This window comes from Mercenaria mercenaria, chromosome 10 (assembly GCF_021730395.1).
Source record: "Mercenaria mercenaria strain notata chromosome 10, MADL_Memer_1, whole genome shotgun sequence".
In the NCBI taxonomy this organism is placed as follows: domain Eukaryota; kingdom Metazoa; phylum Mollusca; class Bivalvia; order Venerida; family Veneridae; genus Mercenaria; species Mercenaria mercenaria.
The window spans coordinates 71,151,749-71,222,209 of record NC_069370.1 but is presented as its reverse complement, the minus strand read 5'-3'; the positions used below and the strand labels follow the sequence as shown (position 1 = coordinate 71,222,209).

At 33.4% G+C, this 70,461-nt stretch overlaps 2 protein-coding genes, 1 long non-coding RNA gene and 4 other non-coding genes across 7 annotated transcripts; 3 read left to right on the top strand and 4 right to left on the bottom strand.

The window, feature by feature from the left end:
- Positions 1 to 11,470: 11,470 nt before the first annotated feature.
- Positions 11,471 to 16,085, bottom strand: LOC123526803 (uncharacterized). The gene is made up of 5 exons (XM_045306051.2): positions 15,326 to 16,085; positions 13,828 to 14,082; positions 13,276 to 13,526; positions 12,592 to 12,748; positions 11,471 to 11,783 (listed from the first exon to the last, which is right to left on the bottom strand). Exons 1-5 carry the CDS (start codon positions 15,957 to 15,959, stop codon positions 11,695 to 11,697), a joined length of 1,386 nt encoding a protein of 461 aa, XP_045161986.2. The 5' UTR covers positions 15,960 to 16,085; the 3' UTR covers positions 11,471 to 11,694.
- A 36-nt stretch (positions 16,086 to 16,121) lies between these two features.
- On the top strand, positions 16,122 to 18,961 carry LOC123527348 (uncharacterized). Its single transcript, XM_053553318.1, has 3 exons — positions 16,122 to 16,325; positions 16,705 to 16,964; positions 17,603 to 18,961. The coding sequence occupies exons 1-3, from the start codon at positions 16,122 to 16,124 to the stop codon at positions 17,622 to 17,624; spliced, it is 486 nt and encodes a 161-aa protein (XP_053409293.1). The 3' UTR covers positions 17,625 to 18,961.
- A 2,327-nt stretch (positions 18,962 to 21,288) lies between these two features.
- On the top strand, positions 21,289 to 21,361 carry Trnar-ucu (transfer RNA arginine (anticodon UCU)). The gene has a single exon. It is a non-coding gene; the product is annotated as a tRNA-Arg (tRNA).
- Positions 21,362 to 34,501: 13,140 nt separating this feature from the next.
- Trnar-ucu (transfer RNA arginine (anticodon UCU)) lies at positions 34,502 to 34,574 on the top strand. Its single transcript has one exon. It is a non-coding gene; the product is annotated as a tRNA-Arg (tRNA).
- Positions 34,575 to 53,462: 18,888 nt separating this feature from the next.
- Positions 53,463 to 53,535, bottom strand: Trnar-ucu (transfer RNA arginine (anticodon UCU)). The gene has a single exon. It is a non-coding gene; the product is annotated as a tRNA-Arg (tRNA).
- Positions 53,536 to 57,789: 4,254 nt separating this feature from the next.
- On the bottom strand, positions 57,790 to 57,862 carry Trnar-ucu (transfer RNA arginine (anticodon UCU)). Its single transcript has one exon. It is a non-coding gene; the product is annotated as a tRNA-Arg (tRNA).
- A 6,384-nt stretch (positions 57,863 to 64,246) lies between these two features.
- LOC128559979 (uncharacterized) lies at positions 64,247 to 69,530 on the bottom strand. Its single transcript, XR_008372849.1, has 3 exons — positions 69,391 to 69,530; positions 65,357 to 65,398; positions 64,247 to 64,456 (listed from the first exon to the last, which is right to left on the bottom strand). It is a non-coding gene; the product is annotated as an uncharacterized LOC128559979 (long non-coding RNA).
- Between the last annotated feature and the right edge of the window lie 931 nt (positions 69,531 to 70,461).

Below are 70,461 nucleotides of genomic sequence, written 5' to 3'. Positions count from 1 at the left end.
ACTGTGTATTGTTTACATTATCCCAGAGTTTTATAGAATGAATCTTACAAAATGTACATTATCATTTCCATTTCAAAGTACAAAACAGTAATTTCTTTATCCCTGAAGATACGTGATGTTTTACATGATATTTATAGCGTTTACTCTGTTGTAATTCATGTAATAAGCTCTAAACGTAATGCACGGGCCCACTATAGTGCAACACGTGGGCAATAATTTTTGTTATGCTTCCCAGTGGTAAATGTATATATATTATATTCTTCCACTGGAGCATTGTTTAGTTGATATTCATGAATTATCTCTAAAACAGGTATCTTTAAAATTTGCATAGACTTACTCTCAATATCTTGCAGAAACCCCCGGTCCTATAATAAATACTACATTGTGATTTTTTTTCGTTGCAGATTCAACTTGTGTATGTGTGTTTATGTCTGGCTCGACGAACGAATTTAAGGCCATTGTATGTCATTTTGTTGAATACCACCCAGATTACGAGAATATTACAGTACGCTAACGACCAAAACCGCAAAAAAGTAAATAACAAGATAGCACCAAACATATGCAGAGAAAAAAAAGCAGAGAAAATACTGTTGATTCAGAAAATATTAAATACATGTTTCAAAAAAGAACCCGCTTACAAAAGGATCCAATCTGCAATAGAAAGAAACCTTTAATTGGCTAAATGGTGAGGAGCCTGTTCACTGACGGCAGTGGAAATGTATGCTACCTACCACGCCATCTAGCTTAACATTTTCACAATGCTACCATACAAAAATATAATCTAGAGACACATACAGGCGGTGTCATGGAACTTTCAATGTTTCACAGAGTGCAATTCCCTGGACACACAAGGTTTTCCCGGGGAGTATTTTTTATACAATCTATGAAAGAATGTGACAAAATAGCTGGATGAATAATAGCCTTTAATCAGTTTGTTTGCCAAGAAACGTTTTATTTAACTGATTTTATAGTTTCCTATATTTCTTGACGTCGCAAAAAAAGTTTTCATCGACAGCTTTTGGGTTTAAAATGAGGTATAGTAAAGATTGCAAGTTGTTTTGAAGAGCAGGCTTATAACTCTTCCAATGATTTTTTCAATTATACAAATGCTTGCTAACAGAGACCGTATTTCTGACGCTAAATTAAGAGGAAAGAGAAAAGCAAGACGACGAAACTTATTGACATTAAATAAGTAGCTAGTTTTCGCATAAATGTGATGAGTGTACATTACTTTCCACATAAGACTGGGCATTGATACTGAAATAGGTTTTGTTTTTGACAGATTTAGTTTTACCAAACATTATTTGACAAACAATATTGTAAAAAGCCATGTTTTACTTGAAAAGAACAAATAGCCATGCACATTGAAATATTTATTAAACAGACTTGAAACCTAAACCAAAGATCATAAACATTTTACATTCAACAGTTTGAATGCATGAAAAAAATCGGAATGATCTTCAAGTCAGTTCCCGGTCGTTTGTTATAGTTCGAAGTTGACCTTGACAGAAAATATACTATTTTGTTTAACAGGGAAGTTGATCACATAACAGTGATAACGAACTGTTTGCATAGAAATGACATATATCTTGCAAATGAAGTGTGCAAAATATATTTCAAGAATAACACATGTCACTGTTTCCTCCTACTTTTAAAACAAATTGCTCAGTGCATATGACACCCATTTTGTTTCGTATGAAGCAAGTGGTGAGCTAATTACCATTCAGAACAATGCATTTAAAGCAATAAAATATTTTTACAGACTTTATTGACTATATTATTTTAAGAAAATTTCAAGTGAAACTAGTTCGAAGGTTATACGTCAAATGAGTCTAAGATTATTGAGGAGAAACCACTTTAAAAGTTCAGAGCACCTACGACCTTGATCTTTGAACTATTGACACCATGATCGATAAAGGTCTTCTACTGACCAAGGTTTATGTCTCTTTGTAGTATGAAGGAAAAAGGATAACATATTTTCATGTTTGCTCTTCTTATAATGGGAGACCTTTTCCACACTTATAGTCATCATATCCTGTGTTACATTATTATAAAACTTTACGGCTGAACTTGTGGCTGGGCCTTTTATCGGCAATGGCTAGTCTTTAGACAGTTTCATGCTGCTGTAATTGTAAGTTGTAATATCTGTGTTCAAACTGGTGCTTGTTATTTATGCAGTGAAACCTAATGTCATCTGCAAACAGAAAAAGACAATCCATCATTTGGGCCATTGGAATTACATGCCTTTTCTATCTAATGACCATAAATGCTGAAGATATGCTCGTTTTTCAATATCAATACTCAGTACAATAAACTGCAATACACAGTACAAATATAACTTTGAAAACTCAATACACAGTACACCATCGACGCTCATTTATCACCGATTTTTCCGTGATTTGAACATTTACAAAGCTGCAATTTTGCACATTTTTTCCATGTATGTAACTAAATAAATTGTACGATTCATATTTTTCCCACAATGCAAAAAGGTTATGGTGACAAATGTGTTTACGGCATGCATTTATCAAATGATAAACTTGTCATTTTATCATAAATTTTAGCATTTCTTCTTAAGATTGGCTCATTTTACGCTTGTGAGAGCATATACACAGTATCTAGTTATGAAAAGTAATGCTCTTTTCTTCCGTAGTAGTATAATATAATAGTAAATCGGGGTTTTACTTACCTTGATGACGAAAACTAATCATGTTTTCGGAAAATACCTTATCACTTACTGGCAATATCCGGTGTACGCATCCTCACCGTGATATAGCACATCTATAAATTCAATAACCATAACTTAGTTTGTCGAACATATAGTATCGGTAACAGACCTACTTAAATCCTGGGTTCACAGCCCTTTGTAACTAGCATAGAAATACCTGTCTCTATCTGTATCTTCTGTACCTGCAGTTAATCGTTGAATTGGTGTTAAAATATTTAGGACCAACTATCAGCTTCTTTTGCGTCAGTTTATTTCGATGTGCATGCATGCATATCATTTGGGGTAATTATTTGCCAAAAAAGAACTTTGATACAGTTTTCAGTTTCAGTTTCAGTTTTTTATTAAGCAAATCGGCAAGTTATTTGCCTTTGGCCATTAACATAAACAATCCAAATATGGCAAAGACATAGCATAATACAAGAAAAAATTGCAACAGATACATACTGGTAGATAGCAACTTGATCAGCTTAATTTAAAAAAGATATTTTCTTAATTAAGAAGCAATTAACCCGGCAAGGGTTTCCTTTCGCAGCTTGAAAGCTTCGTTTATACATTTCGCTACATTTAATATGGTTTTCTTGTTTCTAGATGACATAAAAGAAATAAACATATGAGTATTCGGCCATGTAGTATTTCTTAAATATTTGAGTCTTTCTGACAAGTATAATGGACAGCACAAAAGAAAATGGTATTCGGATTCATTCATATTACATGAACAAACTTTACAAATACGTGCCTCTCTTATAGTTACAGAAAATCTACCAAATTCTATTTCTAAATCATGTGAGCTCTGTCTAAAACATGTTAGTTGTTTTCTTAATGCATTATTTGTTACTATATCCAGATAATTTTCAAAACAAAAGTTCGATTTAAATTTTCTAAAATATTCTAGCTTAGGCATGGTCTGGATAGTAGCAAGCCAGTTTTGGATATATTGGTCCCTCAAGCGTTGTTTAATGACAGGAAAATAGTTAACATCTACGTTAAAATCTGTCCATACGTAACTTAATCCAAGTCTCTCCAACAGTTGTTTCACTCTCATTGGCCAGCAATTGTTATCATTATTATTACATTGTTCGATAAAGGAACATGAATACCTAAATAGCAAAACTGGTCTAAAATATCTAGTTTTTCTCCATTAATGTACCATTCAAAATCATGAGTATGTTTCCTTTTCTCAAAAATACAAATTTTAGTCTTTTTAACATTGACCTTTAGGCCTCATTTTATCGAGTACATATATATATATATATATATATATATATATATATATATATATATATATATATATATATATATATATATATATATATATAAAATCAAGTTGTGCTTGTAAGCTTTCAAACAGCAACAAATACATAGAAAGCTGATCTAGATCCGACTCGCATAGATTGTTAAAGTCAATACTCTCATTTATGTCATTCACAAATAGGATAAAGAGCAAATGGGAGAGTGGTTCCCTTTGTTTTAAACCGAATGTGACGTCAAAAAAATCTGACATATTCATATCTGTAGATAACTTAACACATGGTTTTACATTTGCATAAATAGACTTAAGCATATTAATCATTTTACAGCTGATGCCTATTTTTTAACAATTTGGACCACAATGTTTAATTCACGTTTAACAGTGTCGAAGGCTTTCTCGTAATCAATAAAGGCACAATACAGTTTGGACTTATTTTAAAGTATTTTTTGAATAATAGAATGTAGCAAAAATATAAGTGTTATTCCGCGATAATTAGAAGGATTTTCAAAATTCCCCTTCTTGTGTATTGGAACAAATACTCCTTTACACCATGATTCGGGATAAATACCTGTATCAAATATTTTATTAAAAACAATAACAAGATATGGTGAGATAAACTGATTTGTGTCTATGAAAAAATCAGCCATATTATTACAAAAATCACTACTCTTGTATCTTTTGAGGGAACATATTGTTTTGGAGATTTCTTCAACTGTAAACGAGCAGTCTAACTCATCAATAACTATTGGTCCATGGCGAAAGGTGTCATCATCAATTGTGAACTCACTTTCGGAAGAATTTGAAATGTTTTGAAAACGCTCGGCGAAATGATGTAAACTTACATTAGGCGTACCAAAGTGGCCATTATTCTTGAACTTATTAATATATTTCCAGAATTTTTTAGGGTTCATTTTACTCAAAGAAGTTAGCTTTGACTTTTCTTTGAAATTGAATTTGCGTCTCGCTCTTCTCTTAACAGAAGCATAAATATTTCTACTGGTCAAATTTTTTTCTCGACTTTCATCCGTAGGGCAAGAATGGAAGATTCGCTTATCTTTATAAAATGCTGATTTGGCACTTTTGCACTGATCATCAAACCAAAGAGACTTTTTTACTTTGGGTCTTCTGGGGCCTCGTTTTAAAGATTTACCATTTACTTTAAAGGAGATATCATATACAGTCTTTGAAAAAGAGTTTACATACGTATCTATATCAATAATATTGTTTTCCAACTCTTGAGGTAAACTGTCAAAAACCTGTCTGTTTTCATATAGAATATTGTCAAGGTAATCCTGGTTAATACAATCCCAGTGTTCCTGTAAAATCATGCTGGGTTGTTGCTCCATTTGGTATTGTAATTAAATGTAATTAATTATAATTGCAAAGCAATTGTAAATTGATAAATTACATCAACAAAGTTAACGGAATTGTAATTTGATTAAAAAAAAATTGTGCAATTGTTAATAAATTACTTACATTTAAAAGCGATTGACCACAGGGTCTAGTTAAAGTAGTTATATATATTGGCTAGTTTTAGTATGCACTTTATTTAGAGTAAATCTTGAACCGGAGAGGCTCTCGTCCGTATACTGCACTATCCTCCAAGTAAAAGTATTAACAGTCTTCTAGAGGAGTCGCCGATATATGTTCCGATGATGGCAAATATAAATACACTTACAAAACAACTTTCTTTGAATCTCCGCTATGTAGTCATTTCTGCTCATTTGAATGATTATTTTTGTCACCATAACGGATATTTCTAAATGCGGATTGTTCACGCAAAGACTGGAACTTCATATTATCTATTTCAAAATGTTATTGTTTTTTCGTAAAAACCGTAAAATTCTTTATATAATTTGGTGCCTGTTGGTAGAATGTCAAAGAAATTTGAAATTAAGTCAAACATTTTAGTCCTTAAGATAATGCATTTTGAATTGAGTTTAGTGCATTAGAACTACAACCACCAAAAGATCGAGCATTTGATTAAAATGTTATTGAATTTTGTACTTGACTAGCCTAACTAATTCAAAACATTATATTTGATATGTGACTTTGTATATCCAGGTATTTCGATAAATCTTCTTAAGTTAACACCGCTCGATATAGACTATTTTCTATCAGATAAGAGTATTTTACCTTTCTTGACTTTGTTATCATTTTAAAAGTTTGTTTTAAAGGTCAATGGCACTGATATCAGAGGTGTGAGATTAAAAAAGAATAAGATTCTTTGTCTAAAGTATATTTAATCTTTCTTTCAATTCACTTGAATTTGAATGGTGTTTTGACATAATGTGATAGTAAACAAAGCAACAGAAAACTAATGCTCAAGATATATGTTTTTTCTGATAGTAATCAACAGCATTTACATATAGTGCATTACACAACTAAGATAGACGCGCGTTGCCACTGTGGTTAAATGTATTGATACTAACAAGTAATATTAGTCCCCGTAGCGCAGTGGATACAAACAAATAAAAACACTTTTACTCATACATCTTGTGACGGCTCTTGCATCGAACCAAAATTGCACTTTTCACATTGTTGAATTTTAGCACTATTTCAGTTTATTGTCCAATGTTGTGTCTTCTCTTTACTTTAAATAAACCAAAACTAAACACAAACTATATTTCGCCCACTGGATACGGGACCATTTATTCCAATACAATATGAATGCCAAACTGTATGCTGTATATAATCAATAAATATTAGAGAAATGTATACATTTTATAATGTACGTCGTTTCTTTCTAAAAACATAAATTTAAAGAACCATTAAAGAATGTATGTTTGATTTCATATATTTTAGATGAGATACAATATATGACAAATAAGTAGTTATTGTATAGTTCTGTTACTGATCTATTTATACTTACATATAATTTCATTCTTAAATCCCCAGAATCTGATGCCTTTCGAACAATATTTCCCTGAAAAGTCGTATCGGAATTTTCCACATCGTTGGAAAACCTGACGTCAAGGAAACAACAGAGATGAAAATTGTAAAACATTGTGTCCAAGAAGCAATTCGGTGAATTTTTCTATGACTTTATACAATAAAATCATGATTATTGCTTTAATTATGAAACCAATGTTCTTTATCTAAACGTAAAAATGTTCAATTCCTTAAAAAGAATATTTCCTTCATACTTAGAAATTTGAAATTATTTCTGCACTAAATACACATGTGACATATAAATTCAACACATATAAGCATGCTTAATTTTTTGTTTTAATGAAACCAATGTACTTTGTGTAAGAGCAAATATATTCAATTCTTTATAGCAGAAGGCTCTCTTTTTATGTTAAGAAGTTTGAAAATTCTGTTGTTCTAAATAAAGTGTATTTTGTAAGTGTAATGATCTTGGCGACTTTTAGTTATTTATAAAGAGGAAGATACCGAAGACACTCCAAGTTCCAAAGTCTCTATGGTTCTTTAGCGTGCAAGGTTTAAAGCATCAACATACGGGTCTCATATCTCTATATTCGTAATTTAAGACTGATGGATGGGAATTTGAGAATATGACCCCTGGTTTCGAAGTCTGGGTACTGAGTCCATTCTTAATCTAAATAAAGGGCACTCTAGAACTTACTAATATGTACAACTCATTCTCTTTGGACAATTATCCATAATTATTTTACCTAAACCAGTCAGTTACTTTAAAATATAATTAGTTATTTTGCAATTACATAATGAAATATTCAATTATATTACAATCACATCAATTTTGTAGATGAGATTAATAACATTCAATTACAAAACCAAATGAAGCTGCAAACAAGCATGATTTTTACAATTCAATTCAATAGTTTATATACGTCTCATCATATGTATGTCGCAATAAAACATAATAAAATTTTATTAAACTACATATGCCACTCTTAACAGAATTACAAGAGACCGGTAAGCATAGCTTACTTTAATTAATATCATTAAGATGTTATTTATATTGTTGAGTTGTTATTTATATTGTACAGGTCATTTTATTTCTAAAACATTTTATAAAAAAAAAATTAGAAAAAAATAAAAAAAAAGATTTTGTGAACCGATCAACTGAAAAAGGTATTTATAAACTGAAATACATGAACACTGTATCAAAGTTCTTTATTGACAGGTTATTACACAGCTGACATGCATGCACATGATAATAAACAAACAAACCGACTTCAATTAATTTTTTTCTAAATTGCATTATTACACAAAGAAATATAAGTGTCTTAAAATGTGTCGCCTGTGACAGAATATCTCTCGACCCTTTATATTTTGAAATAAACTGGCGCAAAAGAAGCAGAAAGTCGACCCTTATTATTTTGCCACCAATTCAACGACTAACTGCAGGTACAAAAGATGAAGGCAGAGTCAAGCATTTCTATACTAGTTTACAAAGGGCTGTGAAACTTCAATAGGTCTGATAAGTGATCCTCAGTTCCCTGTGACAAACATGATTAATGAATATCTGTTTCATTTATAATACCTGCATACTGGATAAATGTCAATTTTTATTGTATAAAAGGTAAAAAGCTGAATGTATCTACAGAGAAGATGGGACGCAGTGGTCCAGTGGTAACACTGTCTGACTACAAAACCAGGAGTCTTGAAATTGAGTCCCCACTCCTCCAACTAAAAATTACTAACACTGGAATAAGAGTCCCATATATGGGTGCTATACACCTTGCACGTTAAAGAATCAGGAAAACTGAAATAATAGCGTCTTTTGTATCTTGCACTATCCTCCCACTAACATTACTAACAGTCTTCTGGAGTAGTCGCCAATATGGGTTACTGGTTGAGACCATAAATAAGCTTACAAACAAACAATATCTGCAGATAACCTTTCCAGTTTCTTTGGTGGTGGTGTATTCATATGATCAAAGTTCTGTTACATGATTAAAATTTACTTAATGACAATTAATTTACTGTTATACAGTTAATTTCATACGACATACATTATTGAAAAATAAATTGAACCAAATATAAAAAAGAAACGTTTGACCCCAGTTCATGCACAAAATCCGTTTCGAGTCTTAGTTTTCAGTGCCCTTAATATTTTACCTAACGATACCAAAAAATACGATTCTTAAGAAATACAATCACACTTTGAAATAGTGAGCATAAAGCTCAACGACCTTAAATAGAAAAAGATCCAGAGTTTAGATACGAAAATATTTCAGTTTCAATTCACAAGTTTGTCTGTTTCATACGTAGAATTAAACGTTGAAATAATTGTTAATATTGTTAGTTTTCTATATTGCATTACTCCATTATCATTTAAGGTTACATTATCTTAATTTTTCAATTCCTTCTTTCAAAAACATTATATATTTTGCATTTAATTAAATACTGAAAAAAGTATTTTCGGTACTTTAGAGCAATTCAATGGTATAAAACCACATTTATCCTGTTATGTATTTTAACCAAACGTGAATAATATATTGAGATGCTATATGACATAAAAAGATGAAACACAGCAACCTCTAAAATTCTTACATGAGAATTGCTGTAAAAATTAACGCATATGTAGACATTTTCTCATTGAATAAGTTCTTGAACGTAAACCATTGAAATGCACAATGAACGTGGACTAGATTTCTTCCCAGTAAAATCAGTATTAAACAATGTAACTGCCACATCATTACAATATTCAATCGACAACTTGGGGTAATCTCCATGTGAAACTGAGTTGCCACTTTCTATTTGGTGTAAACAATCTTTGAAGCACAAAATATTGAGATAGAAAGTTAAAAATAAGAAATAGGTCACTGTAAAATGCTTTTCTAAATCCTACAAATTTTCAAAATTATTCTCTTATATTTTATGAAATGTTTATTAGTTTTCCTTAAGACAATTGCTATTCATGTGATCGCAAAGATCGACACTGTTACCTCATGTCGTATTGATCAGGTACATATCAGGTATACATAATGAAGCAGTCAGTTAACAGTGCAAGGATGGTAACAAATGAGAAAAGATAAATTTCTTTACTTTTCATATTTTAGAATTTTAGGTATTTTTCAAAACTAGGTCAAATAGGATATAGTCGTCAGAGTAATGCATACATTTGCATCACTAAAGTGGGTGTTTCTGTTCGCTTATGAACTGAAGAAGTATCTTAATTTTACCGTTTTGTCTTTGAGTTACGGTTTATTGAAAGGGTTTGGTCTAGTTAGACCTTGGGTAATTAAAAACGTAATTGTAATTAATTGAATTTAATTACATTTCCTGCCTGATTAATTGAATATAAAATGTAAATGGGAGGGTTTTATTTTTCAATTACATTTGATTGTAATTTGATTAATTATAATGGAATGTAGGGATGAAACTGACAGTTACATTTCAATTGCTTCTAATTACATAGCACATCTATAAATTCAATAACCATAACTTAGATTGTCGAACATATAGTATCGGTAACAGACCTACTTGAATTCTCGGTTCACAGCCCTTTGTAACTGGCACAGATAATACCTGTCTCTATCTGTATCTTCTGTACCTGCAGTTAATCGTTGAATTGGTGTTAAAATATTTAGGGCCAACTATCAGCTTCTTTTGCGTCAGTTTATTTCGAAATATAAAGGACCGAGTGGTATTCTCTCACATGCACACATTTTAAGACATTTATGTTTCTTTGTAAATATCTTTATAAAGATCATAGGTCTGCTCATCACAACATCCGCTTTATAAATCATTATAATGCGATTTATGAATAACTAAAATTAAGTCGATTTGTTTATTATCATGTGCATGCATGCATATCATTTGGGGGTAATTATTTGCCAAAAAAGAATTTTGATACAGTGTTCTTGTAAAATCATGTTGGGTTGTTGCTCCATTTGCTATTGTAATTGAATGTAATTAATTATATTTGGAATGCAATTGTAAATTGATAAATTACATTAACAAAGTTAACGGAATTGTAATTTAATTTAAAAAAACCTTTGTGCAATTGTTGATTAATTACTTACATTTTAAAGCGATTGACCACAGGGTGTAGTTAAAGTATTTATAGATATTGGTCGTAGAGAATATGTTATAGATATTGGCTAGTTTTAGTGTGCACTTTATTTAGATTAAACCTTGAACCGGAGAGGTCCTCGTCTGTATACTGCACTATCCTCCAAGTAAAATTATGGATCAAGTATAGTATAAGCAAAAAATAATTCTGGTGTAATAAATGAGTAATTTGGTTACTGAATTGTGTTATGAGGCTATATACTTCAGAATACAAATAAATCTTATAGCCCTTATTCCTAATAATTATTGTTTCAATTAAAAAAGTAATTCGGGAGTAATTAATAAAATCTAAAGATATTAATCTGTGAATATAATGGCGTTCAAAGGTCGACAGGTTGACAGGTTGACAGGTCGACAGGTTGACAGGTCGACAGGTTGACAGGTTTAAAAGTCGGTAGGTTGACAGGTTGACAGTTCGACAGGATGACAGGTTTAAAAGTCGGCAGGTTGACAGGTCGACAGGTTGACAGGTTGACAGGTCGACAGACAAAAAAAAAAAACATTAATCTATAAATAAACATTTTGATACTTTTATTTTTTAATATCTACAATTAAATTTCCATCATTGCTGATTGCGGGTGATAGATCCTACATATTTGTATTAATTCAGCGTTCATCCTGCTCATGTCTTTGACCAGTGCGCTGTACCCTTCTACATCTAGTCCCGCAATCTTCAGATATGACATGTGCGGTCCAATTTCAGAGTCTATCAGGCAACCAGGCAGCTTGAAAACAACACACTACACCTGACTTTTTTCAAGACACCAAATCCTGTCCTCTGCAGTTCTTCCAGTTCAACTGAAAACAAACCAGAACTTATTAGCGTTTGTCAATAGTTGTTAGGCCCGCGTGCAATGGCGAGCTCTTTAAATTTTATTGTATGTGTGCAGGGTAACTAGAATCTCCTCTTTATATATGCTTGCTCATTTATCTTTACACGTAAAATAATAAAAGTCATAATTGTTTAAAAATTAATACAATCAACGTGTACACTTAACGTACTACCATTGCTTTGTTCTTTAATTTTTTATCTCTTTTCCTTCCTGTAATACAGTTTTATCTTTAAATTATATTACCTCCCTTTAATTTTTGATGCTATTTCTATAGTTGGCTATATACCACTTTTGCCATAAAGAACAAGTGGGTAATTTGAGTAACTCTTTCTTTTCAGAGTACCCACAATTGATTTTTAAGCTATGATTACCTTTTAAGTAATCATCTTGATATTATTTCTTAACTTATATATCGCGCATAAATATGTTTCAACAACAGTTTTTTAACTCCCCTTTTTAAATGGTAAAAACATCTGTTTCTGCCAAGTTTTGTGTGCATGTACACGGTATTCTTGAACTTTGCCGTAACGTCTGTTTACGACGTTTCCCGTAATTTTTGTTATGACGTGACGTCATTGTATTACTTCAGAATGTAAACTGCCTGAAGATATGTGTACAAATGAAATCGCTTGCAGTGAAGAATTAAAATAATTGAAAAAAAAACCCAACAGAAGTCTACTGCTGTTAATTCCTTGCAAATTGAACTTTTATATATATATATAAGTATATTTACTTACAGTTCTGATATTTAAGTCATTACTCTATACAATTACCTTTAACACTATCAGATAGAGCCCCCTTCATTTGACGCTGTAATGCACGGGTGCTTACTGCAGGTCCTCTGCTCTTGCATACAGCATTAACAACTCTCTCCCTAAATGTCATTGTTGACTTGATATGTACTTTCTTGCCATTTTCTTGTGATACGGCCTGTTTATTAATAAATAATAACATAAAACAATTATCATTTACCTATATCAATCAATCTAATATGACTACCAATGTTTTAATCTTGACCACGAAATTATGTTGATAACACATGCACGTGATATTTAGCGCCATATGTACATCTAGAAATACGTTTTTCAATTTTGATAAAATGTTTTTCCTCATAGCATTTTTAAAACGAGATGTTAAATTTAACAACTTTCTGCATTAATTTACATATATATTACCATTCCTAATCCAGTGTTGCATATACAAACGAGCTTGACGACCTAAAATGGTGCCAGGCATGTGCTAAGAACCAATTCTGTCGTATTTGATATAATTTTTACAATACGATGCATTCACATTTAAATTGCACCAAAGACACCCATAATACTAACTCTCTCAACTATTATCTAAAAAATATATACAGTATTAAGTGATTTACCATATAATTCAATGTAATTACCTATCTGTTTACATTCATGATGTCATTTCTTTCACTTGAAATAATAAAATATGAAACATACCTGCAGAAACAATGCCTTGTGTTGTACGATACTATTATACAGCGTCTTCGCTTGCAGTAATCGCTTCCGAGGTATCACATGCTGGATTTCCATTACTTCACCACCAAGAACAGGATTGATATATTGATGCAGAATGTGAAGTAACGCTGATAAACGTAATATATGTAGGGTGTCTTTACTTGTCACTATACCCTGGCAATCCATACCCTCATTTTCCGGACTGCATGTAATTAAGCTGTTCTCCTTCTCTTCTACATTAAAAATAAATTTCAAAAGTTACAGATCCATAATCATCCTTATATCCTTAAAAAACAAAATTAATTTGTATATATTAAATTAATATGATCATCATTTTGAAATATCCAATGATTTTGTAAATGCGAATATCACCTTATTCGTCCACGCATATAATTTTAATAAAAAATTAAAAAGTAAACTAAGTTTCATTGTCATAAACAGCATAGACTTAGCAACACTGATTTACACGTGATACTTGCTAATAAAAAGGCAATCTATAACCGCTAAAAAATAGCATGTATCAACAAATATTACCTTCGTCCGAATTGTATTTGTCTCGGACGTAATCAGCATATGCGTCCACCATTTCCTCGTAACTGTCTTGCGCCTTTTCAGATAGGGTGTACCGTATACCGGCTGTGTGTGCAACATATATATTCTCCATAACTTGTACAAAGTCCATCATCTTGGACTCTTTCAGCACAACATAATTCTCTCTAACTATCTGACACTTATGAAACACTGGCTTTGCAGATATCAAAAGAAACCTGTCCATCAGTCCATCATTCCCTATAAGAATAATATGTAAATTGACATTCATGTAGATATATCGCATATATGACGCATGATTTAATAAGAATTAAGGCGATGCTTCTACCGGAAATCTATCCGATTTGTCTAATGACAACGCTTGATCATCTTATGTAGTAGGGGGCCTACAGCTCAATTATGGTATGAGTATTACTTTCAGGGTAACATTTTGATGTTATTGTAGGTAACAATCTGCGCAAAACGTCTAATATACTAACTTCTTTACAACATTCCTACAGCTAAGTTATTGTAATTTTAAAGTGTATTTTTCTGTTATTTTCCTAATTTTATAATTATATCATTAATTCAAATAAAAATTAGAATATATATGCTATTATTCCCAAAAATTTTATACTTTTCCGCAGTTTTATTACCTCCCTTTCTTCTATTTACTTTCTTTTTGTCTTGTTTCTGATTACAAGCCCGATTTTTTAAAAAGATCATGACACACAGCAAACACAACACCCAAACAAATACAAATATAAAATAAACTGCGTTTTCACGGGTTCTAACCTATTCAGGTACATTTTAACATCACTAGTTTCGGTTCCAGTATCGGTCATAAATGAACAATGCAGAAATCAAGAGTAATAAATACAACTATATTAAGTAAATTTGAAGCTTAAACGGCCGAATTTTTTTTAAATTCGACAATATCAGGTTGATTGGGAGCTGTGAGGGGAGGTGGTGGCGGGTTGAAGAGGATAAAGGATAAAATCTATAAAAAATCAGGCATTGAATATGCTTACTTTATTGACTCGTCAGCAAAAAGGAATTTACATTGTAATTCTATAACTTCTGTACTTGACATTCGTTAATTTGTTGACTTTCACTAGTCCTCCCAGCTTGTTTAAAAAATTAATCTTACAGTATGGTTGTGCGCGAAATTATTCATTATCGCTAGTAAACACATGCGCTTCACATATTAAATCTCGATTCTTTTTCATTTACCCTACTAAAAAGCAAAATAACAAAAAAATAAGATCAAATGGACCTTTATATTACTAAATACACAATAAATTTCAACTCTCTCGTTTCGATTAATTCATGAAACTATTCATATATGTGAATATGGTAGATCTTATGACAGAAAAAAATAACACTGTCAATTATATCCATTTAATCAACTGCTAATACGATAAATCCTTTAAGAATAAAAAAATCAATAAGCATAAGTTATCACCATTCTAAGTAAAGGTGAAAAGTTTTGAAAATCATTTACCTTTCAGATTTACAAGCTCTTTCAACAGCGGCTCAGGTTGTATGAAAACACATGCTGACATAGAAGTTCTATCGAACCCTCTAACACCGTTCGCAAGTACATTGGCGTCTCCTCTACCACCCCAAAGTTTGCACAAAAGTGCCTTTTCAGATTCTCCTTTACTCTGTTTCATAGTTATGGAAGACATAAATCTGTGACCCTCGTCACCAGTTATAATGCCATATCCCTTATTATCTGTCTGGTGCTTCTGGATGCCAGCAGAAGTATAATTTTCAAGTTGTATATGAAGCATATGTCTTCTATACATATGATCGATAACCGGCTGAACCACTCTACTGTAAGTATTCGACTTGCCACCTCCTGGATCGCAAACAGCAATGAGGTATTCGTTTAATGCATTGGAAAACTCCCCGCCTCTGGTAGAAACATCAGACTTCGGTCCACATAAAGTTGCTGTCAGCGATAAAATACTAGGCAAAACAAGAAACTTGGAACAATTTGTCGCTTTCTCGAACAAAGTCAGCCATTCATAGAAATCATCATCAATAACTGAATGCATCGGTATTTTGATGTTAAATGCTTTCTTGTACAAATTTAAGACATCGTTTTCGTCATAGGACATTTGCGTAGCCATTCTTGTTTTTCACGAAATCGGATATGACGTTAATGTAACGGATATCGTAACGTCTAAATTGGCGCACTACGCCAAAACACATACCGTTAGTACGTCATCAGGCCAAAATACAATTCTGCTTATTCAAAATGGCTTCGCAAAATATTGCTGCCCCAAAGTTATATGATTTTTTATTCAATTTTAAGTGACCACGAACGGCTTCTTCAATACCTACGAGATCTAAAAATAATAGATGGTATCAGAAACTGTCAACAATGCTCCAAAACGATGAAATTATCGAAGAATCATGCAAAAGTGGATAAACAGGAATGGCGATGTGACTACTGCCTACGTGTAGAGTCGATCAGAATAAATTCAATTTTTGAGGTAAATTTAATTCTGACATACAATTAAACTATCTATGAAATATAATTATGTATCTTAATAGTCAAATTTATCATGCCGCAACTTGCAAAAACTATTTTATTGGCGTAACACATTTTCTTACTTTAAATTCACGAATACCGGGATTATTATTCAAGTATGATCGTATATTTTTACCATGTAATATTTGGAAAAAACATATTCATCTCAAAATAAAGTTTACTGTTTCAACTGTTGATATTAAAGACATTGTTAAACTACTATCATTATAGTGACCGCTAAAGTGCAAGTGCTCCAATACATGTACTTAAACCCTGTAAATATTGTGTAATTTTTAAAAATATCGACTTATAGATTTCTGATAAATAAACTTTAATTACAGAAGTCAAAATTGTCCTTAAGAATGCAGATGGAGATTCTATACTTCTTTGCCACGGACATTCAAGTATTCGAAGTGGAGAAATTCACGGATATAAGTCACGTTACTGTCATTGAATGGTACAAAAAACTTAGACAACTTTGTAAACTATTCCTAGAAAAAGATCCAATTTCACTAGGAAATGCAGAGGGCAGCGTAGTGGAGATAGACGAGAGTCTCTTTGGGAAAAAAAAAGGAAATATAATAAAGGGACCGGCAAACAGGTAAAAATATAATAATGTACACTGAGATATTAATAACGTATCCATTTCAATTAAAATATTATTACAATTTAATTTTTAAACATATCCCAAAACACATTATTGAAATAATTTACATAAATTTAAACAGTTACAGTAATGCATGTTCAATTAAATGAATTTCTTACATAATATACTAGCCCCATATAGAGTAAATGCAACCATTGTGTACACCAAATAAGCAATCACATCTAATTTGATATATCAGATGTTCAGCAAAAAGTATGCATCCTGGTCAGATTTCACAGATGTGCAGATATGAGTCCGACCTGATAGCTTTTGTAACAAGTCAGGTTTTCGCATGACATGGCTCATTTTCAATTTTGTTCATTTAATTTATTACTTTTTACCTAACAATAACTGATAAAATTTATGTTTTAAAGTCATTCAAAATTACTGCATACTAGATGTTTGCGAATTTTTAAGACTTTCACATTTTATACTTTTGAATGCTGATTTGTTATATTTCGTTTGTTTATTTTTTTTAAACATTATACAGAAAACCGTGAAAAATAAAATAAAAACGTGATGTTTCTTTAAGTGTACACGCACAAATCATATACACAATTCGAAAGTTCAAAATTATATTTATTTAAATTCAGGACACATGGGTTTTCGGTATGAAGGAGAAAGGGACACGAAAAGTACTCTTCCAAATAGTGGAAAAAAGAAATAAAGAAACATTGATACCAATCGTTAAAACTTCGGTTACGGAAGGATGTACAATTTACTCGGACTGTTGGAAAGCGTATTACTCACTGGAAAAGGAAGGATATAACCATACAACCGTCAATCACAGTAAACAGTTCAAATCGGAAGACGGAACATGCACTAATGGAATAGAAGGTGTATGGGGTCTAGTTAAACTCAAAATCAAATCAATGAAAGGAATCCTACACGATAAAATTGACTCCATACTGCAAGAATTTTCGTACCGCCACAGGTACGGCATGCCTAATGGAGATATTTACCATATCCTTATGAATGATATCTCAAAACTCAATTACGAACAATTATAAATACAAATAAAATTCAGAACATGACAACACTATCAGTCATATTTTCATCCTGTCGGCCTGTTGGGGATCATCTGGCTCATCTTGTCAAAGTGTAAACCTGTCAACCTGTCGACCTGTCAACCTGTCGACCTGTCAACCTGTCAACCTGTCGACCTGTCAACCTGTCGACCTGTCGACCTGTCAACCTGTCGACCTGTCAACCCGTCAACCTGACCACACAATCAGTCATATTTTCATCCTATCGGCCTGTCGTGGATCATCTTGTCTACCTGTCTACCTGTCAACCTGTCGACCTGTCAACCTGTCAACCTGTCGACCTGTCAACCTGTCGACATGTCAACCTGTCAACCTGTCGACCTGTCAACCCGTCAACCTGACAACACAATCAGTCATATTTTCATCCTATCGGCCTGTCGTGGATCATCTTGTCTACCTGTCTACCTGTCAACCTGTCGACCTGTCAACCTGTCGACCTGTCAACCCGTCAACTTGACAACACAATCAGTCATATTTTCATCCTATCGGCCTGTCGTGGATCATCTTGTCTACCTGTCTACCTGTCAACCTGTCGACCTGTCAACCTGTCAACACAATCAGTCATATTTTCATCCTATCGGCCTGTCGGGGATCATCTTGTCGACCTGTCGACCTGTCAACCTGTCGACCTGTCAACCTGTCAACCTGTCGACCTATTATAAATCAATGGGATGAGTTCTAAATAAAGAACAAGATAAAATAGTTCCGTTCTCAACATTAGAAATGTAGAAATATAATATTTATACATGGGCTGAGTTCTAAATAAAGAACAAGATAAAATAGTTTCGCTCTCACCACTAGAAATGTAGTTATATATTATTAATTATTTAGTAAACACGCATTAGTACTTTAAAGCGTATTAATACAAAATTAAATAACGAGACTACTTTTTGCTTATACTATACTTGAGCCAAAATTATTAACAGTCTTCTACAGGAGTCGCCCATATGTCTCTCGGTGGCAAATATAAATACACTTACAAAACAACTTTCTTTGAATCTCCGCTATGTAGTCATTTCTGCTCATAGCAACATCCGCAGATATTTTGCCGGTTTTAAATGTTTATTTTTGTAACCATCACGGATATTTTTAAGTGCAGATTGTTCACGCAAAGACTGGAACTTAGTATTATCTATTTCAAAATGTGATTGTTTTTCGTAAAAAACCATAAAATTCTGTATATAAGTTGGTGCCTGTTGGTAGAATGTCATAGAAAGTTGGAATAAAGTTGTATATTTTGTGTATTAACTGAAATCTAAAGTATAACATTTATTACACGAATCTGGTTTTAATGATATATTGTTATATCCAGAATCAGTTGATATCAAAATGTTTATTCCAATATTACGAACACGATTATTTGACCTGTATATAAGCAACTGGAGACAGGACATGCATATGAAATCTTCTCTTTGTTTGTTTAAAGAATTTAAGTTGACATTTGGAATATCTGAATACCTAAATAAAAGAATTGTGTTAAACCACAAAATTAAGAATGTCGTCTCAACATTTAAACATTGAAACTGGTAGACATAGAAATATATTGAGATCTGAATGAAAATGTATTTTATGTGAACACAACGATTTGGAAGATGAATATCACTTTGTACTAATAGTCTAATATGCACTGTTTATTCTGAGTTAAGAAAAAGGTATATACTACGTTACTATTACAACCATCCATGTATGTTTAAATTCATAGAACTTTTAAACACATTTAATTTGAAAATTTTAAATAGGTTGGCTATATATTGTAGTAAATCGTTTAAAATGAGAAATGATAATTTAAATTACTTGTATGATTGAAACGATTTATATTTAAACATATTACACTGTAGTTTTTTGTCTGTGAAATATTTAGTACGAATTCATAAATTTGATCGCCAAGTCCAGGTATATTTGCTATTATCTTTTTATCATAGGTCTGTATATTTTCATTCTCACTATTTGTATATATGTAAATAATAGATTACTGCATGCTGTATATAGCTATGATGACGAGGAACTTCTTATGTTCGAGTCATATTATTATGAATAAAGTTCTGTTCTGTTCTGTTTATTATCATGTGCATGCATGCATATCATTTGGGGTAATTATTTGCCAATAAAAGAACTTTGATACAGTGTTCATGTAAAATCATGCTGGGTTGTTGCTCCATTTGGTATTGTAATTGAATGTAATTAATTATATTTAAAAAATCACGGTGCAATTGTTAATTAATTACTTACATTTTAAAGCGATTGACAAAAGTGTCTAGCTAAAGTATTTATAAATATTGGTCGTAGAGAATATGTTATGGATATTGGCTAGTTTTAGTGTGCACTTTATTTAGATTAACCCTTCAACCGGAGAGGCTTTCACTATCCTCCAAGTAAAATTATTAATAGTCTTCTAGAGGAGTCGCCCAAATATGTTCCGATGGCAAATAGAAATACACTTACAAAACAACTTTCTTTGAATCTCCGCTATGTAGTCATTCTGCTCATCACAACATCAACAGATGTTTAGCCGGTTTTGAATGATTATTTTTGTCATAATAACGGATATTTCTAAATGCAGATTGTTCACGCAAAGACTGGAACATCATATTATCTATTTAAAAATGTTATTGTCCCCCCCCCCCCCCCCCAAAAAAAACCCCGTAAAATTCTAAAATTCTTTATATAATTTGGCGCCTGTTGGTAGAATGTCAAAGAAATTTGAAATTAAGTTAAACATTTAAATCCTTAAGATAATACATTTTGTATTGAGTTTAGTGCATTTGAACTTCAAACACCAAAAGATCGAGCATTTGATTAAAATGTTATTGAATTTTGTACTTGACTAGCCTAACTAATTCAAAACATTATATTTGATTTATATATCCAAGTATTTAGATAAATCTTCTTAAGTTAACACCGCTCGATATTTTCTAACAGATAAGAGTATTTTACCTTTCTTAACTTTGTTATCATTTTAAAAGTTTGTTTTAAAGGTCAATGGCACTGATATCAGAGCTGTGAGATTAAAAAAGAATAAGAGTCTTTGTCTAAAGTATATTTAATCTTTCTTTCAATTCACTTGAATTTGAATGGTGTTTTGACATAATGTGATAGTAAACAAAGCAACAGAAAACTAATGCTCAAGATATATGTTTTTTCTGATAGTAATCAACAGCATTTACATATAGTGCATTACACATCTAAGGTAGACGCACTGTGGTTAAATGTATTGATACTTGCAAGTAGTATAAGTCCCCGTAGCGCAGTGGATAGCGCGCTGGACTTCTAATCCAGAGGTCGTGGGTTCGAATCCCACCGGGGATGATACTTGTTTTGCTAACCTTCAAGCATTCCAAAACTTCATGCAGGTCTTTGTGTTGTGTCGTTATTTCCCCTGAAGTGAAACTGAATTCAAAATGTTATTTATTGTTTTATAAAATTTATACCGAAAACTGGAAACAGTAACCAGCCTTCAGCGTATGGAATGTTCCAGATATGTTATTAGAATAAACATTTGGCAACATTATGAAAACCTTGAGGAACCCCCTCCCCCCTCCCCTACAAAAAAAAATAAAATAAAAAAATGCACTTTTCACATTGTTGAATTTTAGCACTGTTTCAATTAATTGTCCAATGTTGTGTCTTCTCTTTACTTTAAATAAACCAAAACTAAACACAAACCCTATTTCGCCCACTGGATACGGGACCATTTATTCCAATACAATATGAATGCCAAACTGTATGCTGTATATAATCAATAAATATTAGATAAATGTATACATTTTATAATGTACGTCGTTTCTTTCTGATAAAAAACATAAAATTAAAGAACCATTAAAGAATGTGTATTCTTATTGTATGTTTGATTTCATATATTTTAGATGAGATACTATATATGACAAATAAGTAGTTATTGTATAGTTCTGTTACAGATCTATTTATACTTACATATAAATTCATTCTTAAATCCCCAGAATCTGATGCCTATCGAACAATACTTCCCTGAAAAGTCGTATCGGAATTTTCCACATCGTTGGAAAACCTGACGTCAAGGAAACAACAGAGATGAAGTTTGTAAAACATTGTGTCCAAGAAGCAATTCGGTGAATTTTTCTATGACTTTATACAATAAAATCATGATTATTGTTTTAATTATGAAACCAATGTTCTTTATCTAAACGTAAAAATGTTCAATTCCTTAAAAAGAAGATTTCCTTCATACTTAGAAATTTGAAATTATTTCTGCGCTAAATACACATGTGACATATAAATTCAACACATATAAGCATGCTTAATTTTTTGTTTTAATGAAACCAATGTACTTTGTGTAAGAGCAAATATATTCAATTCTTTATAGCAGAAGGCTCTCTTTTTATGTTAAAAAGTTTGAAATTTCTGTTGTTTTAAATAAAGTGTATTTTGTAAGTGTAATGATCTTGGCGACTTTTAGTTATTTTATAAAGAGGAAGATACCGAAGACCCTCCAAGTTCCAAAGTCTCTATGGTTCTTTAGCGTGCAAGGTTTAAAGTATCAACATACGGGTCTCATATCTCTATATTCGTAATTTAAGACTGATGGATGGGAATTTGAGAATATGACCCCTGGTTTCGAAGTCTGGGTACTGAGTCCATTCTTAATCTAAATAAAGTGCACTCTAGAACTTACTAATATGAATACTCATTCTCTTTGGGCAATTATCCATAATTATTTTACCTAAACAAGTCAATTACTTTAAAATGTAATTTGTATCATTTTCTAAAATATATACAGTCTGTCGGTTGTGACCCATGAACTGCTTTGAGACACATCGCATGTTTGGTGTTCAGCCCTTTACAGTTGGACGCCACGCTTTCCTTTTTGATTGTGTCTGACGGAACAGGTGGAGGACTCTTTGATAGCTAGTTCTTAAATCCCACCGGGACTGAGCTATTTTGATTTCTGTTTTCTGGCCTGTTTCGTCGGGCACTTAAGGGTGTTTCCCTTATTGCTCTGTCTTCTGCATAGACATTACATTGAGTACATTAATATGCTAGGGTTTTACTGGCTGGGATAACTTTCATTTACCATGTCCTGTGGTTTTGGAACACGGTAGGGTTAAGAGTGAGGTTTAATGCACCATAAACCGGTTTAAGCTCCCAAGTGATGGTTTTGCCGCTGACAGTTCCAAGGCAGTGCCCCACCATGTTCCTTTATTTGTTCGTTTTGTCCTAGTGTGTTTGTGTCAGAGTGCGTGTGTTGGTTGTGTGCCCGTCCGCGTACTGGGTTAACGTTTTGGGAGGCTTCCATTTGGGAACGTGGCTTTCCATGTTGGATATTTGTATGTGAAAATAACATTCAAACTGAATCTGTAAAGTGAATGTGAAGAAAAGTAAACAGAATATTGCTCGCTATTGAATCGATGGTGTTAGCTTTTTTGAATTTTACAATGACGTTTACAAAGCGTTTGAAAATTAATACGATATTTTAAAATGATGTTACATTCAAGAGACGTTAAAGTACAACTTTCGTTTAGACAATGTCCTATATCGTACGACTTTGACTTTAAAAGCCTTAACGAAAAACTGAGTGATGCGGTTCACTCTAAAATAAAAGTTTTATAATTAGTAAGGCGAGGATATAACTTTTTCAATAATGTTCTGATCAAATGCACGTTCTTGTGGTGTTTGTAATTTCACTGCACTAAACTCAAAATAGAAAAAGTGGTAACTTCACAGGTCGCTCAACACGACAAAAATGTTGCAGGCTCGGTTTGACTGAGCCTGTTCGTGGACGGTAGTGGAAATGCATGCTACCGTCCACGCCCTCTAGCCCCGGGTTGAGCAGAACTCAACATTTACACATGCTACAAGTACAAAAAACAATTCAGAGACATCAAACCATACCATTTCTGATCATATGCAATTATCTTGAGAAGTTATGTTTGACCCCAGTTAATGCACAAAATCCGTTTCGAGGCTTAATTTTCAGTGCCCTTAATATTTTACCTACCGATACCAAAAAAATACGATTCTTAAGAAATACAATCACACTTTGAAATAGTGAGCATAAAGCTCAACGACCTTAAATAGAAAAAGATCCAGAGTTTAGATACGAAAATATTTCAGTTTCAATTCACAAGTTTGTCTGTTTCATACGTAGGATAAAATCTTGAAATAATTGTTAGTATTCTATATTGCATTACTCCCTTATCATTTAAGGTTACATTATATTAATTTTTCAATTCCTTCTTTCAAAAACATTATACATTTTGCATTTAATTAAATACTGAAAAACTAGTTTCGGTACTTTAGAGCAATTCAATGGTATAAAACCACATTTATCCTGTTATGTATTTAAACTAAACGTGAATAATATATTGAGATGTTATATGACATAAACAGATCAAACACAGCAACCTCTAAAATTCTTACATGAGAATTGCTGTAAAAATTAACGCATATGTAGACATTTTCTCATTGAATAAGTTCTTGAACGTAAACCATAGAAATGCACAATGGACGTGGACTAGATTTCTTCACAGTAAAATCAGTATTAAACAATGTAACTGCCACATCATTACAATATTCAATCAACAACTTGGGGTAATCTCCATGTGAAACTGAGTTGCCACTTTCTATTTGGTGTAAACAATCTTTGAAGCACAAAATATTGAGATAAAATGTTAAAAATAAGAAATAGGTCACTGTAAAATGCTTTTCTATATCCTACAAATTTTCAAAATTATTCTCTTATATTTTATGAAATGTTTATTAGTTTTCCTTAAGAAATTTGCTATTCATGTGTTCGCAAAGATCGACACTGTTACCTCATGTCGTGTTGTTCAGGTACATATCAGGTATATATACTGAACAGCAAAAGAAACTATCCAGTTTCATAACTAGGGTATTTTTTATTTAAAAACTTTAATTTATAAATCACTTGTATTTTTCACATCACATTACACTTGATGAACTTCACGTGTAAAATCTTAAAAAATCAATCAACCATGAAGTCAGTAGTCCCACTTTAGCCGTTTTGCACGAAATTCACGTGCGCCTGTAATTAACAATTTTCTTTGTGAAATTTAATTGTCATTGGAAATATTGATAATGGGCTAACTCGAAAAACAGCATAAAGTTTAAAAAATATTGTTGGTTGCAACGCACAACTGAATCAAATTTAGCGCGAGCGCCCAATTGGGATGTTACAATGCAACTGCCGCGCATAAGATATAGCCTTGAAACGGCTATTGTGGGACTACTGACTTCCCGGTTGATTGATTTTTAAAAAAAATTGTCACGTGAAGATCTTCAAGTGTAATTTTGATATGAAGAAACAATTCAAATTTGAAAAATTATTTTTTATTTCAAAATATACCAGATATACATCTGGATAGTTCCTTTTGCTGTTCAGTATATAATGAAGCAGTTAGTTTACAGTGCAATGATGGTAACAAATGAGAAAAGATAATTTCTTTACTTTTCATATTTCAAAATTTTATGTATTTTTCACAACTAGGTCAAATAGGATATAGTCGTCAGAGTAATGCATACATTTGCATCACTAAAGTGGGTGTTTCTGTTCGCTTATGAACTGAAGAAGTATTTTAATTTTACCGTTTTGTCTTTGAGTTACGGTGTATTGAACGGATCTGGTCTAGTCAGACCTTGGGTAATTAAAAACGTAATTGTAATTAATTGAATTTAATTACATTTCCTGCCTGATTAATTGAATATAAAATGTAATTGGGAGGGTTTTTTCAATTACATTTTTCAGTTACATTTGATTGTAATTTGATTTATTACCATGGAATGCAGGGGTGAAACTGACAGTTACATTTCAATTACTTCTAATTACGTAGCACATCTATAAATTCAATAACCATAACTTAGTTTTTCGAACAGATAGTATCGGTAACAGACCAACTTAAATCCTGGGTTCACAGCCCTTTGTAACTAGCACAGAAATACATGTTTCTATCTGTATCTTCTGTACCTGCAGTTAATCGTTGAATTGGTGTTGGTGTTAAAATATTTAGGACCAACTATCAGCTTCTTTTGCGTCAGTTTATTTCGAAATATTAAGGACCGTATGGTATTCTCTCACATGCACACATTTTAGGACATTTATGTTTCTTTGTGTAATAATGCGATTTATGAATAACTAAATTTAAGTCGATTTGTTTATTATCATATGCATGCATGCATATTATTTGGGGGTAATTATTTGCCAAAAAAAAAAACAAACAAAAAAACACTTTGATACAGTGTTCATGTAAAATCATGCTGGGTTGTTATTGTAATTGAATGTAATTAATTATATTTGCAATGCAATTGTTAATTGATAAATTACATCAACAAAGTTATCGGAATTGTAATTTAATTTAAAAAAATCATTGTGCAATTGTTAATTAATTACTTACATTTGAAAGCGATTGACAAAAGGGTCTAGCTAAAGTATTTATAAATATTGGTCGTAGAGAATATGTTATGGATATTGGCTACTTTTAGTGTGCACTTTATTTAAATTAAACCTTCAACCGGAGAGGCTTTCACTATCCTCCAAGTAAAATAATTAATAGTCTTCTAGAGGAGTCGCCCAAATATGTTCCGATGGCAAATAGAAATACACTTACAAAACAACTTTCTTTGAATCTCCGCTATGTAGTCATTCTGCTCATCACAACATCAACAGATGTTTTGCCGGTTTTGAATGATTATTTTTGTCATAATAACGGATATTTCTAAATGCAGATTGTTCACGCAAAGACTGGAACATCATATTATCTATTTCAAAATGTTATTGTCCAACCCCCCCCCCCCCCCCCCCCCCCCCCAAAAAAAAACCCGTAAAATTCTTTATATAATTTGGCGCCTGTTGGTAGAATGTCAAAGAAATTTGAAATTAAGTTAAACATTTAAATCCTTAAGATAATACATTTTGTATTGAGTTTAGTGCATTAGAACTACAAACACCAAAAGATCGAGCATTTGATTAAAATGTTATTGAATTTTGTACTTGACTAGCCTAACTAATTCAAAACATTATATTTGATTTATATATCCAAGTATTTAGATAAATCTTCTTAAGTTAACACCGCTCGATATAGACTATTTTCTAACAGATAAGAGTATTTTACCTTTCTTAACTTTGCTATCATTTTAAAGGTTTGTTTTAAAGGTCAATGGCACTGATATCAGAGCTGTGAGATTAAAAAAGAATAAGAGTCTTTGTCTAAAGTATATTTAATCTTTCTTTCAATTCACTTGAATTTGAATGGTGTTTTGACATAATGTGATAGTAAACAAAGCAACAGAAAACTAATGCTCAAGATATATGTTTTTTCTGATAGTAATCAACAGCATTTACATATAGTGCTTTACACATCTAAGGTAGACGCACTGTGGTTAAATGTATTGATACTTGCAAGTAGTATAAGTCCCCGTAGCGCAGTGGATAGCTGGACTTCTAATCCAGAGGTCGTGGGTTCGAATCCCACCGGGGATGATACTTGTTTTGCTAACCTTCAAGCATTCCAAAACTTCATGCAGGTCTTTGTGTTGTGTCGTTATTTCCCCTGAAGTGAAACTGAATTCAAAATGTTATTTATTGTTTTAAAAATTTATACCGAAAACTGGAAACAGAACCAGCCTTCACGTATGGAATGTTCCAGATATGTTATTAGAATAAACATTTGGCAACATTAATGAAAACCTTGAGGAACCTCCTCCCCCCTCCCCTACAAAAAAAAATAAATAAAAAAATGCACTTTTCACATTGTTGAATTTTAGCACTGTTTCAATTAATTGTCCAATGTTGTGTCTTCTCTTTACTTTAAATAAACCAAAACTAAAAACACAACCCTATTTCGCCCACTGGATACGGGGGCCATTTTTTTCAATACAATATGAATGCCAAACTGTATGCTGTATATAATCAATAAATATTAGATAAATGTATACATTTTATAATGTACGGTCGTTTCTTTCTGATAAAAAAACATAAAATTAAAGAACCATTAAAGAATGTGTATTCTTATTGTATGTTTGATTTCATATATTTTAGATGAGATACTATATATGACAAATAAGTAGTTATTGTATAGTTCTGTTACAGATCTATTTATACTTACATATAAATTCATTCTTAAATCCCCAGAATCTGATGCCTATCGAACAATACTTCCCTGAAAAGTCGTATCGGAATTTTCCACATCGTTGGAAAACCTGACGTCAAGGAAACAACAGAGATGAAGTTTGTAAAACATTGTGTCCAAGAAGCAATTCGGTGAATTTTTCTATGACTTTATACAATAAAATCATGATTATTGCTTTAATTATGAAACCATTGTTCTTTATCTAAACGTAAAAATGTTCAATTCCTTCAAAAGAAGATTTCCTTCATACTTAGAAATTTGAAATTATTTCTGCGCTAAATACACAAGTGACATATAAATTCAACACATATAAGTATTCTTAATTTTTAGCTTTAATTATGAAACCAATTTACTTTGTGTAGCAAATATATTCTATTCTTTATAGCGGAAGGCTCTCTTTTTATGTTAAGAAGTTTGAAATTTCTGTTGTTCTAAATAAAGTGTATTTTGTAAGTGTTATGATCTTGGCGACTTTTAGTTATTTTATAAAGAGGAAGATACCGAAGACACTCCAAGTTCCAAAGTCTCTATGGTTCTTTAGCGTGCAAGGTTTAAAGTATCAACATACGGGTCTCATATCTCTATATTCGTAATTTAAGACTGATGGATGGGAATTTGAGAATATGACCCCTGGTTTCGAAGTCTGGGTACTGAGTCCATTCTTAATCTAAATAAAGTGCACTCTAGAACTTACTAATATGAATACTCATTCTCTTTGGGCAATTATCCATAATTATTTTACCTAAACCAGTCAGTTACTTTAAAATGTAATTAGTTATTTTGCAATTACATAATGAAATATTCAATTATATTACAATCACATCAATTTTGTAGATGAGATTAATAACATTCAATTACAAAACCAAATGAAGCTGCAAACAAGCATGATTTTTACAATTCAACTCAATAGTTTATATACGTCTCATCATATGTATGTCGCAATAAAACATAATAAAATTTTATTAAACTACATATGCCACTCTTAACAGATTTACAAGAGACCGGTAAGCATAGCTTACTTTAATTAATATCATTGAGATGTTATTTATATTGTTGAGATGTTATTTATATTGTACAGGTCATTTTATTTCTAAAACATTTTATAAAAAAAAATTTAGAAAAAAATAAAAAAAGATGTTGTGAACCGATCAACTGGAAAAAGGTATTTATAAACTGAAATACATGAACACTGTATCAAAGTTCTTTATTGACAAGTTATTACACAGCTGATATGCATGCACATGATAATAAACAAACAAACCGACTTCAATTAAATTCTTTCTAAATTGCATTATTACACAAAGAAATATAAGTGTCTTAAAATGTGTCGCCTGTGACAGAATATTTTTCGACCCTTTATATTTTGAAATAAACTGGCGCAAAAGAAGCAGATAGTCGACCCTTATTATTTTGCCACCAATTCAACGACTAACTGCAGGTACAAAAGATGAAGGCAGAGTCAAGCATTTCTATACTAGTTTACAAAGGGCTGTGAAACTTCAATAGGTCTGATTAGTGATCCTCAGTTCCCTGTGACAAACATGATTAATGAATATCTGTTTCATTTATAATACCTGCATACTGGATGAATGTCAATTTTTATTGAATAAAAGGTAAAAATCTGAATGTATCTACAGAGAAGATCGGACGCAGTGGTCCAGTGGTAACACTGACTACAAAACCAGGAGTCTTGAAATTGAGTCCCCACTCCTCCAACTAAAATTACTAACACTGGAATAAAAGTCCCATATATGGGTGCTTTCCACCTGGCACGTTAAAGAATCAGGAAAGCTTCTGAAATTATAGCGTCTTTTGTATCTTGCACTATCCTCCCACTAACATTACTAACAGTCTTCTGGAGTAGTCGCCAATATGGGTTACTGGTTGAGACCATAAATAAGCTTACAAACAAACAATATCTGCAGATAACCTTTCCAGTTTCTTTGGTGGTGGTGTATTCATATGATCAAAGTTCTGTTACAAGATTAAAATTTACTTAATGACTATTAATTTACTGTAATACAGTTAATTTCATACGACATACATTATTGAAAAATAAATTGAACCAAATATAAAAAAGAAACGTTTGACCCCAGTTCAAGCACAAAATCCGTTTCGAGGCTTAATTTTCAGTGCCCTTAATATTTTACCTAACGAGACCAAAAAATACGATTCTTAAGAAATACAATCACACTTTGAAATAGTGAGCATAAAGCTCAACGACCTTAAATAGAAAAAGATCCAGAGTTTAGATACGAAAATATTTCAGTTTCAATTCACAAGTTTGTCTGTTTCATACGAAGAATAAAACGTTGAAATAATTGTAAGTATTGTTAGTTTTCTATATTGCATTACTCCATTATCATTTAAGGTTACATTATCTTAATTTTTCAATTCCTTCTTTCAAAAACATTATATATTTAGCATTTAATTAAATACTGAAAAAAGTATTTTCGGTACTTTAGAGCAATTCAATGGTATAAAACCACATTTATCCTGTTATGTATTTTAACCAAACGTGAATAATATATTGAGATGCTATATGACATAAAAAGATGAAACACAGCAACCTCTAAAATTCTTACATGAGAATTGCTGTAAAAATTAACGCATATGTAGACATTTTCTCATTGAATAAGTTCTTGATCGTAAACCATTGAAATGCACAATGAACGTAGACTAGATTTCTTCCCAGTAAAATCAGTATTAAACAATGTAACTGCCACATCATTACAATATTCAATCGACAACTTGGGGTAATCTCCATGTGAAACTGAGTTGCCATTTTCTATTTGGTGTAAACAATCTTCGAAGCACAAAATATTGAGATAGAAAGTTAAAAATAAGAAATAGGTCACTGTAAAATGCTTTTCTAAATCCTACAAATTTTCAAAATTATTCTCTTATATTTTATAAAATGTTTATTAGTTTTCCTTAAGACAATTGCTATTCATGTGATCGCAAAGATCGACACTGTTACCTCATGTCGTGTTGATCAGGTACATATCAGGTATATATAATGAAGCAGTTAGTTTACAGTGCAAGGATGGTAACAAATGAGAAAAGATAAATTTCTTTACTTTTCATATTTTAGAATTTTAGGTATTTTTCACAACTAGGTCAAATAGGATATAGTCGTCAGAGTAATGCATACATTTGCATCACTAAAGTGGGTGTTTCTGTTCGCTTATGAACTGAAGAAGTATCTTAATTTTACCGTTTTGTCTTTGAGTTACGGTTTATTGAAAGGATTTGGTCTAGTTAGATCTTGGGTAATTAAAAACGTAATTGTAATTAATTGAATTTAATTACATTCCTGCCTGATTAATTGAAATAAAAATGTAAATGGGAGGGTTTTATTTTTCAATTACATTTGATTGTAATTTGATTAATTATAATGGAACGTAGGGATGAAACTGACAGTTACATTTCAATTGCTTCTAATTACATAGCACATCTAAAATTCAATAACCATAACTTAGATTGTCGAACATATAGTATCGGTAACAGACCTACTTGAATTCTCGGTTCACAGCCCTTTGTAACTGGCACAGATAATACCTGTCTCTATCTGTATCTTATGTACCTGCAGTTAATCGTTGAATTGGTGTTAAAATATTTAGGGCCAACTATCAGCTTCTTTTGCGTCAGTTTATTTCGAAATATTAAAAACCGAGTGGTATTCTCTCACATGCACACATTTTAAGACATTTATGTTTCTTTGTGTAATAATGCGATTTATGAATAACTAAAATTAAGTCGATTTGTTTATTATCATGTGCATGCATGCACATCATCTGGGGGTAATTATTTGCCAAAAAAGAATTTTGATACAGTGTTCTTGTAAAATCATGTTGGGTTGTTGCTCCATTTGCTATTGTAATTGAATGTAATTAATTATATTTGGAATGCAATTGTAAATTGATAAATTACATTAACAAAGTTAACGGAATTGTAATTTAATTTTAAAAAACCTTTGTGCAATTGTTGATTAATTACTTACATTTTAAAGCGATTGACCACAGGGTCTAGTTAAAGTATTTATAGATATTGGTCGTAGAGAATATGTTATAGATATTGGCTACTTTTAGTGTGCACTTTATTTAGATTAAACCTTGAACCGGAGAGGCTTTCGTCTGTATACTGCACTACCCTCCAAGTAAAATTATTAATAGTCTTCTAGAGGACTCGCCCATATGTGTCTCGGTGGCAAATATAAATACACTTACAAAACAACTTTCTTTGAATCTCCGCTATGTAGTCATTTCTGCTCATCACAACATCCGCAGATATTTTGCCGGTTTTGAATGTTTATTTTTGTAACCATCACGGATATTTTTAAGTGCAGATTGTTCACGCAAAGACTGGAACTTAGTATTATCTATTTCAAAATGTGATTGTTTTTCGTAAAACCCGTAAAATTCTTTATATAAGTTGGTGCCTGTTGGTAGAATGTCAAAGAAAGTTGGAATAAAGTTGTACATTGTGTGTAGTAACTGAAATCTAAAGTAAAACATTTATTACACGAATCTGGTTTTAGTGATATATTGTTATATCCAGAATCAGTTGATATCAAAATGTTTATTCCAATATAACGAACACGATTATTTGACCTGTATATAAGCAACTTGAGACAGGACATGCATATGAAATCTTCTCTTTGTTTGTTTAAAGAATTTAAGTTGACATTTGGAATATCTGAATACCTAAATAAAAGAATTGTGTTAAACCACAAAATTAAGAATGTCGTCTCAACATTTAAACATTGAAACTGGTAGACATAGAAATATATTGAGATCTGAATGAAAATGTATTTTTATGTGAACACAACGATTTGGAAGATAATATCACTTTGTACTAATAGTCTAATATGCACTGTTTATTCTGAGTTAAGAAAAAGGTATATACTACGTTACTATTACAACCATCCATGTATTTTTAAATTCATAGAACTTTTAAACACATTTAATTTGAAAATTTTAAATAGGTTGGCTATATATTGTAGTAAATCGTTTAAAATGAGAAATGTTAATTTAAATTACTTGTATGATTGAAACGATTTATATTTAAACATATTACACTGTACTTTTTTGTCTGTGAAATATTTAGTACGAATTCATAAATTTGATCGCCAAATCCAGGTATATTTGCTATTATCTTTTTATCATAGGTCTGTATATTTTCATTCTCACTATTCGTATATATGTAAATAATAGATTACTGCATGCTGTATATAGCTATGATGACGAGGAACTTCTTATGTTCGAGTCATATTATTATGAATAAAGTTCTGTTCTGTTCTGTTTATTATCATGTGCATGGATGCATAGCATTTGGGGTAATTATTTGCCAATAAAAGAACTTTGATACAGTGTTCATGTAAAATCATGCTGGGTTGTTGCTCCATTTGGTATTGTAATTGAATGTAATTAATTATATTTAAGAAATCACGGTGCAATTGTTAATTAATTACTTACATTTTAAAGCGATTGACAACAGGGTCTAGCTAAAGTATTTATAAATATTGGTCGTAGAGAATATGTTATGGATATTGGCTAGTTTTAGTGTGCACTTTATTTAGATTAACCCTTCAACCGGAGAGGCTTTCGTCTGTATACTGCACTAATCCTCCAAGTAAAATTATTAATAGTCTTCAAGAGGACTCGCCCATATATGTTCCGATGGCAAATAGAAATACACTTACAAAACAACTTTCTTTGAATCTCCGCTATGTAGTCATTTCTGCTCATCACAACAGATGTTTTGCCGGTTTTGAATGATTAGTTTTGTCATCATAACGGATATTTCTAAATGCAGATTGTTCACGCAAAGACTGGAACTTCATATTATCTATTTCAAAATGTTATTGTGTTTTTTTTTCGGAAAAAAAAACCCGTAAAATTCTTTATATAATTTTGTGCCTGTTGGTAGAATGTCAAAGAAATTTGAAATTAAGTTAAACATTTAAATCCTTAAGATAATACATTTTGTATTGAGTTTAGTGCATTAGAACTACAAACACCAAAAGATCGAGCATTTGATTAAAATGTTATTGAATCTTGTACTTGACTAGCCTAACTAATTCAAAACATTATATTTCATATGTGACTTTATATATCCAGGTATTTCGATAAATCTTCTTAAGTTAACACCGCTCGATATAGACTATTTTCTAAGAGATTAGAGTAATTTACCTTTCTTAACTTTGTTATCATTTTAAAAGTTTGTTTTAAAGGTCAATGGCACTGATATCAGAGCTGTGAGATTAAAAAAAAGAATAAGATAGACGCACTGTGCTTAAATGTATTGATACTTGCAAGCAGTATAAGTCCCCGTAGCGCAGTGGATAGCGCGCTGGACTTCTAATCCAGAGGTCGTGGGTTCGAATCCCACCGGGGATGATACTTGTTTTGCTAACCTTCAAGCATTCCAAAACTTCATGCAGGTCTTTGTGTTGTGTCGTTATTTCCCCTAAAGTGAAATAGAATTCAAAATGTTATTTATTGTTTTATAAAATTTATACCGAAAACTTGAAACAGTAACCTGCCTTCAGCGTATGGAATGTTCCAGAAATGCTATTAGAATAAACATTTGGCAACATAATGAAAACCTTGAGGAAAAACACACTTTTACTAATACATCTTGTGACGGCTCTTGCTTCAAACCAAAATTGCACTTTTCACATTGTTGAATTTTAGCACTATTTCAATTAATTGTCCAATGTTGTGTCTTCTCTTTACTTTAAATAAACCAAAACTAAGACGGGAAAAACAGATTGATAACTTCCTTCATTAAGTCAGTACTGATTAGTTGGGACATAACTTACTGGTAACTTCCTTGTCAAACAACTTATTTTTGCTGAATAACTGTTTCCTGGAATGCCTACCAGTACTAGGACTTCTTTAGGATTTACGATAAGAGAGACAATAAAAGGAAATATCAACTCTGAATGGACTCGAACCCACAGCCTCTGGATCAGAAGTTACTGCTCTATGCAGCTCTAGCCAAGTATCATGTAACGTGTTAGGGAGCTGACATAATGCATCTACATAATTCCTTGAAGTTAAATACACTGCATTGCAACATTTCATGAAAAAAGTTGATTGTCTGCATCAGTTGTACATCTCAACTGTTAATAAAAATTGTCATTGTACAAAGTTATTTATAATTCTGGAGTGGATTTTATTTTGTTTTATGACTGTTCTCCACAGTTTTTCATTCATATTCAGACAGGTTCCGTACTTTTCTAACCATTACTGGGAACTTCCAATACTCAATTTGAAACTCGGGCACATACAAGTCCCAAATGTTCTCTCTCACATCAAGTGGTCTGTAGCAGGGTTCGAACCCACAACCATGCATCAGTGACAGATCTCACTGACTGAATTGCCTCATCTTACCACAATAATAAGGTGGTTGTACAATGTTCCACTTAATATCAAACAATTAAAGTTCTGAAACACAATTTTGCTTATTCTTTTTCAGCTTCAAGCATACCCTTTTTTTAACAGAGCATGAGTATATCATTTAAAACAACTGTAGTACTAACCACGTGTGCCTGCTTCAATTTCCTCAACACATGCCAACAGTTCATCATCACCCATGTCTTTCTCCTTTCTTCTTGGGATATCTGTAAAATTGGCAGTGGTTTCTTTTTAGTATTAGGTTTATAAAACATGTCTGTACATTCAAAGTCAGAGCTACATTGCATTAACTTACAAACGGAATGGCAGTAAAACAACTCTGACACCCTTTTAGGTAGTGATGAGTCACTGAGCCTTTCAAAAGTTACCTTTTACATGTAGTGGACACATATTAAGCAATTACTCAAGGAACACAATGATTTTATATACATTAAGGTAAGTTATGTCTGTAAAAGTTCAGATTTTATTATTCAAACTGCACTGTATGGAATTCAGAACTGCGTACTATGGTCACAATCTACAATTGCATGTGGTACTGGGGCTTTAAGTACACTGCCATGGCTTTTAAAAACTCTCTTGCAGTTTCATTCTTGCAGACTTTGTGTATGCACTTCATTATAAGTTTATTTAATAAGTAAAAGCTATTTAAAGTAACAACAAAGGGAAGTAATTCTAAGAAGGGAACTGCGCATGACATTCGTCTCATGATGGTGTATAATTGTGCCAAGTTACATCAAAATCCCTCCATGCATGAAGAAAAAATGCTTCGGACAAAGTCATTCTTGTATCTGACCTTTGGCCTCCAAGCGTGACCTTGACCTTAGACCTAGGACCTGGATCTTGCGCATGACACTCCGTCTCGTGGTGGTGAACATTTGTGCCAAGTTATATCAAATCCCTCTATGCATGAAGAAGAAATGCTCCGGACAAGGTTTTCATTCTTGTATCCTTTGACGTCTAAGTGTGACCTTGACCTTAGACCTAGGGACCTGGTTCTTGCGCATGACACTCCGCCTTGTGGTGGTGACATATTGTGCCAAGATATATCAAAATCCTTCCATGCATGAAGAAGATATGCTCGGACAAAATTTTTTAAGAAAATATGATAAAGGGGAATAACTCAAAAAATAGGCAAGGAAGAGTTATTGTACTTGCACACTGCACTTCCTCCCAATGTGTTTCTATCAGTGTATGAAGTTTGAAGAAAATCCCTCCAGTACTTTGGAGTTATGCTCCGGACAAAGGTCGTTGCGGACGGACGGACGGAGAGCATTTCTTATATCCCTTCGCCTTTGGCGGGGGGATAATAATTGCTTTATCAGGAATTTCTATTGCCTTAAAATTTACATCTATAATAATACTCATTCATGATAATGATAGGAATTGTTTTATAATGGTCAAGTAATGCCATCAGGGATTCAGACTTACAATAGAAATTGTGTTTTAAGCACTAGGAGTCCACAATGTATAACAATTCACAGGACTCTAAATCATGACTACCACATAGCACGTGCTAACTCTAGTGTTCATGGGGCAATTTGAATGATATACATGTATGACAAACAATGTATTAGACACCATACCATACATATGGACAAACGCTTACAATACCTCTTAACAACCTCTTACTCTGCCATTAAGCGAGTCTATACTATACATATAAGGTTAACATGTTACAAATAGTACTTATTTGGTGTAAACTTTGGTGGAGAAGTCAGCATTTTGTATTTCTTCCGTATTTGTTCTGGGGATAGTGGCCGACCAACAAGAAGTGACTTCCAAGCTATACGTTTCCGTGGTTCACTAGCTTTCGCTTCAACAATTCGCTTCCCCTCTTCAAACATCAGGACGTAATTCTGGAAGCATATCAGAAAATGTTAAATTACTTTTTTCCTTTCAATTAACTTTCTGAAAACAGTTTACATTACATTAGTGTTCGAAGGTTAGTGTTTGAGATTTTTGCCAGTTAAATTTATCTTTCAAAAACTTTAACCCAAATTTTCTATGTACAAAAGGATAATCCAAGCAAGAGTTACAGTTCTTGGTCACTGACCTCCAGTGATGACACATAATACATATGCAAGGTTTCAAGTGAAAAACTTTGATAGTTTTTAAGATATTTGCCAGGTTAAGTTTTCAAAAAGTTAAACCAAAAAATTCTAAGTACATAAGGGGGAGATTATCCATGCAAAGTTACAGATCTTGGTTACTGACCTCTAGTAATGACCACCAAGACATATGCAAGGTTTCAAGTGAAAGCTTTTATTGTGTTAGAGATATTTGCCAGGTTAAATGTTTTTAATAAGTAACCAAGATCTAAACCAGGCCAGGTGACAGGGATAGCTTTTCTTATTCTCCTAATAGCCGTGCTAAAGTTACATTATACTGACGACAAAATGGCAACATTTTCCATTAAATATATAAATGTGTGTAAATCTGGCAAAGGAAAAAACAACCATACCTTATTTTATGACAAATGATATATTTCAAGATGGCTTGCTCTAGATATGTATGGAATCCATATCTTTGTCAAGGGGTTTTCTAGGTCAGTTTGGCACCACATGTGATCCAGATCATTAACCGAGACAAACTTAATGCCTTACTTCAGAACTAAAATTACCTTCAAAGCCGCTTTGTTGTTTTTCTGGTGTTGGCTGGATGTGTCTTCTTTCCCCTCGTCCTTGATTATCTGATTCACAATCCAGCCAACATATCCTGGAACATTCTCCAAAGCCCATCTAAAATTCTGTCCTCGGTACTTCCCGAACTGCATAACATACTCTCCTGGAATAATGTTGGTTTTATGTACATGTAATATGGTTATTGTAGTCATTTTGAATTTATTTATTCTGTTGTGTTTAGCGTCGCACCGACACAATTATAGGTCATAGTCATTTTAAAAGAATTTCACGCTTTAGGAGACCGAATAAATATTTCCTTCTTTATTCGATGTAAAATTTCAAACATCTTTACAAGACAGACCGCCTTGAATTTTTACCAGACATGTCAGGCGGCCAGACAGCTTTCATATACTCTGTCATTGCTTTCATTACTCTGTACTTGTCCTCCAAAATTTTCATTCCCCTCGGCAAGCTCTGGGTGGATAAACCTTTCTCCCACTCGGTGGATAAACTTAAGTTAGAGAAAGACAGTAACCTAATATTCTCTATTTATACACTCGAGCGGTTATAAGTCGTCCTAAATAATTTCACTTGGGCTGCGCCCTCATGAAAATTATTACGCCCGACGTATAACCGCCCATCGTGTATAAAGAGTGATAAAGCACTGTTTTGCTATAAATTATTTCTTAAATAAACTTTAACCTAAAACCTGAATCTCAACAGAATATCAAAGACTTGATTTCAAGTTCAGGTAACTTGAGATACAAATTATAATTACAAAGAATAAACAAATAAAGAATAAACACCTGCTGTTAGACCAGTTTCAGCTTAAGGCATTTAATCTCGAACTATATGTATATATACAAGTAATATATATTAAATATGAATTAACTTCTTTAATGTTTTCCAGTCTGACTGTAAATGGTGGTAAAAAAATAAGGGAGATTATTCTATTTATACTCTTTCTTAGTATCTGACCAACAGAACTAAAGGGAGATAATCTATTTTACACTGGGTAGGTATCCATCACAGATTAAACCAAATTCTCAGGAAAACTGAATGAGAACATAGTTATCAACTAACATACCAAGAACATCCTTCTGGTCAGTCACATCCCCTGTCTAGCAATCACTCTCTCACGTGCATCCTTCTCTATCTGCTGTGTCGTACTTGGTGGACACCATTGCTCTCGCTGCGTACCAATCCTCGTCCCTCCTCAGTGTCTGTCAAAGCTGGTGCTCACCTTCTCGCCGAAACTTCGGGTGAATAGGCCAGGCATGGTTCCTGAAATAATTATATAAATCAGAGATATCTGAAAGGTTATTAACTTACTAAAATATCGACTTGTGCCATTGTTGAGTGCAAACTTTATCCTGTATCAATTTTAATATTTAAAAAACAGTACATGTTCGATGGTGTGTACATTTATACAAAATTATTCTACACCGTATAAAAATACATCCAAGAATAAGTTTTCTCTAAACATGTTAAAAATATATATAATATATAGGTGGTACATAAAGTGTCTGGTACATAAAGTGACTGTACATAAGGTGTTGTACCCTTTTAAAACACACCCCACATACCACAGTGACCTGACCTGGCATCGAGTCTAGGGACACTTCCAGTTACGCGGTCCCGGTCGGAAGTACGTCATGACGTACGTTATTTTGAGGGCTGCCGCCCCCACACCCCTGCTTTTTCCATTAGCGTCACTGGCCCCATACCAAAGCTATGTTATTTTAACAAGCATTTAAACACAACCCTCCTAAAAATTGAGTAAAATAAATAGTCAAAGTCAGTGGGACCGCTAAAATGGAAACTCCCAAATTTTTTTGCCTCCGGCTTCGAACTCCCCCATTCTAGCGATATTTTCAACAAAAACAGATACATCGAACACTTTATCACACAGAAACATATAGAAAAGTGTTCACAAGTATTGTATATTTACCTCATATATAAAATGAAAGAATAAATCACTTTTTACTTTCTTCAGCTACGACCGTCTATGGGCGCCGCCATTAGTGAAGTAGATTTTTCAAATTCTTTGGTTTCTATTGGATATTCAATTTGTGGTTCTGTGGTTTTCATTGGATATTCAATTTGTGGTTCTGTGGTTTTCATTGGACACTGAAACCACGATTGATCGGTGATGTTGAACCACAGTGGCAATGCGCGTCAATCTTAGTTGTGCAATGCACTATGGAAGCTACATTTATTTGTGATGAGGGAAATGCTGTTGATTACTATCAGAAAAAAATATATCTTGAGCATTAGTTTTCTGTTGCTTTGTTTACTATTACATATTAGATATACTTTGAACAAAGAATCTTATTCTTTTTTAATTTCACAGCTCTGATATCAGTGCCATTGACCTTTAAAACAAACTTTTTAAAATGATAACAAAGTTAAGAAAGGTAAAATACTCTTATCTGTTAGAAAATAGTCTACATCGAGCGGTGTTAACTTAAGAGGATTTATCGAAATACCTGGATATATAAAGTCACATATCAAATAATGTTTTGAATTAGTTAGGCTAGTCAAATACAAAATTCAATAACATTTTGCTAAATGCTCGATCTTTTGATGTTTGTAGTTCTAATGCACTAAACTCAATCCAAAATGCATTATCTTGAGGATTTAAATGTTTGACTTAATTTTAAATTTCTTTGACATTCTACCAACAGGCACCAAATTATATAAAGAATTTTACGGTTTTTACGAAAATCAATCACATTTTTAAATAGATAATATGAAGTTTCAGTCTTTGCGTGAACAATCTGCAATTAGAAATATCCGTTATGGTGACAAAATAGTCATTCAAAACCGGGAAAACATTTGTTGATGTTTTGATGAGCAGAAATATAGCGGAGATTCAAAGAAAGTTGTTTTGTAAGTGTATTTATATTTGCCATCGGGACATATATGGGCGAGTCCTCTAGAAGACTATTAATAACTTTACTTGGAGGATAGTGCAGTATACAGACGAAATCCTCTCCGGTTCAAGGTTTAATCTAAATAAAACTAGCCAATATCATTAACATATTCTGTATGACCAATATCTATAAATACTTTAACTAGACCCTGTGGTCAATCGCTTTAAAATGTAAGTAATTAATTAACAATTGCACAATGATTATTTTAAATTAATTACATTCAATTACAATACCAAATGGAGCAAAAACCCAGCATGATTTTACATGAACACTGTATCAAAGTTCTTTTATTTATTTATTTATTTATTTTTTTTTTTGGGGGGGGGGGGGGGAAGTAATGGCCCTAAATGATACGCATGCATGCACATGATAATCGACTTAAATTTAGTTATTCCTAAATCGTATTATTACACAAAGAAACATAAATGTCCTAAAATGTGTGCCTGTGAGAGAATATTTTGGAAATAAACTGAAGCGAAAGAAGCTGATAGTTGGCCCCAAAATATTTTGACACCAGTTCAGCTGCTAACTGCAGGTACATAAGATACAGATAGAGCTAGGTATTTCTGTGCTAGTTACAAAGGGCTGTGAACCCAGGAGTCAAGTCGGTCTGTTAACGATTATGTATGTTCGACAATCTAAGTTATGGTTATTGAATTTATAGATGTGCTACGTAATTAGAAGTAATTGAAATGTAACTGGTAGTTTCACCCCTACATTGCATTGTAATTAATCAAATTACAATCACATGTAATTGGAAAAAAACCACCCAATTACATTTTATATTCAATTAATCAGGAAATGTAATTAAATTCAATAAATTACAATTACGTTTTTAATTACCCAGGTCTGATTTGACCAGATCTGGTCTATAAACCGTTCCTCAAAGACAAAAAAAAAGGAGAAAATTAAAATACTTCTTCAGTTCTTAAGCTAACAGAAACACCCACCTTAGTGATACAAAAGTATGCTTTACTCTGACGACTATATTCTATTTGACCTAGTTGTGAAAAATACCTAAAATTCTAAAATATGGAAAGTAAAGACATTTATCTTTTCTCAGTTGGTACCATCCTTGCACTGTAAACTAACTGCTGCATTATATATACCTGATATGTACCTGATCGACACGATCACATCACATGTATAGCAATTTTCTTAAGAAAAACTGACATTTCATAAAATGTAAGATTTTGAGAATAATTTTGAAAATTTGAAGGATTTAGAAAAGCATTTTACAGTGACCTATTTCTTATTTTTAACTTTCTATCTCAATATTTTGCTTCAAAGATTTTTTACACCAAATAGAAAGTGGCAACTCAGTTTCACATGGAGAGTACCCCAAGTAGTTGATTGAATATCGTAATGATGTGGCAGTTACATTGTTTAATACTGATTATACTGAGAAGAGATCTAGTCCACGTCCATTGTGTTTTTTTATGTTCTACGTTCAAGAACTTATTCAATGAGAAAATGTCTACATATGCGTTATTTTTTACAGCAATTCTCATGTAAGAATTTTAGAGGTTGCTGTGTTTCATCTTTTTATGTCAGATAACATCTCAATATATTATTCACGTTTGGTTAAAATGCATAACAAGATAAATGGGGTTTTATATCATTGAATTGCTCTAAAGTACCGAAAATAGTTTTTTTTTCAGTATTTAATTGAATGCAAAATGTATAATATTTATGAAAGAAGGAATTGAAAAAATTAAGATAATGTAACCTTAAATGATAAGGGAGTAATGCAATATAGAATACTAACAATTATTTCAACGTTTTATTCTACGTATGAAACTGACAAACGTATGAATTGAAACTGAAATATTTTTTTATCTAAACTCTGGATCTTTTTCTATTTAAGGACGTTGAGCATTTGCTTACTATTTCAAAATGTGATTGCATTTCCTAAGAATCGTATTTCTTTTTCTTTTTTCTTTTTTTGGTATCGTTAGGTAAAATATTAAGGGCATTCAAAATTAAGTCTCGAAACGGATTTTGTGCATTAACTGGGGTCAAACGTAGCTTCTCAAGATAATTGCATATGATCAGCAATGATATGGTTTGATGTCTCTGAATTGTTTTTTGTACTTGTAACGTGTGTAAATGTTGAGTTCTGCTCAACCCGGGGCTAGAGGGCGTGGAAAGTAGCATGCATTTTCACCACCGTCCACGAACAGGCTCAATCAAACCGAGCCTGCAACATTTTCGTTTTTGTCGTGTTGAGCGACCTGTGGAGTTTCCACTTTTTCTATTTTGAGTTTAGTGCAGTGAAATTACAAACACCACAAGAACGTGCATTTGATCATAACGTTATTGAATAAGTTATAATCTCACCTAACTAATTATAAAACTTTGATTTTAGAGTAAACCGCATCACTCAGTTTTTCGTTAAGGCTTTTAAAGTCAAAGACGTACGATATAGGATATTGTCTAAACGAAATTTGTACTTTAACGTCTCTTGCATATAACATCATTTTAAAAACAGAAACTGAAACTGAATAATTTGATTAAACGCCTATTTTTATATAATGATATATTCTATGGCATTGTACATAATAATGATAATTATTATTATAACAATATTAATAATGACGATAATAATAATAACAGCCTTATTGTAACAAACAGTCATGACCGCACCCCATCCCCTTGAGGTCATTTTACCCCTATTGCGAATACCAGTGCTTAAAGCATCACATGGTACGCCCAGACGAGCTGCATATAGAGTTTCTAACCCCCGGTTAATGGTGCCATCATATACTATTTAAGAAAGAAATACTACACGCTACCCTACCCATAGAGCCTTACCAACAAGTGCGTTTAATTAAACAAACCTTGGAAATATAAATGTTGAAATGTAAAACCTTTTACAAAAATTTAAGAACTATCACGTGCTGTTTTCGCATAATAAACAGTTATCAAAAAATTTAAACAATGCCGCGAAATCTCTGAAATACAGTGTCTTAAGATTTTTTAATATGTCAAGTGATTTACTTTTGCGTAGTTCTAACGGTAGTTCATCCCAAATTTTTGGACCATAGTGGAGCAGGATATCGCATAAATACTTCAGTTGATGATACAAGCATCAAATTTACAGGACAATAACTACCTGGCATGCGCTTTAACATAAGATCAAGGGCCACTTAAAATAATGTCGTTTTCAAGATGGCCGCCGCGAAAACAAAATGGCCGCCATTTTGTATTTACTTTTCAGTACTTTGTTTGAGGCAAGCATGTAATACATTAAAATGATAGCATTTTTATGCCCCCAGCATCTACGGATGCCGGAGACATATAATAAATGTCCTGTCCGTCCGTCCGTTCGTACGTCCGTCCGTTGGTCTACACGAAGTTAACCAATGGGACCGTTTCATCTTGCATCAATACCCTTACTAGAATGATTTGATACTAATACAGATGTAACCTGTGACCATTTTTCATCTTCAGACATCACCTGACCTCAGTTTGACCTTGACCTCATTTTGGACTTAGTTTGCTTTATATGGGTCATCTCTTGGTTAACCAAATGGGACCGTTTCGTCTAGCATCAATACCCCTTACAAGAATGAATAGATACAAATACAGATGTAAACTGTGACCATTCCTCATCTTCAAACATCACCTGACCTCAGTTTGACCTTGACCTCGGTTTGGGCTCAGGTGCAAAATCTACCAATAAGGATGACACTGGGGGCATCAAGCGTTTATTGAACGCAGCTCCTTGGTTTTATTAATACACTTTCGTTTCAGTTTAGAACAGAACATCAATCTGTAGTATTCGTATTCTTTTAATTTGTAATCAATTTTGTATGGATCGGTGCTTCCGAGGGATCTACTTTCCAGATTTTATTTACTTCACAACAGCGGGTGTTAAGTGCTGTGTGGCGGCCGTAAAAAGTTGCCCCGACTTCATCTCAGTGTTGTTATATTTTCTGGTCCTTCGGGATTATTGATTTCAACTCATTTAGATTTGAAGATTGAATACTGCTTAAGCCGATGCTAGGGGGCGTGGGCAGTGTTGCTTTTTCCATTACTGCCCATGAACAGACTCAATCAAACCGAGTCTGCAATTTTCACTAATTGCCTTGTTATCGGTGCTTCCGAGTGATCTACTTTCCAGATTTTATTTTAGACATCTCAACACTTAAGTTTTTATAACTTGCAGTTTTGTTTTTGAACAAATGTAAAATCTGGAGTACATCAACCAATATAAGTTTTATATACATTACACTCAGATTACATTCAATGCAATAAATTAACATCGTTAGAAAATGCGTCTTATAAACCACGAGGGGATAAAGAAATAGGACAGCGTGAGCACTTGCACAGTCAAGAGCAACATTTTCTTATAAGGCAAACCTTCAGAAACTATTTCTGTTGATTTACTATACCAATGAAATTATACACATCGGAAATCGTGTTCTAGCCGAAACAAAAAAATATGCATATGCTGCATTTAGTCATTTTCTTAACAGTTGCAACATCAAATTGCTGTGCATAACAGACCTAAGAGGTGGCACTTACAATTTCCAGCACAGGAAGTCCTTTTGCAGTCACACATTTGAAGGACCTGGAAGCATTCAGATTTAACCGACAATTCCATCCGATATGGGATTCACACATTGTTCTGCTTCAGCCATCTCCAGTTTGACGGAGGCGACAGTTGCTGCATGGTAACAGCTGCTTTACATCAGACATGGCCTGCCTGAAAAATTGCTCGCTTGATGAATTTTTCAGAGCACCTTTTGTTGGTGGAATCGCATTATACGCGCTTTGTTTCCGGGCAAACAAATCAAGTCGAGCTTCATCCATCTTGCATGTCGTGCTTGATCGAGCATACAGTATAACTAAATTTGTTTCTAATGTATCCATTTCCTACTCACTTACTATTATGTATTTGGCAACACTGAGACTATGAAATACTTTGAACTATAGCTGTTTCACAAACATTCCATTCCTGCCATGCAGATTTCTTGCCCTTGTTGACAAATGCAGAAACAGTTTCGCAACCGGTAAAAGCAAGAAACAAAGGCAATGCCTCTGAGTGAGGACTAAGTAAGCAAAAAACATCAGTACACTGCCATAGCAAGAACTAACTAATAATTGTAATTGTTCGGTTTCCTGTCAATGATTATCGGCTTCTTCGTGATTACATGGAGCAAGCGCATTTCTGTTTATATATAAATTGCAAACAATATCGGCAGCTTTTGTTGCTATGATCATTTTATTGGTTTGCAAAGTTATCATAATACCCCGAGATATCTAGGGGCTATTCTGGATTCCAGTCCGTCCGTCTGTATACGGAATTTGTCTGCGCTATTTCTCAGCAATTATTTGCCAGTTTACAACCAAACCTTGTAATTATTATCAGTACAAAGCCAAGGTGCGCATGTTGATTTTTCACTTAGTTATGGCCATTTATTTTTCTTTCTTTATATGTATATGGAAAACGTTTGCCGCGCTATTTCTCGGTCATCATATGCGAGACTTTTATCAAACCTTGCAATTATTATTCGTACCAAGTCAAGTTGTACATGTGCAAAGCATGTTCCATTTGAATTATTTTTCACATAGTTATAGCCCTTTATTATTTCTTTTTCTATATAATTATATGGAAAAAATGTCCGAGTTACTTATCAGCCATTGTATGCCAGACTTTTATCACACCTTGTTCTTACTATTATCATTGGTACCAAGTGTAGTTATGCATGTGCAAAACACGTTCCATTAGAATGAGTTTTGACTAAGTTGTTGCCCTTTATTTGTTTCAAATACGAACAGAGTTACCTTTTTTTTGTAACATACTTTATTTGTTAAGTATAACTATATCCCTTGGGGATATATTATAAAATAAAAAACACGACATAAACGGAAATGTTGCAGGCTTGATTTGATTTGTGGTTATGGAGCAGCCTTCATATCACAGAAAATGCCAAAAGACAAGATTAAAAAAAAAATGGTCCCTTGTGCATGACCTTGACCTACTGACTTAATTTCTTCTTTTTTTAAAGATATTTGCACACCATTTTTTGTGCTTCTTTGTACATTTTGTCCCTGTACAATATACTAAGCAATGTATCATATTTTCAATAACCCTGTTCCTCTGACAATAAGCTGATATCTGGGGGTATTCATCATCATTAGTGATACGTCTTGTTTTATCCGCACGAAAACTCAATAGTTTAGTTTTATTTTCAGCGCATCTAAGAAATCTATTCCATAGTTTAGGAGGTCTTCTATTATACTCTTTTCAACATTATCAAGAGTTTGAAAAAGAACATAAACAAAAGCACAGATACTTAAACACTTAAACTTACAATGATATATTCAAATTTGGTATCTGTTAATACAAAGTATGTACTATTTTAATTTGAAGGCCAATGAACTATCCTTTTTCCGCCTTCAATAAATATTTTAACATTTTGCTGTATGGGATACAACTTGTTTTGTTTTGTTACATATACGTATTGAAGTTGTCACTGGACCCCATGCTGAGTAACATGACATTATGAACTATATCAGTGTGCCCTTGTAGTGTTTGTAGTTCATTCTATAGAATCATTACACATATCATTTAATTAAAGATTTTGTTTCAGCTGATTAGCAATGGTCCAGTATTGTCATGATTTTGATACTGTTTCTCAGTGAAACAAAGCAAGAAAAGAAGGGTAGAACAGAGAAGAGAATGAAAAGAAGAGACGTCCATATAAACCATATTAGCTTATTTCAGGCCAGTATCATAATAATATGCTTTCAGGTTTACCTGGGACCAGGATCTAATCAATAGTCGATGGTTATAGCACTGAAAGTAGAAGAGTCAAGCTTGGCCGTGATAAGAACGTTATCTAAGAGTCTGGCGGTCATTTTAAAGATGGCGACCTTCTTAAATGGGTCTATATTTGGAAAAGGCAACATTAAAAATAAAACTTTCAGCTAATGGGAACAAATTGATAGGAAAAACATGTTACAGCCCAATAAATATGATATTTTAGAAACTTACAGATCGTGATTATATGAAAAATGCCTCAATTCTGGCAGCCATTTTGAAATTTGGAGGCCATCTTGAAAATGGATGATTTTTAGATGGCCCTCGATCATTTTTGAATCTGGGCCATATGATGAACATTTAGTGTAAATTTCATACTTGTATCATCAAGTGAAGTATTTCCTTAGATTTTCACACTAAGCTGCTCCACTACCAGTAGTACAGAAACTTCTATCTTTGAATGTTTTGCACTTGTTGTATGGAACAACATAACATTTGTTCAATTGAGGTCTGCTACCAAACATAATAAATTCAGTTTTGGAAGTGTTCATTTTCAGTTTGTTTTTATTCATCCAGTCATTGATTATAACTGTGCACCTTTCAAGGTCTCCGATCGCTTGTGATTCTACGGAAACAGATGTAGGACGAAAGCTTTTATACAGCAAAACCGTGTAACTAACTGTTCTGTAACTGTCTGTCATTTTTCAAAGCCAAACCATTCACATTTTATTGTAAGTTATTGAGCTCGTTCATGTCTTAAAGGAATGAATGAGTATTTCTTACTGTAATGTCTAGAGAATGGAGTATTTTTGTACTTGAGGCAAATTAAAGTTGTGACAGTATTTGCTTTTCACATATGTTATTACATACTTTTAAATTGCCTACATGGGCCTTTGATAAGGGTCTCTCTGACTTTCTATTGATAGACCATTTTTCACTCTTCAGTCACTGCTACAGAATCACTCAATATTTCGTATTTTCTTACTTAATGTCAGTGTGATAAAGCAGGTTGAAGAGGATATTTAAAACTGAAACACATGTTAAGACAACACTCACTGATTTTAAACTTTATTATTATATGAAAAATATTACGCTTAAGGTAGTAAAACTGGTGAGCTTTTGTGATCATGCTGTGTCCGTCATGCATGCGTCCGTCGTCAACAATTTTCTTTAAATAACATCTCCAAAACCACTGAATGGATTTTGATGAAACTTGGCCTGGATGTTTCTCGGGTTGTTTTCTACCAAAGTTGTTCAAATTGTTCTAGGGTCCGCCAGAGCCAGAGCTATAAAAGTAAAAACGTATTTTATACTTCTTTGGTATATATTGGAAACTTTAAAAACCTTCTGTGTGAAACTGCTCGCCCGATTTTAAAATAATTCCACACAAATGGTATTTGTGTGACCTTCAACCAAGATTGTTCAAATTATTTTGATTCGTCATATTTACCAATGTTGACGTTATTACAGTGTTCTCAATTTCGAGTTCTAATTAAAACAATATGACAGTCTCCTCTGTCTTTCGTTAATAAAATATGATATGATTACACAAATTAGTAACTCCGTCACACAGTAAAATCTTGGTCCGAAAAGCAGATCTATTTGATGAAACATGTTTTACCAAAAGTAACGTATGTTTCACTGCCCATGTTGTACCTGTCAGTCTGATATATGAACTATTCTACAATGTTTATTTACATCAGAAATTATATCAGCAACTTTGAACACAAAATACATGATAAACTGATATTTTCAGTAAAGAATACATCTGGACTGCCATCAAATATCAAACCATAAACGTATTGAAAAGACAGGAACAAACTGTCCTGGCTCGTTCTATGTAATCTTGGTTATGTGTGTTTCATAATGTATGTTTCATTTCAACTTTGTAATGCTGTAGAAAATAACTGAGTAGGAGTTTTGCAATGCAAATACGCATAATTCACACATTAAACAGAAAAATTAACATTAATTATGAGATATGTAACTGAACAGGTGGGCTTTAAAACCTAGGTATTTTATTTTGATTATTCTTATTCTTTCCTTTTGCTGAAAATAAAAAATATTCAGATTTCGCACATATTGTACAAAATCAATATGTTAACTTTGTTTAGAGCAGAAACAATGAACAAATAATAATCTGTGCTATATTTTACGGTAATTTTGAAAGAGATGTCATTCTTTTATTGTAAGTATGACTGAAGTAGATAAACCTTGACCTAATTCTAGGTTACGAAATCGAAAAACTACAGGGCTTACAGACACTAGCCGACAGACCACATCTTTTTCTTTGAGAAAATGATCAAACCATCATGTAAAAGTTGCACAATTGTAGTTCCGATTCTTATTGTATCAGGATACTAGTAATAAAAAGAAGCTGAACAGTCAGTTTGATCTTTTTTATAGCTGAAATTAACTGCTGAAGACGTAGGTTCACAGCTCTTTGTAACTAGCACAGAAATGCCCTGACACTACCTGCATCTTCTGTACCTGCAGTTAGTCGTTGAATTGGTGTCAAAATATTAAGGGTCGAGTATCAGCTTCTTTTGCGCCAGTTTATTTCAAAATGATAAGGATCGAGTGATAGTCTCTCACAGGCACACATTTTAAGACACATGTTTCTTTGTGTAATATTGCAATGAAGGATAACTTTGCTCGATTGTTGCTCCATTTGGTACTTGACCCTATGTCAAGGTAAAGTATATTTATAGATATTGACCAAAGAGAATGTGTTCTAAATATTAGTTAGTTCTAGTGTGCACTTTATTTAGATAAAGGATGCAAACATTTGTCCAGTGATGCCGTGACTATCTGGCTATGAACCAGGGGTCGTGAGCTCAAATCCTTGTTCATTTACCTAAAATAACAAACACTGAGATATGAGCATCGTGTATGGACGCTTTAAACCTTGAAAGAAACTTCCGGAATTGGAGCGTCGTCTGTATCTTGCACTATCCTCTAAAATTATCAATAGTCTTCTGGAGAAATCCAATTACAAATATAAATAGATTTACAAAACAAACTGTATTTGAAACCGTGAATAGAAATTTAAATTTAAAATTAGAGGCTTTCGTTATAAAGAATTGAATATGTTTGTTTTTACTTAAAGTACATTGGTTTACAAAAAATAAGCATACATATATATATTGAATTTATATGTCAGTAGCGCAAACTTAGTATAAGAGAAAGCTTGTTTTATAAGGAATTGAATATTTTTACGTTTAGATAAGAATCTTGGTCTCCTGATTAAAATTTTAACCAGGATTTTTATTGTAAGAAGTCTACAGGCGTCACTGAATTGCTTCTTGAACACAGTGTCTCACAACCTTCATCACTGTTGTTTCCTGGACGTCGATGTAGAAAAAAATCGATACGATTTTTCTTAGAAGGATTGTTTGTGAGGCATCAGATTTTCATGATTCAAGAATTATGTTATAGATCTAGGTAAATTTAAAAAAAGGTCGTGAGAGATTTCAGTTTATTCTAACAGAACTATACAATAACAAGAAAATCCTTAGACTCCGGTAAACTCCCAGATATTTGGACATCAGCCAACGTTGTTCCAATCTTCAAGAAAGGAAACAAAGAGGACCCTGCTAACTATCGTCCCATTTCACTAACGTGTATCTCTTTTAGAGCACATTGTAGCATCAAACCTTTCAGCTCATTTTAATAAACATAACATCTTATACGACTTGCAGCACGGTTTTCGAGAACGCCGCTCTTGTGAGACTTCGATAAAGTTTCTCACCTAAAACTTCTCTTTAAACTTCAGGAACTTGGTGTTAATACCGTCACCATCAACTGGATTCATTCTTTTCTCATAGGCAGAACTCAGCAAGTGGAGAATCATCAAATCAAGTCCCGGTTACATCAGGGGTCCCCCAAGGTTCAGTACTTGGTCCTCCTCTCTTTCTTCTTTATATTAATGATCTTCCTGAATCTCTCTCTTCAGAGGTCCGTCTTTTTGCTGATGACACTGCCGTTTACCTTGTGATCAACAACAAACAAGACTGTTCCATTCGCCAACAGGCTCTAGATAAACTTGTGTTTTGGGAGGATGCCTGGGAGATGGAGTTCAATCCAAGCAAGTGTGTCGTCATTCATATATCTAAAAGTACCAAATACAAAATTCAATGCAATTACACCTTACATCGCCAAACATTAGAATCAGTACCCAGTGCAAAATATCTTGGAGTTAATATATCTGAAGACCTTTCATGGAATCAACACATAGAGCAAATAACATCCAATGCAAACAAAACATCAGGATTTTTACGTATAAATGTCCAGTCTACAAACCAACATATTAAGGACACAGCCTGGTAAGACCGCAATTAGAGTATGCCTCTACAGTCTGGAGCCCCCACACAGATACCAACATTGATAAACAACTAGAAAAAGTTAAAAAAAGATCAGTTACATGGGTTAAAAATAATTATTCTACCTATGACAGTGTCACCAGCATGCGGAACGAGTTAGGTTGGCAGACTTTACAGGACAGACACAACCTGGCCCGACTGACCATTTTTGATAAGATCATGTGTGGTTTAGCTGCGGTACCAGTTCCATCTTACTTAGAAAGGCCTGTGAGAATGTCGCGGCATATGCATGAACTCTCCTTCCGTCAAGTCCATACTGAAGCAAATTATTTCAAATACTCCTTCTTCCCTTATACTGTCGTGTTGTGGAACCACATGCCTTCTCAAACTGTACTCCAGCCTGGCCTTGAGGGGTTCAAACGATGTCTTGACCCCTCGGTCCTCTCTTACCGCCCCTGAACTCACAAAGCGGATGTTTTTAACCCCTTTTAACTTGTAAATATTTCATCTTACTTAACACTTTCACACTTTTATCTTCATTCTCACTATCTTCATTTTTAAAGCCTTCCTTTCACTGCTTTTAAACCAACTTTTATCTGGTTATGACGCGCACCCCGGCTATCATACCCGTGAGGGGAGTCCAGCCGTATACAAAGATAGATAACAAGTTATCTATTATGTACAGTATATCTCATCTGAAATATATGAGATCAAAAGTAACCAAGAATACACATTCTTTATTGATTTCGAAATGCTCGTCTTCACTGGAAATAAACGAAGAATATATAAAATGTATAGATTTATTGATTATATATAGAATACAGTTTTTCATTAATATTATATCGGAATAAATGGCCCCGTATCCAATCGGCGAAATAGGGTTTGTGTTTAGTATGTAAAGAGGAGATAACATGGCGAAAATTAAGTGAAACATCGCTAATGTTCAACAATGTGAAAAATGCAATTCTGGTTTGAAGCAAGACTCCAAATTTTAGAGCTGGCACAAGTTGCATTAGTAAAAGTGATTTTTTTCTTTCAATGTTTTCATAATTTTGCCAAATTTTCATTCTTATCACATATCTGAAACAGTCCATATAAATTTTATAAAACAATAAATTACATTCTGAATTCAGTTTCACTTCAGGGAAGATAATGACACAACACAATGACCTGCATGGGGTTTTGGAATGCTTGTACGTTTGCAAAACAAGTATCATCCCCGGTGGGATTCGAACCCACGACCTCTGGATTAGAAGTCCAGCGCGCTATCCACTGCGCTACGGGGACTTATACTACTTATTAATATCAATACATTTAACCACAGTGGCAACGTGCGTCAATCTTAGTTGTGCAATGCACTATGGAAGCTACATTTATTTCTGATGAGGGAAATGCTGTTGATTACTATCAGAAACGCTTATGCATGTACTCAATGTCTTTGCAGAAGACATAGCAATAAGGGAAACACCCTTAAGTGCCCGACGAAACAGGCCAGAAAACAGAAATCAAAATAGCTCAGTCCCGTTGGAATTTAAGAACTAGCTATCAAAGAGTTTTCCACCTGTTCCGTCAAACACAATCAAAGAGGAAAGCGTAGCGTCCAACTGTAAAGGGCTGAACACCAAACATGCGGTGTGTCTCAAAGCAGTTGGGTCATAACCGACAGACCGTATATATTTTAGAAAATGTCCAAACCATAATGTAAAGATTGTACAATTGCTGTTCCGATTCTTATTGTACCAAGAAATTGAAAAGAAGCTGAGCATAGTTAGTTTGATGGTTTCTTTTTTATATTTGGTTCAATTTATTTTTCAATAATGTATGTCATATGAAATTAACTGTATTACAGAAAATTAGTTGTCATTCATGTCACAGAACTTTGATCATATGAATACACCACCACCACAGAAACTGGAAAAGTTATCTGCAGATATTGTTTGTAAGCTTATTCATGGTCCCCACCGGTAACCCATATTTGTGACTACTCCAGAAGACTGTTAGTAATGTTAGTGGGAGGATTATGCAAGGTACAGAAGACGCTATAATTCCAGAAGCTTCCCTGATTCTTTAACGTGCAAGGTGTAAAGCACCCATACATGGGACTCTTATCCCAGTGTAAGTAATTTTTAGTTGGAGGAGTGGGGACTCAATTTCAGACTCCTGGTTTTGTAGTCAGACAGTGTTACCACTGGACCACTGCGTCCGATCTTCTCTGTAGATACATTCTGCTTCTTACCTTTTATACAATAAAAATTGACATTCATCCAGTATGCAGGTATTGTAAATGAAACAGATATTCATTAATCATGTTTGTCACAGGGAACTAAGGATCACTAATCAGACCTACTGAAGTTTCACAGCCCTTTGTAAACTAGCACTCTGCCTTCATCTTTTGTACCTGCAGTTAGTCGTTGAATTGGTGGCAAAATAATAAGGGTCGACTATCTGCTTCTTTTGTGCCAGTTTATTTTAAAATATTAGGGGTCGAGAGATATTCTGTCACAGGCACACATTTTATGTTATACCCATCGGTCTGATTTACATCAGAAATTACATCAGCAACTTTGAACAAATAATACATGATAAACTGATATTTTCAGTAAAGAATACATCTGGACTGCCATCAAATATCAAACCATAAACGGATTGAAAATACATGAACATACTGTCCTGGCTCGTTCTATGTAATCGTGGTTATGTATGTACGTTTCATAATGTATATTTCATTTAAACTTGTAATGCTGTAGAAAAGAACCGAGTAGGAGTTTTGCAATGCAAATACGCATAATTCACACATTAAACAGAAAAATTAACATTAATTATAAGATATGTAACTGAATAGGTGGGCTTTAAAACATAGGTATCTTATTTTGATTATTCTTATTCTTTCCTTTTGCTGAAAATAAAAAACATTCAGATTTCGCACATATTGGACTAAAACAATATGTAAACTTTGTTTAAAGCAGAAACTATGAACAAATAATAATCTATGCTATTTTTACGGTAATGTTGAAAGAGACATCATTCTTTTATTGTAAGTATTTATGACTGAAGTAGATGAACCTTTGCCTAATTCTAGGTTACAAAATCGAAAAACTAGCGGGCTTACAGACACTGGCCGACAGACCATATCTTTTTATTTGAGAAAATGATCAAACCATCATGTAAAAGTTGCACAATTGTTGTTCCGATTCTTATTGAATCAGGATACTATTAATAAAAAGAAGCTGAACAGTCAGTTTGATCATTTTTTTATAGCTGGTTCGATTATTTTTTATATGAAATTAACTGCCGAAGACGTGTAGGTTCACAGCCCTTTGTAACTAGCACAGAAATGCCTGACTCTATCTTCTGTACCTGCAGTTAGTCGTTGAATTGGTGTCAAAATATTAAGGGTCGAGTATCAGCTTCTTTTGCGCCAGTTTATTTCAAAATGATAAGGATCGAGTGATAGCCTCTCTCAGGCACACATTTTAAGACACATATGTTTCTAAGTGTAATATCGCAATTTAGGAATAACTTTGCTCGATTGTTGCTCCATTTGGTTTTCTAATTAAACTTAAATAAATACAATTTGCAATGTAATTGTAATTTAATGATAACAAAATTAATGTAGTTATAACTTAATGGGACATTTCACTATGTAATTGTAATTTAATTAATTGCATTTTAAAGTATTTGACCCTATGTCACTGCGCAACACAGGGTGAGCTGCCATGAAAATGGTTTGAATGCGATCCTCTCCTGGCGGCTTGGCACCTCTGCATATGTGGTACATACGGTTCGTTTTACATTTTACTCAATTCATATGTCCATTATTAATTTCGACCCATATATTATTTATGTTTGATTCATCCTTAGTGCAACTGACTTTACAGGTCAGTCTTATAAATGCATGTATAAGATATTTGTAATAAGTTTGTCAGTGTGTTATATTGTACTGTATAACTTGTAAAATATTTACAACGTATGATATCATGTCGCGCAGTTATAATAGAACAACATCTGCTAAATGTGAACGTCTATTCTCCATTTACAAACTGTGGTTACAATTTGCTATATGTTTATTTTCTTTACTTTTTTCTTTCTTTAAACATGGTATGTGTTTATCACGTGGCCATGAAATAATTATATAAAATTGAATGTATGTAACGAGATACTATATATGTACAAGTTACTGAAATAAAATTATGTTCTGTTCTGTATATTTATAGATATTGACCAAAGAGAATGTGTTCTAAATATTAGTTAGTTCTAGTGTGCACTTTATTTAGATAAAGGATGCAAACATTAGTCCAGTGATAGCACTGTCTGACTACGAAACCAGGGGTCGTGAGCTCAAATCCCCGTTCATTTATCTAAAATTACAAACATTCAGATATAAATCTTGAAAGAAACTTCCGGAATTGGAGCGTCGTCCGTATCTTGCACTATTCTCTAAAATTACCAATAGTCTTCTGGAGAAGTCACCCATATGTGTCCCAATTACAAATATAAAATAGATTGACAAAACAAATTGTATTAGAAACAATAGAAATTTCTTAATTTAAAATTAGAGTCTTTCGTTATAAAGAATTGGTGTACAAAAACAAGCATACATAATATATATTGAATTTATATGTCAGTGGCGCAAACTTAGTACGAGAAAGCTCCTTTGTATAAGGAATTGAATATTTTTACGTTTAGATATGAATCTTGATCTCATGATTAAAAATTTAACTAGGATTTTTATTGTAAAAAGTCTACAGGCGTCACTGAATTGCTTCTTGAACACAGTGTCTCACAACCTTCATCGCTGTTGTTTCCTGAACGATGTAGAAAAAAAGTAAAAAAGGATTGTTTGTGAGGCATCAGATTTTCATGATTCAAGCATTATATTATAGGTAAATATAAAAAGGTCGTGAAAGATTTGAGTTTATTCTAACAGAACTATACAATAACAAGTTATCTATTATGTACAGTATCTCATCTGAAATATATGAAATCAAAAGTAACCAAGAATACACATTCTTTATTGATTTCGAAATGTTCGTCTTCACTAGAAATAAACGACGAACATATAAAATGTATAGATTTATTGATTCTATATAAAATACAGTTTTTCATAAATATTATATCGGAATAAATGGTCCCATATCCAATCGGCGAAATAGGGTTTGTGTTTAGTTTCGGTTTATTTATATGTAAAGAGAGGATATAACATGTCGATAATTAAATGAAACATCGTTGATATTCAACAATGTGGAAAGTGCAATGTTGGTTGGAAGCAACACTCCATATTTAAGAGCCGGCACAAGATGTATTAGTAAAAGTGATTTGTTTTATTTCAAGGTTTTCATAATGTTGCCAAATGTTCACTCTAATAACATATCTGGAACATTCCATACGCTAAAGGGCAGGTTACTGTTTCCAATTTTCTGTATTAATTTTATAAAACAATAAATAACATTCTGAATTTAGTTTCACTTCAGGGGAGTTAATGACACAACACAATGACCTGCATGGAGTTTTGGAATGCATAAAGATTAACAAAACAAGTAACATCCCCGGTGGGATTCGAACCCACGACCTCTGGATTAGAAGTCCAGCGCGCTATCCACTGCGCTACGGGGACTTGCACTACGTATTCATATCAATACGTTTAACGACATTGGCAACGAGCGTCAGTCTTAGATGTGCAATGCACTAATTCAACGATTAACTGCAGGTACAGAAGATACAGATAGAGGCTGTGAACCCAGGATTTAAGTAGGTCTGTTACCGATACTATATGTTCGACAATCTAAGTTATTGTTATTGAATTTATAGATATGCTATGTAATTAGAAGTAATTGAAATGTAACTGTCAGTTTCACCCCTACATTCCATTGTAATTAATCAAATTACAATCAAATGTAATTGAAGAATGTAATTGAAAAAAACCCTCCCAATTACATTTTATTTTCAATCAATCAGGCAGGAAATGTTTTTAAATTCAATTAATTACAATTACGTTTTTAAATACCCCAGGTCTGACTTGACCAGATCGGTTCAATATTTTTTCTCATTTGTTACCATCCTTGCACTGTAAACTAACTGCTGCATTATATATACCTGATATGTAACTGATCAACACGACATGAGGTAACAGTGCCGATCTTTGCGATCACATGTATAGCATTTTTTTAAGAAAAACGAACATTTCATAAAATATATGAATTTTGAAAATTGTAAGGATTTAGAAAAGCATTTTGCAGTGACCTATTTCTTATTTTTAACTTTCTATCTCAATATTTTGTGCTTCAAAGATTGTTTACACCAAATAAAAAGTGGCAACTCAGTACCCCAAGTTGTCGATTGAATATCGTAATGATGTGGAGGTTACATTCTTTAATACTGATTATACTATGAAGAGATCTAGTCCACGTCCATTGTGCATTTCTATGTTTTACGTTCAAGAACTTATTCAATGACCTCTGGATCTTTTTCTATGTAAGGGCGTTGAGCTTTATTCTCACTGTTTGAAAATGTGATTGTTTTTCTTAAGAATCGTATTTTTTTTGTAGCGTTAGGTAAAATATTAAGGGCATTGAAAATTAAGTCTCGAAACGTCCGGGATTTTATGCATTAACTGGGGTCAAGCATAGCTTCTCAAGATAACTGCATATGATCAGCAATGATATGGATTGATGTATCAGAATTGTTTTTTGTACTTGCAACATGTGTAAATGTTGACTTCTGCTCAACCCGGGGCTAGAGGCCGTGGACGGTAGCATGCATTTCCACAACCGTCCAGGCTCAATCAAACTGGAAACCTGACTTCATACCTTAAACACTGACAAAATATGACTTGTCTCCACAATTTCTCCTATCTTTGCATGCATGCTTTGTGTGATATATCCCCAAGCCCAAACAAGCTATATAAACCGCAGCAACTTAACTTAAATAGTGGACTTATAAATTTTACAAAGCTCTTTTGACTCTTAGGTCCTACATACACACAGAATGCACAATTTAATTATGTAAACAAAATAATTCTGATGCAAAAACAAGTTACCCCCTCTCCACTGTCCCTTAAAACTTTAACTGGAAGTATATTTTTATTGAAAATATCAGATCAAGGTTATTAAATTGAGTTTTGAACTTTTGATCAAACAAGTCTGAAAATACTGTCTTGCCATTTGTCATCTTAAAGTTTCAGCTCAGAATCAGACAATCTGATGCTGCAGACCAAAACCAGGTCTTCAACACACAAGTTTTATAACCTTTGACCCTGAACATCTTGCCTTAAGTTGTTTGAACTGTTTCTGTTCTTACTGCTGGAGACTAAAAGGCTCTAATTATCTTATCTTTCTCAATTTGTATCATGTTGCAACTTAAGTCCCAGAAATAAATTATTTATACCAGAGGTTTGCATCATCAATGGTGTAGAATTTCAAGATTTTTGACTTATACTTGTATGTAACTATCATAAACAACTAAATTTGACCAATGTCTCCTATACTACAAATAACGTCAACGTCAAAGCTTTATTACACTTGTGTATTATTATTTTTAATGTAATGGCTTTATTTCACCCCCGCATCGCCAAACATGTGATAAAAGATATAAAGTTTAAGCTATATTTATGTATGTTTCAAAAATCTTTCACAATCCAAGTTTAAAAAGAAAAAGAGAAAAGTCATGCTTTTCTAATCTTAGTTTGTTTGTTTTGTTGGATTTAATGTTGCGCAGAAACAATTATAGGTCAAATGGGAACTTTCTAGCTTTAATTAATTGACGGTGGAGGAAGACCCAAGATGCCCCTTCGTACATTATTTAATCACCTTGGTAGAACCACTATCTTCCATATGCCAGCTGGAGGGCTTCTCATAAAGAATTTAAGGTCGCTATGAGGTTTCAATCCCATTGTGTAGGGCAAGTGATTTGATGTTAGTGATGTTAACCATTAAGCCAAGAAGGCCAAACAAATATGTTGAATTGATTGCTATGAAAACAACCTTAAATTTGTATGCTTACAAATAAAAGCATGCAAGAAATATGGGTTATTGTTTAAAAACATCTCAAAGTAGCATGCATTTATCATATATGCAAAAAGGCACTTCAAAACTTTTATTTCTATGGGACGGGAAAATACAAATGATACAGTTACTTTTTTTGCTGTGCTCAATAAAGCTTACTTATAAATTACGGTGCAGTTTAAAATAAAGATATCAAAAGAAAACATCTATTTTTCAGCATAATGCCATCCTTAATTTCATACTTGATTCTGGTTATGCTATTATGTAATGTGAGCTGTAAAAATGAATGGACTGCTGAAAGCAAGAAAATTAGAAGCTTGCACATCAATACTGGATGTGTAAAAAACTCAATTTTTTATCCTAATGTTTGATACAACGTTTCTGTAACAAGGAATTTCCTTGATTTATATTAAATAGCATTCTAAAAGAATCTAAGGGAAGTAAAAAGATTTAGAATTTCAAAACATCTGGACTACTTTTGTATTCATTACTAAAATGATTCTGATTTTCAAATTCCAGGAATTTTGGATGCAAGTATTGAAATTCCAACTTCTATATATTTTATTTGTTGAATGACTGTTTTAAAACTTTCAGTACATCAAAGTTCATTTAATAGCAAAAAAGCAGCATTATCATACATATATTTCACTTTGTAAAATTTCTAAAATAATATTTTTTTCTAATATTTGGGGGCAAGATTTTTACACTGGGGAAAATACATTTTTGGTCGTAAAATTATCAATGACATAATTACAGATTAAAAATTCTCAGAAATTCAACATCTTACTACCACCTCTAGAGAGCTTACATTGATTGACAACTTATAGCTGGATGATGCAAAATAAACAAACAAATTCGAGAAAAAACCTGTTACAGATTCTGGTAGGATCAATTAAGCTGCCATATTAGTTTCTACGCAAATTCTACTTTTTATTTCAAAACCTTCACCTTTAAGATCTCCCTCAGGTGCTTACTAAACAGAGATTGCATTTTACTACATCTATGATCTTCACTATATAAAAATAATATATGTCCTCACATCAAGAGACATATTTACTACAAATTTATGAGTCAGACACTGATTGTAAAAGAACATGCACTGAAAAATTTCAAAGACACATTACTGGATAAATGGAAAGTAGGAATTTCTTCACAATACTTGAAAACTATCATCTCTGTTTAATAATTAAGGATGGCTTGGCTGCTACTAAACTGTGTGGTCTAATTAAAGAATAAACTAAACAGAAAAAAACTGGCTAAGCACAGGAAAGGAAACACATTACATGTCCACAATTAGTCAAACAACTAACTTTGTCACACAGAATTCCATGTAGTAGTGGATTTCTTTTGTTTTACTTGAATCATATCAAACATGGTGAATGCAAGTAATTTAATGCAAGTTCAAAGAATTACACATTTTTTGAGAAATTTTTAAATGACATTTTTTTTTTTTGAATATTCAGAATTGTTGCTGAGTATTTACTATCAGTAACTTATTAATGCTTTTCACCTCTTAGGCAAAATGAATTTAAATACTAGATGTTTTTTTTTAATTCTACAAAAAAAAAAGGTTTTCCAAATAAGCAGTTGAAGTAACAGCTTTTGGTAGCCCTTCAAAAACTCCATAGTGAAACAAAAACTGTTTTAACAAGAGATCACAGAGTGATCTTGGCGCCCACCAATGTGCCATTTTTGAGTGTTCCAAATTTCAAGACTTACTGACTAGCTCAAGGTCAAATTTCATTGCCGTACACAACACTGTGCAATGGTCCAAATTCGAAAGCTGTAGCCGGAGTAATGTGAAAGTAGGTCACTAGATCAATTTCAAGGACAAAGTTCTTTGTACACAAAACTTTGCATGTGCAACAAGTTTGAAGGCTGTAGTTTGAGAAATTTGGAAGTAGGTCACTAGGTCAATCTTAAGGTCAAAGTTTATTTCGTACACAAAACTATGCAAGTGGTCCATTTGAAGGCTGTAGCTTGAGAAATGTGAAAGTTGGTCACTAGGTCAAAATCAAGGTCAAATTACACTTCAGAACACAAATCTATGCATGTGGTCCAAATTTAAAGCCTGTACCTTCAAAAATGTGAAAGTAGGTCAATGTCAAGGTCAAAGTTTGTTTCGTTACACAATCCTATGCATGTGGTCTAAATTTGAAGCCTGTAGCTACAGAAATGTGAAAGTAGGTCACAAGGTCAATCTTAAGGTCAAAGTTCATTTCGGTACACAAAACTATGCAAGTTGTCCAAATTTGAAGGCTGTAGCTTGAGAAATGTGAAAGTAGGTCACTAGGTCAAAATCAAGGTCAAATTTTATTTCGAACACAGAACTATGCATGTGGTCCAAATTTGAAGCCTGTACCTTCAAAAATGTGAAAGTAGGTCACTAGGTCAATGTAAAGGTCCAATGTTTGTTTCGGTATACAAAACTATGCATGTGTCCAAATCTGAAGGCAGTAGCTTGAGAAATGTGAAAGTAGGTCACTAGGTCAAAATCAAGGTCAAATTTCATTTCAGAACATGAAACTATGCATGTGGTCCAAATTTGAAGCCTGTACCTTCAAAAATGTGAAAGTAGGTCACTAGGTCAATGTCAAGGTCAAAGTTTTTTTCAGTGCACAAAACTATGCATGTGGGCCAAATTTGAAGGCTGTAGCTACAGAAATGTGAAAGTAGGTCACTAGGTCAAAATCAAGGTCAACTCATGTCAAGGTTCATCTTGCCACTCAAACCATACATGTGGTCCAAATCTGAATGTTGTCGGTTATTGACAAGAAGATTTTAAAAGCTTTTCCCTATACAAGTCTATATGAACCATGTGACCCCCAGGGCGGGGCCATATTGACCCTAAGGGGATAATTTGAACAAACTTGGTAGAGAACCACTACATTAAAAATGCCAAAGCCCTAGTCTTTGTGGTTTGGACCAGAAAATTTTCAAAGTTTTTCCCTATATAAGTCTATGTAAACCATGTGACCCCCGGGGCAGGGTCATATTTGACCCTAGGGGATAATTTGAACAATCATAGCAGAAGACCACTAAATGAATGTCACAAACAAAATATCAAAGCCCTAGGCCCTGTGGTTTGAACAAGAGGTTTTTCAAAGTTTTTTCCCTATACAAGTCTATATAAACCATGTGACCCCCGGGGCGGAGCCATATTAGACCCAAGGGAAAAAATATGAATCATCTTGGTAGAGGACCACTAGATGATGCTTTATACCAAATATCAAAGCCCTAGGCTCTGTGGTTTTGGACAAGAATATTTTCAAAGTTTTTCCCTATATAAATCTATGTAAATTATAGAAATAAACAAAGGGCCATAACTCATTAAAAAATTGTTGAACCAGTCTGATTTTCAGGGGGACACAACTAGGGTACCAATACATCATTTTGACAAAGTTTGGTCAAAATCCCCCTGGTAGTTTCTGAGGAGATGCGATAATGAGAAATTGTTAACGGAAGGACGGACGGAATGACGGACGGACGGACGGACGGAAGGACGACGGACCACGGACGCAGAGTGATTTGAATAGCCCACCATCTGATGATGGTGGGCTAAAAACTCTTAAGAATTTCAAAGGAAAGTACCAACAGTTTTGGTTTCTGAGTACAGAACAATTGGCCACTACTACATGTGTATGTGGCTTGCATGACGACTTACAATCAGCACCGTCTCTCTGGCGACGGAACCACAAGAACCAAACGACAACAACAATTATAATGATGGCGAGAAGGCCTCCTACTACTCCGCCTATAATGGCTCCAGTATTACTCCCCAGTCCTGAACATGTATTATTTCTTACATTCTCAAATATAAGTCAATTTAAACATGACATTGAAGTTCTGGTGACAAATTTCAACAATTCACATAGGCAAGAGCTTTAATACTTTAAGTTTCCACATACTTCTTTGACTTCCAACCTAGTTAGGGCAGAATAAACCACAAGTATTGAAAGAAAATGATATCAAATGAGTATGAGTTTATAAAAGGAAGATTTACTGCCTAAGTAACTTATTAAAATTTGATCACCAGCAACCATCAAGCTTTTTCTTCCTTTATTGCTGAATATACATGCTTTCACACTTACAATCCTCGCCGGAATTTCGTCTTCTATACCAGAGGAAGTATACTAGTAAAACTATGATCACAATCAATACCAGACCACCGACAACTGAGCCGGCAATAACACCTGCATCGCCACTTCCTAGAATACAAATTTCATTTTGTTAAAAATATTTTCACTGTGCTGTAACTAGACACTGTGTGGTACACCCCATTTGAATACTTTATTTTGTTGGGTTTAACATCACACCAACACATAGGTCATATGGTTCAACTTTCCAGCTTTGATGATGGAGGAAGACCCCAGGTGACCCGTCGTGCATTATTTCACCACAAGCGGGTACCTGTGTAGAACCACCGATCTTCCATAAGCCAGCTGGATGGCTTCCTCACATGAAGAATTCAACGTCCTGTTTTAAAATCATATGTAACCCAAGTATCAAGTATTCATCAAGGATCATGAAGATATTAAAAATTACACATTGATATCTTTGTGACAATTTCAGCATTTTTGAATCATACTTAGCATAAAGTATGTAATGTATTCATATATTTTCATGTTTCTGGTAATGTAAGAGTAAACTTGTATGTATGTGATATACGTGTGTATCTCTGCAGTTTACAACTGATGAAAACTCCTATGGCCAGCAAAATGATTTGATCTATACGCCATACAGCAAATCAAGACAACTTGAAATGTAGGAACAATGTCTTGCTGAACTAGAGCATGGCAATCTGCAGACAGGGGTAACATTACACCCTAGTACCCTCAGAGACAACTTCTTGCTAGATGCTAGATGTCTACAGGAGATTAGACAAGGCTGCAAGGTACTGAAGTATCCTATCTTTTTAAAACAGGACTAGGCTCTTACTTAATATGTAAACATTTGTTACAGTGTTTCTACATATCTATGATGAAATGTTTTGAGTAAATCTTTAACAGGGTGTAATTAATATATACAAATATTGACAGTGGTATCAAGTTTCCTTGAAAAACATAGATTGTTGGTTAAATTTTCCTAAACTGCCTGACATATTTTACCTGCTTTAGCTGTGTCTGTTGACGGAGTTTCATCACCTCCATCTGAAATATAAATATAACAACCTGTAACAGCTACAGATACTGATACATTTATTAAATCTGCTTAACTGCAAACAGCATAATCTCCTTGATATTTTTTGTTTTGTTTCCTAATTTCTACTTTCTCATTCTGAAATGAAGACTGCATGCACAGTGTCTAGAGCTGTAGATCATCAGCCATGTAACGATCTGATCCGATCCACCAGTCAGAGATTATAAATTAAAGATGGAACCACTATGATTCTCATTACCAGTACAAGGGCAATACAGACACAATGAACTTAATAAACAATAATCATACTAATGAATATCGATTAGTATAATGTCATCATAAACACAAGTCTAACTGCAAATACAACAAGAGCTGTCCGTAAGACAGCCAAGCTCAACTATTCGAAATATTGTCCCAGAAGCAGGAAAATATTACCCAAAAAGGTTAAATATCAAAAGAGTTTTAAGTTCAAAAGCGTGAATAGTTTGACCAAAATGCATATACGACTGAGTTATGGGACTTGCTCCTATCAACTAGTTTTATAACCCCGAAGGCACATGTGAAGTTTCAATTCAATATCTGCATTAGTTTTGGAGATAGAAACTTGCATGTAAAACTTTAACCAGAATTTTCAAAGTCCAAAAGGGGGCATAATTTGCCCAAAATACATGCCAGAGTTATGGGACTTGATCCAGTGAGGTTAGTAATTGATCTAGAAAAAGAAAAAAATAAGTTTCAAATCTATATGCCTTTTAGTAATAGCTGTATGTACTTGCACGCAAAACTTTAACCAGAATTTGCTAAGTCCAAAAGGGGGCATAATTTGGCCAAAATGAAGGTCAGCGTTATGGGACTTGCTGCTATCAACTAGTTTTATAACCCCGAAGACACATGTGAAGTTTCAAATCAATATCTGCATTAGTTTTGGAGATAATAACTTGCATGTAAAACTTTAACCAAAATTTTCTTAGTCTAAAAGAGGGCATAATTTGCTCAATAAACATGTCAGAGTTATGGGACTTGACCCAGTGAGGTTGGTAATTGATCTAGAAAAAGAAAAAATAAGTTTCAAATCTATATGCCTTTTAGAAATAGCTGTATGTACTTGCACGCAAAACTTTAACCAGAATTTTCTAAGTCCAAAAGGGGGCATAATTTGGCCAAAATGAAGGTCAGAGTTATGGGACTTGCTCCTATCAACTAGTTTTATAACCCCGAAGACACATGTGAAGTTTCAAATCAATATCTGCATTAGTTTTGGAGATAGTAACTTGCATGTAAAACTTTAACCAAAATTTTCTAAGTCTAAAAGGGGGCATAATCTGCTCAAAATACATGTCAGAGTTATGGGTCTTCACCCAGTGAGGTTGGTAATTGATCTAGAAAAAGAAAAAATAAGTTTCAAATCTATAATGCCTTTTAGAAATAGCTGTATGTACTTGCACGCAAAACTTTAACCAGAATTTTCTAAGTCCAAAAGGGGGCATAATTTGGCCAAAATGAAAGTCAGAGTTATGGGACTTGCTGCTATCAACTAGTTTTATAACCCCGAAGACACGTGAAGTTTCAAATCAATATCTGCATTAGTTTTGGAGATAGTAACTTGCATGTAAAACTTTAACCAAAATTTTCTAAGTCCAAAAGGGGGCATAATTTGCTCAAAATACATGTCAGAGTTATGGGACTTGACCCAGAGAGGTTGGTAATTGACCTAGAAAAAGAAAAAATAAGTTTCAAAGCTATATGCCTTTAATTGATGGCTGTATGTACTTGCATGCAAAAACTTAACCAAGGTGTGACGCCGACGCCGACGCCAGGGTGAGTAGAATAGCTAGACTATTCTTTGAATAGTCGAGCTAAAAATAGGAATTCTGTTATCAAAACATTAACAATCTAGGTATATGCATGTTGCTACAGAAAGATGAGAGAGGAGACATAAAAAAATGGAATAAGATCCTGCTGATGTTGTGAACAATATAAGTAAGAACAATTTTTAATCTTCATCAATTTCATAACTATTTACATATCTTTGAAAAGATTTTCTGTTGGGCTCTCTCATTTAGGATTATATCCTAACAGTCATTTATTGCTCTGAGTGCATTTATGAATATAACTAGAATTTGTCTGTAGGACAGAGGGTGTGCCCCCCCCCCCCCCCCCCCCCCCCCCCAGTACATTTGTCACAAATAAGGGGCAATAATTCATATGTTTGCAATCTTAATGAGGTATAGCCTCAACAAACATTTTATGTAAAGGATTCATTATTCTAGGCCATATACTTTTCGAGCTACGAGCATCACAAGCAAAAAATCCACTATTTTGGCTATTTCAAGGGCCATAACTCTGTAATAAGCACTAAGATTCTCAAGAAGAATGCCAAATGTGCAAGGTCACATTATGATAACGACTCAAGCAAGGTTTCATGAATTTACATCAAATACTTTTTGAGCTAGGCACATAATTAGGCGAAAATGTGCATTTTTTTACTATTTCAGGGGCCATAACTTTAAACATAGGGGGTGGAGCCAGCCAAAATATAAGAGGTGTGCAAGTTAATATCATGATAAAGACTCAAGCAAGTTTTCAACAATTTATATTAAATACTTTTTGAGCTAGGTGCGTCACATAGTGAAAATGTGCATTTTTTACTATTTCAGGGGCCATAACTCTGAAAATAGGGGGCGGTCCCAAATGAAAAATAGGAGGTCGCAAGTTCATATCATGATTAAGACTGGTACAAAGTTTCATGAATCTATATCAAATTCTTTTTGAGCTAGGCGTGTTACAAGGTGAAAATAAGCATTTTTGACTATTTCAGGGGCCATAACTGTGAAAATAGGTGCGCAAGTTCATATAGACTCATGCAAGATTTCATCATTTTATATGAAATACTTTTTGAGCTAGGCGCGTCACAAGGTGAAAATGTGCATTTTTTACTATTTCAAGGGCCATAACTCTGAAAATAGGGGGCGGATCCAAATGACAAATAGGAGGTGCGCAAGTGCATGTCATAATAAAGACTCACACAAGGTTTCATGAATCTATATCAAATACTTTTTGAGCTAGGCGTGTCACAAGGTGAAAATGTGCATTTCTGACTATTTCAGGGGCTATAACTCTGAAAATAGAGGGCGGAGCCAGACAAAAAATAGTAGGTGCACAGGTTCATATCAAGATAAAGACTCATGCATGATTTAATCAATTAATATGAAATACTTTCTGAGCTAGGCACGTCACAAGGTGAAAATGTGCATGTTTTACTATTTCAGGGGCCATAACACTGAAAATAGGGGGCGAACCCAAATGAAAAATAGGAGGTACCCAAGTTCATATCATGATTTAGACTCATGCAAAGTTTCATGAATCTATGTCAAATACTTTTTGAGCTAGACGTGTCACAAGGTGAAAATGTGCATTTTTTACTATTTCAGGGGCCATAACTCTGAAAATAGGGGGTGGAGCCAGACAAACAAGGAGCTGCGTTCAATAAACGCTTGATGCCCCCGGTGGCATCCTTGTCAATACAAAGCAACCTTAGTCCAAAACAATGTCAAGTTAAAGGTCAAGGTCAAACTGAAGTCAGGTGATGTCTGAAGATGAGGAATGGTCACAGGTTACATCTGCATTAGTATCAAGTCATTCTAGTTAGAGGTACTGATGCTAGACGAAACGGTCTCATGCAAAGTTTCATCAATTCATATCAAATACTTTTTTACCTAGGCGCGTCACGAACTTTGGATGGACGTACAAGACCAAATCTATATGCCCCTACCACTCATGGGGGGGGGGGGGGGGGGGGGGGGGGGGGTTGGGCACAAAAACTTACCTTTTTCATTCACAAATTGCTGGCAACAATGAAGGGAAAATTCACAGAAGAGCCAATTTAAAATGAAATACAAACAATGATAATAATCATTGTATCCAATAATAAATTTACACTTGCAGCCTTTATTTGTTTGCAAGGAAAACAAATGGGGTAGTGTAAGAAATAGAAAGTACTTACTGACATCAACATAAAACTTAGGTTTATTTGGTGTTTCATAAGTTGTTTCATAAGGATTTCCACTCACAGAAACATAGCACTCAAATGCTAAGTCGTTAGTCCTTGTTGCATCAGAGGCTGTAGTGTTGTATCTGATTGTTCTTTTGGGGATCCCACAGGTTGTCACTTATTGCGTCCCTCATAAAATTTTTTCCTCTTCGGCTGATACCCAAAAAACTCATTCCAATTTCGAAGTCTTTCGCCATCTGTTTTTATTTCTGTTTTACTTCCAATTTTTACATGAAAAAAATTTCCCAAAAACAGCACCAACATAAAATACTGCTGTTTATCAGATGACAACCCCCTGCACTAAAAAACCTTTTCCCTTTTCCCCTAATTGCCTTTTTTCGGGGTACCTAAAAAATAAATTTAAAAAAATTTAAGTTGCCCAAAAAAGGAAAACAACTAAGTCTCATTATTACTAAAAAAACAAGAGGGCCAAGAGGCCCTGGGCGTCACCGGGAAACCCCATAACAGGTAACATGTTTGACCTAGTGTTTCAGGGAAACAAGATCCCCAAATGTCAAAATAACCCGTCACAGAAAATTTCTTACATTAGCACCGGGATTTGCAAATGGAATTTAATTTTGTGGTAAAATTTATTGTAATTCTTTTTTTTTTCTAAACCACATAAAAACTCCTTACCCGGGTAAGATCCCCTTAAAATACCCCAAAAATTAAAGATTTATCTATGTTTACCACAAAAAAGGGGTCGGTTTTTTCCCCCTACGGTAAATTATAAAAAAAGTTCAATATAAGTTTTTTTATAGTAACAACTAGGGAAGTTTTTTTAAAAAAACAAAAAAAAATTTCCCCCCCCCCCCCCCCCCCCCCCCCCGGGTTTAAATCCACCCCAAAAATCCTACCGGGTAGAGAAGTCAAAAAACCTCAAATTGGATTAACTGCATGCGGGTACTACAAAAAAGGGGTCTCTTTTTTCCCTACGATAGTTGAAAAGCTAAAATACAAGCTATTTATAGTAACAAAAAAGGGAATAATTCTAAAAAAGGGATCCGCGATGACACTTCGCCT

Coding starts and splice junctions, on each gene's coding strand:
- LOC123527348 (XM_053553318.1), top strand. CDS start 16,122: ATGATTTTTTATTCAATTTTAAGTGACCACGAACGGCTTCTTCAATAC. Junction 16,326..16,704: donor GAATAAATTCAATTTTTGAG/GTAAATTTAATT, acceptor CTTTAATTACAG/AAGTCAAAATTGTCCTTAAG. Junction 16,965..17,602: donor ATAAAGGGACCGGCAAACAG/GTAAAAATATAA, acceptor ATTTAAATTCAG/GACACATGGGTTTTCGGTAT.
- LOC123526803 (XM_045306051.2), bottom strand. CDS start 15,959: ATGGCTACGCAAATGTCCTATGACGAAAACGATGTCTTAAATTTGTAC. Junction 14,083..15,325: donor AGAGCTTGTAAATCTGAAAG/GTAAATGATTTT, acceptor TTATTCTTATAG/GGAATGATGGACTGATGGAC. Junction 13,527..13,827: donor CAAATACAATTCGGACGAAG/GTAATATTTGTT, acceptor TTTTTAATGTAG/AAGAGAAGGAGAACAGCTTA.